The following is a 72,089-nucleotide window of genomic DNA, read 5'->3' on the forward strand; positions in this document are numbered from 1 at the left end:
GAGCAATTATCACTTCTTTGTGGTTCAAAAAGAGAGTCTGTTGTACTAAGAGTCTGGTTTACTTGACTAAACCCAAGTTTAGCCCAGCTACGGATAGCACAATGTGTATATTTCCCATCATATAGTTACTCTTCTTCTGTAAATCTATCAGGAGACAATAGATGGTGTCAGTGTTGTGAATGAAAGTTTCATTGCAAATTTGATTTCAAGTAGAAGTTCACGAGGAGAGAGGGAGACACAGGTCTATTTTGTCGTCTTTGTTGTCTCAGATTCTTTCTGAGGAAAGAGCTGAGATTTGCAGTACGATAGACTCACCTCTTCTTTATTAACTGGGCTTCAAACTTGTCTATTTTAAACAGAGAGACTGAAGAAATGGGATTCCAAACTTGTCTCTGCTTTGGGTCTTGGGTCACCTTTATTATTTCCAAAATGAGCAGGGATGTCTCTTGCAAGGATTCTCTCTGCGTTTGGATTGATTTGTAAGGTGTCTTTGTCTCTTTACTCTGGATAAGCCAGCAGGATAATTTACATAATCTGAAAATAAAATATATTCAAGATCAAAAGCAAAATACTGCATAAACATTGGCAATTTACCAAAAATGTGTATGAAACATGGCGGAGAAAAATTGAAATGGAGAAAGACATTAAGAAGTATTTCTGAATAAACCCAACCATTGACTTTTCTTAGAATTGTATCTTACATTTCATATTATCTCCCACTGCAAAGGATTTGTATAAAATGAATGTTGGTGTAATTTAAATATTTACAGAATTTAAAAAATATATTTGCACTCTTAGTGAAATAGTAACACTGTTCTTCTCTTTGGCTCATCTTTGTGACCGCAGAGCTTGAAAGTTAAAGGGTTTACCTACAGCACCCAGGCAGATCAAAACCAACATCCTTGTTTCCATCATTTCTTTAACTCTGAAGTAGAGGTATGGGGAAGAAGGCTGGCAAAGGGCACACATCTATCTTCTTTGTCTGCCCATAGGAATCATAACTAGTAAACTCAGATAACTTCTATTGCAACTTATTGCCTGGCAAGTTACGTCAAACCTGAACCTTAACTAATGATTGTTGCAAAATATAATATTGTGTGTAAAAGGTGTAAAATAGGTCTGTTTGTTTAAAAAAAAGCAAACCACTCCCTCCCCGCCCCTCTCAGTACAGTGTCCTTATGTAACACACATTTCATAGATATTAAAAGGTAAAAAGTTTTGATCTGAGGGAAGGGGAGGAGAACAGTCTCTTAGGACAGAATAACTTTTTGAGAGAGAGATCATAGGAAGAATAATAATATTTTTATCTTCTTATGTATAGGCTTTGTGCTGAACTGAGAAATGAAACTCACTTTATCAATATACATTTGGATAAGCAGAGCTGTATTCACCAGATGATCTGACAAATACAAACACAGTGAATAGTTGTACTTTTCTAACTTAACAGAAAAAAAGACAGTCATACAAGGATTAATTATTTAATGTTTATATGCAGCTTGAAAACCTAAAGTGTTGCTCCTTTATCATTGTTAGATACTCCAGATACTTGGAAGATTTCCTTTAGAAAAGGTGTCTGTGGGGAGGAAAGCAACAAAATGAAATAAATAATTCAGCAAATATGATTGTGACATAATTATTTTTCTTTTTGTGGTACTTCTGTATGCTTTTTAATGCATTTTTTTAAAATTAAAAAATAAGTATGGTCCCAATATTAAGAAGTATGGAACTGTTTCCCCATTTAGTTAAAAGTGTAGCACAAATGACTCTTCATGCACAGATTCGATCCCAGCACCTACATCCATCCCCTCCTCCACACCCCCCCCAACAAGACAGAAGGAATATGGGGAAAGAGAGGAAGAGAACTACACATAGTCTGTATGTGGAAAACTTAACAAAGAATCATATTTTTAAATATTTAAGTCCCTTCAGAAAAGATAGTTTCTCATTTGTTTCCTCAAAGTGAACATAGGTTTCTTTGTATATTATTCAACTGTCTTGAAAATACAAGGTCTCTTTGTTCATGGGAGCAATGGAAATTTGCTTTAGGGTCAATTTATATATTTGTCCATCTTTTCACTAATGTGCACTCATATATGTCTTGGCTATATGCTGTCTAGTCCTAAAAATAGTACACATTTCTAAATTGTATCAGCATGAAAAGTTGAATGTAAATATGTTATCACAATATGGACTATTTAACTGGGGTATGCTATGTCACTATAGCTGCTTTATTGAGATGTCTCTTGGGAAACTGATTTAGCCTACTGATAGTGAATGGTAATATGGTAATAACCACTGCTTAATCAGGACAGTAATTAGCATCAATTCTGTTTAATTGAACTAAATTTAACTGGAGTCAAGAAGTAAAGAACTGATTAACCTCCAAACTATTGATCAGTGCTCACTAATTCTCCAAAGACACAGAATAATTACATCAATAAATGACAAAAATGTTTAACTTTACAAATCAAACAGTATCTGGAAATACAGTACAGCATAAATAGTATTCCTACATGAGCAAAATCAGCCTGAATACATTATCTCTGTAGTCATGATTCCTTTTGAAATTTAAATTGTTTAACTAAAATCTACATAGTTGATGGTGTTTAGCTGATTCTGACTATCTGCAGTGGGTTTTTTTAGTACCTGTATATCAGGCATCACTCAATTCCACAACAACTTTGGGTGACTGCTGAAATGTAGAAGTATGGCATAGATTTTACAATGTCCGAGAGTAATGATACACATACCCAGACAGAAAACTGCTTCACACTTGGTCTCTTACTGTTCACATCCCTATACCTGTAGAAATATGCCAGAGACAAAGGGTTTCATTTCTTCTTCACAAGATGTTATGGTAGTATATTCTTGTCTCCAAATGTTGCAGAGCTTCCCAAGAGCAGCACTTGAGAGTTACAACTCTTATAATGATTAGCATCCCTGGTGATTGTGTCATTCAGTATTGGATTCAAAGAGCTCAGCATACTTCATTGCATTTTTGCACTGAGTTGCAATCTTTTTGTTTTGGTTTGTTTTTTTCCTACTTTCACGTACCTTTAGAGTTGATTATTACATTTCTGCTGTTCTTTTCCTGAAATTCCTGTGCAAAGCCCACTCAGGGCAATATCACCTATCAAGAAAGAATGGCTATTCTTTCCATCTAATAATGATAAAATTCTTTTTTTGACTTTCTGTCTGTGCTTTTCTTAAGATTCCTTCTTCATAACAGTTAAAGAGGGTCAGTGGAATTGACAACCTTGTCGTATACCTACCCTGGAGTTAAACCAATTACTTTACTCATGGTTTTTTTCCATGAGAATTTCCACAGAGATTTTGTATCTGTTTTAGGATATTTTCAGCAACTCCATTAAGCTTCAATTTTCCAAAAAAGCAATACGTTATCAAATGTGTAAGTACAATCCATGACAAAATAACTTTCCTTCCTTTTGTACTTCAGTGGTTTCATACACAGGCTATAGGTCTGACAATATTATTCCTTTTCTGCCTACACTGAAATTCTGCAGCAATTTTCAGAAATGATTATTTCTTCAATAATTTCAAAAAGTTACAAGGTCCCTTTGTTACAAATAAGGACGAAAAGGAACAACATCCAACTTTTCAGCCCTTTTCTACATAGCTAGGATGCATGCATATAGTATGCATGGAAACCACTGTTGTCACATTTTTTCATTAATTCTGCTTATGTGAAATATTAGACATGTCAGGAACTTATTTGTTCTCCACTGTATAGCCTATGGTCTGTTGGTTCAGCTACTGGAAGAAGTTCCTTTTAACAAATATATCTTCTCATATATAGCATGTATGTATGAAGCTTCTCCTTCATTTCCAGCAAAGAATTAATTTAATTGGTGCTTTGCAGCTCCCAGAAATACTCTCTGCAAAGAGCTGATGATCCCTTTTTGTTCTCCTATTAGAACAACCTTCCATAAATTCTGACAAAACTTTAAGAAACAGTTGGTTAACTGGTAGATCTTTCTAAGAATATTTACTATCTAAAAACCCCAAAGCAACTGTATATTAATGTTCTGCTGCCTACAATTTATTTCACTATTACTGCTGTATCTTTTGTCACATTGTATATAGATACCTCCTTCTTATAAGTTCCTCCGTGTTCCTTTGACCTCTTACTTCTCTCTGTCAGTCACAAAATTTGATCAAGTTCTCTGGACCACCCTTTCTTGTTTGGAATCTGCTGCCCAGGAGATTATCTGTCATCTTTGTAAAGCAGAGAGAAATGTTTCCAGTCTAATCTATGCTGCAAGGATGAAAGACAAAAGTCCACTGAGTTCTCCTGTTCTCTTCCTAAATGCATGCTACTTGTTGCTTTCTTTGCATATTAATCTTTATTTTTGTTATTACTGACATCGGATGCTACAAAAGTCGAATGGATCATCTTTCCATCACACTAGTAGAGGGGTTTTTTTGGTTGGGTTTTTTTGGACTTGCTTTTTTCCGTTTTGTCTTGTTTTGTTTTGGTTTTTTTTTGTCCAAAATCCTGGTTTAGTTGATTAGGCTGTAAATCTCTCCAAATGTTTCACTTTGATGGCTGCAAAATTAGAGACTTCCAGCAGAAAATTGTATTTTTGCTGTTTGTTTTGCCATACCTAAGCTTCCCCAAGCAACCTAGTTAGTGTGTGTAATCTCAGGACTTGTTCAAGTCATCTTGTACAAGATATTCTTTGTACACTTCTGAATTACATGGCTTTTGTGTAATAGCCTAATTTTGCAAGGGTTTAGACTAGATGATCAGAATACTTATAACCACAGGACAATCAAACTGCATCTAGCACGGATAACTAGCTGTCTTGACAGGTAGTGATTTCCAATCTTTTTTTTAAGAAAACCTTCCTTGAGGAAAAACTGGTCATGTTCTCACTCATTCAGTGTCACTTAACTCATCAACACTGCCTATTTCTGTGACAACCACCGCTGGATTACCAACACTGAGCCAAAGCTAGTTAAGTTTGTCAGGTGTGACTATAAACATTCACATGCCTCTCTTCATCATCCTCCTGTTTCTAGGATGAAGGCATAAATAGATAAAACAGTTGCCAAACTGTTCTGGCAACAGCTTTCTTTTGGGCTCCAATCTTTGTTTGACTTCCAGGGAATGAATAAAAGAAGCAGTCTGTCTCCTTGAATACAGTGCTGAGTTACCTTTAAATCAGAAAGCGTAACAAAATTTTTAATGTTGTTACCTTAACTCTAGCTTATTGTGTTCCCTTTTTGGATTATCATCATTCTACTCTCACACAAACATGGGCAGAGCAATTGTGCTTTCCCATACTTCCCGTCAGGAGACCTTGCTGTCCTTTAGTTGGAGTTAACCACTTCCATTGTATGAACATCCTCTATGTCAATGGAGGATACTGCAGGTCTGGTACAACAGACCTGCAATCCCGTAAATCATGCCAAAACTAATGGTTCAAACTACCTCTTACAAAATAACCTTCCCTGAAATAATACTTTGTTAAACTGACTATGTGTTGAAAAATCACAGTTTCACTGTGAATGAAGATAGCCAAAACACGTGTAAAAGCATTTTCAATGTTTTAATTTTTTATTCTGTTTATCTGTGTTAGTTATAACTTTCATCAATTTTCCAGCTGGAAAATTTTGAATCGATTGTTATTGCTAATATACACTATACAACGATACAGAATCTTGCAAAGTAAAAAGTACAGAGAAAACTAGTTTTAGACTCTGCTTTTAACAGCCCCGGACTGTGACCACATGTGTAGACAAAAGGGTGGATGACATGAGAAAATCTGCAAAAAAGATTTCAGTTCAGATGAATACATGCAAAGGCAGCAAATACATGGCTTTTGGCCCATTAAAAAAATTATTAGAATTCTAAGTGCACTTTGTCTGCTATATTTTGATCTTTTACCTGTCAGTTTCTTTCCTTAAATTTGTTCCCTACACATTTTTCTTTCCCTTATCCTTCTGTCCATTCTTATTTTCTTTCCTTTTTCTTTCCATTTTATTTATGGTTTACTCCACCAAGTAAACATGTACTATTCATCCAGTAAACATGCACTATTCATCCAAGATGGTATTTGCTGTTCATTCTTTGTACGTCCAACCCTTCTTCTGCTCATTATGTATCTCATTTGTTTATATTTCTCATTCCTATAAGCTCTTGGAGTCAGGAATCTTTCATGCTGAATCTCAGACACTTCCTCAATAAGCATGAACAACAAACCTATCATAGCAAAGGTGAAAAATATGTTTAAATGGATTTCTTCCTAAACCTTATTCTGGTGTTAACTGAAACATTTAGCTTGAAATTAACTTCTTAAATTTTACTAAAGTGTGGAATTTTTGTATAAAATGTGCGTTCTGCAGAATATGACATTTGTGTTTAAAAAAATCACTGTTACTTATTTTCACCCATACTTCTTAACATATTTCACTATATATGAGCCTTTCAGATATGGATATTGGCTGGATAGAAGTCTTAAATTTAGAATTACTTGTACACAGACAAAATAAGGGTGTTTTTTTTTTCTTCTTCTCAGTTTTCAGAGTGCCAGCCAATACATCTTTGAAGCATTCAGTTTACAAATTGTAAATGTCTGTATTTACCCAGTTTTTTAATAAACTTTTTTCTCGATATTTGAAATTTATCTAAGGATGGAATACTCACATTACGTCAAAGATGAAAGTATTTATCTTCATGAATGTCTGAAGGTGGATAAATAAGTAAGCTCGACAAGAAAAAAAAAAGAAAATAATTTCACATGCAACCCCCTTTGGTTTTGGTAAACTGGGCATAAAACCCCCTAGAAACACTACAAAAAGTTGTCACTAGATTTGTTTGAGTGCTTACCCAATGCAAACTATATACCAAATATATAGTCCCAAGTGGCAATATTTAAGCATCTATTCTACTTTAGCAATATAGTATAACACTCTATTGATACCAGTAGAGATTGCTGTAAAAGGAAAATTACCTTTCTAACAAAAAGAAATTAATACCTTTTACCTGATTTTTATTTTTCAGATAAGAAGTAAAAAATGAAATGTGCTTGCATACAGATAAATTTGAAGAACCCCTGTTTCAAGGGAATGGAAATAGTTTCTAGTTTGTTCCTGGCTACACTATTATTCAGGCTCGCTCTCTGGAGAGCTATGTAGTCTGTAGAGACAGCAGTCTTTGGGGAGTCAGGGGTTAATTGATAGGAATCACAGTGTTTCCTCAGAATTATTAAATTATTTCAAATCAGAAATTTATGACAGAACATTGCTCCTTGGAAAAATTTTCATCCACTGCCAGAAAGCAACTATATAGGGTATGTATCATCAGATATTTGAATTAAATATTTATAATTAAAAAGTAATTGTCCATATTAAAGAAAAGAAGGTGTTAATAATTTCAGGATAAAATAGTACTGTCCCATCAGAATGTTTAAAGATATCTTCAAGAGCTACAACGCAGTGTTTCTTAATAGATTGTTGAATAGATGTTACATTTTTCTCCCAGTTAAATTCAGAATTGCCTTTCATGTGTAACTAATATTTGAATAAACATCCAGGTTTATTCTACTCTTTCTGTCTTTGAGTAAACACTTTAGAGAGTGACCTTTGCAAACAGTGGCTCAGAATATAAATGGATACTGACTTTCAAAGCTTTTGACAAAGTTAGCACACAGAGAATATGCTGCTATGAAATTAACAGTTCTGCCAGATGGTTTGTACCTGCAAGCTCTGCAATAATTACAATAACCTCATCATATTCCTGGTCTTTCATCACCTTGAATATTTTTATTGCAGTTGTGCAGACATCTTTAAACATTTCACCTCAAAGAGTGAAACTTTCATTTGGGTGAGAAATTCCATCATAAAACTGCAAATTAAGGAGATGAATAATCTCATATTAATTCTAAGTTTTTAAAGTTCCTCACTACCAGTTGTTCCTTGCTAGGGAGATTGGTAATGTGCTTAATGGCTCAAGAGAAATTTTGAGGTGCCCTGAACATGGAACTTTCACCGAGCATGCTGTATGTTAGGACTTTTGGAAGTTATTCGTTCTCTCATCACAGTTGGCACCAAAAATATCCCACTGCTCTAATGGAAGCATGATTGTTTTTTTTTTCTCTTTCTAACATATTTCATTGTCCTATAGCAATGGGAAGGCAGAGGAGATCATTCACTGTCATTCTCTATCAATACTGCTTAGATTAGAAGAACCATTATAATTCTCATAGTTCTGTCCCAAATGCATTTATAATTGAGTTTGTTTAAAAAAGTTCTCACTAGGGATCCCTTTTAATTCAGACTGTGTAGTGAATACCTGCATAAGAGTGACATTAACAAGACAGCCACCCTACGCACAAATAAGCCTTCCTTCAATTTGTGAATGTTAGAAAACAACTTACATGCCTGCAAGAGGGCTCTACCTAATCAAGTGGTGCAGTGTCATAGAGGTTAATTTGCAGTCAGAAACATTGGGTGTTTATGACCAGTGTCCATCCAAGGTACAGTTCAGGGGGTCGTGCTTTGAACTAGCTCTGTAATAGTCCTGTGAGGTGCTGCAGAGTGTTGAAGAAGACTCCTTGAGCACGCTGTTCCTAAGGGAATTCAGTTCAGTTCAGTTCAGACGTCTCCATAACGTGAATTGAAGCACAGTAGGGTAGGGTAGGATAAGTCTCTTCCAAGGCATGCTCCTGATTTGAACACAAATGGTGTTAGGGAGACGCTCAGAGATGATGGATCTACACACCCACAGAACTACACAACAGAAGTAGACACATGAGTGACAACTGACATTACACACCAACTCATTGCAACTCTAGGTTCCTCTGAAAGAGGTGATCCTATTCCTGATACTGCCACTGGACACAGGTCAGCATCTCTGATTGCATCTAGCAATTGTCCATGTACAGTGTGAACTTGTCACTTACATTAAAAAAGTCATCTGCTGAGAAGAGTTCATTTGGCATCAATGAATTGATCTGCTCTGGACCACGTGACTGATCTGAAACAAAAGAAGAGTGAAACTGTGAACGCTACAGCCCTCTACAATGCCAGTGACACCACACACTCCAGGTTTGCATTCATCTTTGGACCAAAGGAGGTTTGATTCAAGTTTCTCTGTTCTGCAACACGTCCTAACACTGAGGAAGTCACTTATTTTCTTTGTGCCACATTTCATTACTTATAAAATGAGTAAAATACTCTTCTGTACACAGTAGTTGTAAGGATAAAAAAATTAAAGACTGTGAAGTACTTATATACTAATGCAGTGGGCTTGTGCAAGAGTTATAGATAGACATGGAGCAGTGAAGGAAAAGACAATAGAGGACTTGAACTGCAGTAAATACAATATGAAGAGAAAAACAGAACAAACCCCAGAATGATTCCTACTCCTAGATCTGCCTGACAGTTTTTAAGTTTTCTGACAAGCACTTTCTTATTTCTACCCCATTGTTGTGTGGAAGAACCAGTAAAGCAACTGGTGACACTGGAAAACAGTATTTCCATCTCTTTCCTAGGTCAACAAGGCTTAGTCCTTCAACTAGAGCTTTAGAGGGTAAATGGTGACATTCATTGTTTTCAGAATGATGTCAGGCTAAATAAACAGAAAGACTGCAGAAAATATTTTCTTTTTAATCTCTTCCATTGCCACTACTCCTAGATTTTGGTTGTCACAAGAATAGGTAGAAAAATTGTCAGGAAGAAGTATGACTATATGGATTTTAAGTGGATTATATCCTTTTAAATATCAATACATCATATGCGCTCACCCACTGAATAAGGCTTGCCAGCCAGCTGCCAAGTTGTTTAAAGTCATGCTAACAACGCATCAATTAACAAGTAGAATTGTTGCCTTCTGTTATAGAATATTTTGTCTCACTCCCACCTGAATTCACTCCACATCAGATCATTTCAGCCTAGCTGTAATTTGCTAAATGGCAAAGTAATATCCATTGTATTGATTTGATTTAATACATCAGTTTCAATAAGTCATATGGGGAAAGTTCAAGTCAACCCATACTAACTGTCAAATTTGAGGATCCAGAGCTCTCTGTTTCTTACATAAACCTATAGAAGTTCTTTTCATTGAATAATCTTGGAAAAGGGGTTCTCGCCTCTGTCTAAGCAGCTTGCAGGGGTGGCCAGAGGAGACACGCATGATAATACAAAGCGACAACGTTAGAGATAGTGAGTTATAAGAGAGACAGGAACTTCTCAGAGGTTTTTGGTTACATTTACAGTACCTGTGGCACTTATGCTCCAGGATGCAGCTGAATCCTTCATTGTCAGTAAAGGTGAACCAGAAAGGCTTAGCATTTGCCATGGCTGTGGATAAAAATCACTTGAGAGGAATCATGTGACTGGCTAAATCTCTGCAGTCTATTAATGCTGGGAATACCACTGTGAATGGACCTGATGCTCTGCGGGTGCAGGGCTCATGAAAGCTAGTTATGACCTTCCTCCATATTAACATTATAGGACTCTGTGCATATGGCAGGTATAATCTCTCATCACATAGTTCAAAGAAAGCAAGTGTGAGCATATGCTCGACTTTCTTTTTGAAGAAGTGAATAGAACAGAGTCTGCCTCTTTTTCTCCCCATTTTCTAAAGGCCTTTATGCAAACTGTGATAAAATGTTTTACAGGAAGAGAGGCAGAATAAAGAGCAAACGTTCTATAGAACCAGTGATAGTTACTCTCATACAGATAGCTAGGGGAAAATTACATACTGTATGGTGATACAGAAAAGAAAAAGAACAAACACACTGAAACTCTAAAGCACTGAGATGTAAGTGTTCTTCAGTCCGAAGTGAGGACAGAATGGAGGTGTGCTGTGCTGAGCAGAGTGAGGATTCGGCTGCAGAATACAGTGAAAAAGGAGGGTTATGGGGTGAAATACGAAGAGAGGAAGTAACTCAGTAGGAGAAAGATTTCTGGAGCATGGGGCAATGTAAGTAAAAGATGTCCTCCATCTGCACAGATTTCCAGAGAAAAGGCAAGACTGGAAGTGCATGCTGAGAATCCGTTCTGTGCAAGGGCTAAATTCTGATTTCATTTTTTTCTAAATGTAAATCCACTGAGTCTCATTCTTATCTTTCACGTTTATTATACAGATACAATTTCTTGGATTTCTTCTGGTGTAAGTGAACATCCAGGTGCTTCTGGATGTAATTTAGGATATTTACTGGATGTGCCTAACTTGAAAATTAAAATGTTTTGACTCAACATGGGTGTCACTGCACATTTTTACTCTGTGAGTGGATGGATACCAAGCTGATTCAGGTTTCCAGTGCCAGTACTTGGAAGTATTATTTAGAAACTCACATTCCGAAAGTGAACTCTCTTTGTAAATACTATAAGCAGCAATGCCATGCCAAAATACTCACGGGGAAAAAAAAAACCACAAAACCTAAGGAAGTATTTCCATTTTACAGAAAATACATCCTAAGCAAATTTAATAACTTGAATACAAGAATTTTTTGAGGTTACTAAATATATATTGCCTTTCCATGTTTATTTACAAGAGAAATCTAACACCAGAAAATTGATGTCCCTACTAGTGATTAGGCTTAGTCATTTCACCTTTCTGTTTGTAAAGGCAAGTTAGAAAGCACACTATTAATTATCAGTTTGTCGGACTAGTTGAGTGGCTTTTTCTACAAAAGCTACTTCCAGGGGCTCCTAACTCAAAACTAATGAGTTATTCCTGTGAGATTTTTGCCCAGAATAGCTAACACTTCTAGGGGTGATGTATAAGATTACTGCCATCTTTAAGATATGTCAGCATCTTCAAAAGCAGGCATGAGTACAGATTTTGTGGTTATATCCAAACATTCTTTCAGCTGGCTAGCTTTGCAGGTAAGAGTAGACTGCACTGGTCTCAGATCAATTTATCTGCCTGATTACTATCCCAGGATGCTAGTGAATTCAGGTGCTTGGATTGACCTTTATGCTATAGCAGCAACAACATTTGAGCTCACTGCGTTAAACCTGGATGGTGTTTGTCTCCGTAAGCTTCTTATTCCATTGAAGCGTAACCTTAGGATCAAAGTGCAGATATGCCAAAAGCAACAAAGAGGTGACTGTATGCAGTGCAAGAAACAAGAGCAGATCTTGATCTAGAGAGTCTTCAGAAGATTCTTTCAAATTTCAGAAGAGTTTAGATTCAAGATTCTTCCTTCTAAAGTATACAATAATGAAGATGTTTATATAACCAAAAATAGTTCAGTTCTCAAAATGCTTTATTTGCAATACAGTTATGTACTTATACTGATTTTAGTAAACATCTGGACAAGAGTTTAATGGCTTTTCAGGAATAGAATGGTAGTTTCTTGAAAGTTAATAATATCTACTCCTACATTGCTTAGCAGCTGTGGAAAAACTTGATCTCTGTTCCTCCCCCCCCCCCCCCTCCCCCATTATTATTGTGCAATGATTGCTATTTCAAAAGATTATTTAATAGCTAAAATAATCTTATAATTTGCATTGGATATAATCATGTTCCTTCTAGTTGTGCAAGATAACTGTTGATGTCTATCCACCTAGATTCTTATATGGTTCCACTGGGTAATATAATTTATTTCTGTGTAAAAATAGAAACCATTAACGACTTTCACTTTCTTTCTGCTTTCTCACCCTGCAGCCATAATTAGTTATGTTCTTTCGGGGTGGGTGAGAGACAGAGAGGTGAAGGAAATAAAGTAGAATATTTTGTATCATTAAGAGCTTCAATATTTTTTTAAACTTGGCTTCACTGTAATTCAAAATGAAGAATAGACATGTTTACAGTCTCCATGAAAAGGCCTGAGACCTCAGTTCTCATGGTTTCTATATAGAGACTGGTGAATTCCCTGGCCATTTGCTGTTCTCCTGGGGAACCACTCTGTAACTGAAAGTCTAGCAGTCCAGACTAATAAATAACTATGATTATAAGATTTTTTAGCTTTGGAGGAGAAGCTAAACTGAAGATACAAGATCTAAATTTAAATTTAGGACCTGTGGTCATTTTTCTTTCTTATAATATTTTAAGGCAGTTTTTATGAAACTTCTCCTGCCCCATAAGCTTTCCCTACATTTTCAGTAAGCAATATAATAGTTCCAACAGAATAAAATTGTAATAAACCATGACTGCAGAGAGAGGAGCAATCCTGCATTTTAGCAGGAGTCAGTATCATGGAAAGTTCTCAATATCAGTGAAAATGAGTGAATAAAACTTTATATAATGCAAGACGTACTGTGAGTAAAATACGATGACAAGAAGCAACAGTGAGCCATTGATCCAGCAGATCTGCATAACCTGCTCTGAGTCTAAGATAAAGTCAAGTTCTGTCTGAGCATAAACTTCAGATTTGGCCCATCATCATGACTTCAAAATATCTCTCTTATAAAATAAAACTATGATGTGTATATATATATAAAAATAAAGATTTTGTTTGCAATTAAATGAAGTAGAAAAAGTGTGGAAACACCTAGAAAATGGGTTTGAATTATGAACATTTTAAAATATCACATTACTTGTGCTTATATGACCTTCAGAAGTTATATGTTTTTGTAGATTTCCAGAGTTTTTATTGACAGAATGAAGATGTATATATTCACGTTTATTGAGGAAAAAGTTATTTCAATGCAAATGTATAATCTGTACTTTATTTACTGTTCTGGGAAGACAGTGGTGACATTTCCTGACACAAAATACAGGGATAGGGAAAAAAAGAAAAAAGCATTTCAAGGATTTCTCGTGCACTCTGATAGAAGTCTGATTAGGCTATGACAAGAGCATTTTTCCCCCAGTATCATGAACTTGCTTTGATGGATACTATTCTGTGACAGACCACTTGGTTCACTATGATATGTGGATTTATATCCTCCTTCAGATGTGCCCTTTTGTCCTTTGATATTATTTATTTATCACAGCTGTAACCCTGTTTCATTTTTAATAAAATACCACTTCCTCAAAAGTGAGACTGATGAAATTATTTACTGTAAATTGTGTACCTTTGTAATCCTTGTTTTCTCTTTGTCAAATCATTTATAAACTGATTTCTATCAGGTGATTAACCTTTTGCAGATGCTGAGAGCTATCCAGATGAATTATCTCACTGACTGTAATGGGGCTTCCTATGTATGTGAGTGTTCACAAATGTGAACAGGGAATATACAAACTGACATTGTGACTGCATTTATTTGTCAGTTTGCATAAATGCAATTTCTGTATATATTTTTGCGAAACTGTCCCTTTTACTATCTGCCATCTCTGATATGTTGTCATCATAATGACTGCATTTTAAATAGCAAATGCATTATAGGTTTTAAAATGTGCATGAACCTTTGTAACTGTGAGATAGCAAGAGAAAACAAAAGGAAATCTTTGTTGCAACACATAAAATTTGGATGGAAAAGAAATATTAACATTTTTCTACCTTTTTTGACATGAGGTCACTGACAAACATGATAACGTGGGTCACATCTTCACTTTACTTATGCTCTTATAAAACTGAAAAAGCTTGGCTGGCTCTAATGAAAAATTGAAACTGGAAATTTGTAATCAATGTTGGGATATCCGTTCTCCATACTAGAATTTCACAGTTGTTTTTCCTTTTCTCCAGGTTATCTTTAAAACTTGGGAAACTAGATATATAATAAAGTTCAGCTATTGGTTTAAAATATGGAGACTCCCATGACAATACTGGATTTAGTTGAATCTTCCACTTTGATGCACCCTCCAGCTCTTCTCATCTCTTCAGAATAAGTATTAAACTAGAAGAATTGTTGAACAGAATGACTGCAACTGAATATTTAGGAATTTAGGTTAATCTTCAAAAAGCAAATTATTTTTGACCACTGACTGCTATTACAAATTATACCTGTCACTTTAAACTATGCACCACTCTAGCTTCCTTATTTATTCTAGAGTTTTCTATTCTGATACAGCATGAAAGTAGAATAATATCTGAATCTGGTATAATGTAGAAACTGGGTCTCCAGAATTTCCTCTGTCCTACTTCCTCTGATGAAACCTCTGTTTTTTCCCCCAATCTTGCCATGCACTAAAAACTTCTTTTGAAGTTAGACAAGAGGAGCCAAAATCCAAGCTAAGAGGTAAAAAAAAAATCTGTAGGACAAGTTTATACACTTTTTGAAACCCTCCCCCACCCCAGAGACTGAATTCTGTTAAGCAGCTTACCAGGGCACCCTAATTAATGAAACCTTATTGATAATTTTTTGGTCCTAAGGCAAACTATATTAAGTGAATGAATTAGGTAGAATTAGTAGACTGGTCACAGAGGCTGAGCCGGCATAAAGCTCATATATAGTATATGCTACAGTCTCCCAGTAAAACTAGAGTTTGCTTCATGTCCAATATTTCTAAGCATCTGGCCAAACAACAAAAAATAAGTCCTTGAGAAAAGGAGGTTTTTTCTCTGCTGGTGGCATATGTATCATTGAAGCTGCTTAACTAGTTACATTGAAATTTTGTAGTGAAACAGGATTCTTACACTCGTCTTACACCGTCCACCGAAGTGCAAGCACATGCCATGATGGGTATGAAGGAGACATACTGCATGGAGTAAACATCAGCCTTTGTATAAACCTGCCTTCTTGAATGAACTGATTATTTTTTGAAAGGTGTCCGTGGTTTAACCCCAGCCAGCAACTAAGCACCACACAGCCGCTTGCTCACTTCCCCCCCTGACAGTGGAACGGGGGAGAGAATCAGAAGGGTAAAAGTGAGAAAAATCATAGGCTGAGATAAAGACAGTTTAATAGGTAAAGCAAAAGCCATGCACACAAGCAGAGCAAACCAAGGAATTCATTCACCACTTCCCATGGGCAGGCAGGTGTTCAGCCATCTCCAGGAAAGCAGGGCTCCATCACACCTAACGGTGACTTGGGAAGTCAAAATGCCATCACTGTGAACATCCCCCTCTTCCTTCTTCTTCCTCCAGCTTTGTATGCAGAGCATGACGCCATATGGTCTGGAATACCCCTTTGGCCAGTTGGGGTCAGCTGTCCCGGCTGAGTCCCCTCCCAACATCTTGTGCCCCCCCCAGCCTCCTCGCTGGTGGGGCGGGGTGAGAAGCAGAAAAGGCCTTGACCCTGTGTCAGCACTGCTCAGCAGGAACAAAAACATCCCTGAGTGATCAACGCTGTTTTCAGCACAAATCCAAACCATAGCCCCATACTAGCTACTATCTCTATCCCAGCCGAAACCAGCACAAAATGGGTAAAGAAAAATATAATGCACTATATCAGCTATGCAACACAAAATCTATTATCATTTTAATCTATTTATTTTTAATGTTTCATAGGATGAAGGGTTACAGAAAGTTTAAAAGTGCAATTCAGTTCAGAGTTCTGAAGTTCTGAGGCAAAGGAATAGCTAGGATTTGTAAACTGAAACAGCAGCTAAGGACTGGCTTCCATTTACTGTATCATTTAACATATATTTTAATTCCAGACAGGAGTACTGCAGCATACTGTATCTTAGTATTTGGGCATTTTTGTCAAAAGTAAGGAAATGCAAAACTGTACAAATACATTTCTATGTTTTGAGATCTATTATTTAAAATACTAATTTCAAGTGTAGTTACTTTCAGCATAGTCAATTTTTTTAATTCTCCTCATTGTATTAAAAGGAGTTCTTTCATCATTCAAAATATTTTTTTGGTGGGGGAGTAGGAGAGAGGAAGGGAGGAAAGGAATAAAAGAATCAGGGGTAAAGAAAGTTGGAAAGAAACTGTTTTCTTTTTCTATGCACAGAACAGGTAAATGCAGATTGCAAATGTTACCAAGATTGTTCCTCTCAACTAGAGAAAATTATTAGAAAGTTTTCTGCTATTTTTTTTCTTCAGAGGAAAATTTTCTTTGCCATTTCCTGTTATCTTCAGAAACTAGAAAAATGTTTCAAGATTTAAATTTAAAATATTTTTTCTGCAAGCTTTTGTGATATCAGCTTGACCAAGAAACACTATTAAAAGACATGAAAGAAGACCTAAGCTTTACTCCCTGTTTAATCCTTGTTCCTCTGTTGAGCCATCGGTTAGATACCTGACATAACTCCTCAGTATTCAATGGCTTCTCTTCTGAGGTCCATGAGATCTGGCAGGCATCATTTTATTAAAATGTGAACTTCTTACCACAGGTTCAACTTTAAGCATCTTAGTCAACCAAATATTACTTACAAGCTTATGTGATGAGACACTACTGGATTTGAATTTCAGTGCCATTTTCAACTGGTTAAAAGCAGGCTGAGAGCCCCTGCATTACTGCAAGAGCTTGAATGTTGGTAACATATATTGTGCAAAGTAATTCATTTACTATAATGCAATTATAAGAAATCTGCATTTTTATTTTTCAATATTATGTTTATGAAGTAGCCAAAACAGCAATTTATTTCCCTTAAAATCAAAACATTTCAGCCTGCCAATATGACAAGCAATTAGCAGTTGGAGAGGATATACATATATGTATATAAAGGCCCAGTCAAGGCAGATTTCCTTTTAGAATAACAGTTTTTCCACTGAAATAGTATAAAAGACACATTGGAAAGCTGGTTGCTACTTAAAAACTTTCAGATACAAAGATACACTGTTCAATGAAAAGCTAGGACTAACCTTGCCTGACTGCATAATACTTTCTTATTATATTGATTTATTCTTTCACTATTAAAATAAGCCATTTACCAGTTATGAAAAGTACCAGTCCTCAGCTGGGTGAATGGTAGAATCACAGAATATACAATCACGTAGACTATTTCAGAAGTCAGCAGTACTACTTGTATCTAATACTAATCATTACTTCTCCTCAGCCTCTTCAAATCTAACAGTTAAGCACAGTGGAAAATGTATTTAAGATCTCACTCAGAACCTTCCTTTTTCTTTGGATAAAGTATCAAGATGAGTAGCAGATAGCACCATTACTGCAAATGATGGACATTTTTAAATGCTTGGTTATTTCCTAACATCAAAATACTTATGCAGAATGGATGCTACTTTAGCTGTTATTCTTTCTTTCCTGAAACCAGAAAAAAAGAAAAGAAAGCTTAACATCACCTTTTAAAAATTAATGTCTTTGCTTAAGGAAAAGAGTGGTTTCTGGAAGCTTTTCATTAAAGCATTATGTGGTACTGCATCAGTCAATCACGTCCAAACATGAGACGTGACAGTCTCTGTGCTCCAGCAGGTCCTTCAGCCGTATCCCCTCAGGTACAGGCAGTGAAGCCAAGTGCTCATTGTGCAAGGTCTTGAGAGTCTGCATGACTATAATTAAAACATGATCTAAATTGATGAGGATGTTTTCTAATGGTAGGAAGAAAAGATATAGACGCCATGGAACTGTATAACACATCTGCTCCAAAAAGCCCAAGATTAGAAAAAACCCAGTTCCTCCAAATTAGCATTTTGCTGTGATCAATTAATAAGAATTACAACATATATAACAACGATGATTCACTTGGATGGGTGACTGCTGCATGGCCATGTTCTCTATAGCTTAATGAAGTGAGAGAGCAACTGGGCTGTGACCACTGGATTCATTTGCCACTTATTGTAGGTCAGGACAGTATGAATAAAAGACACAAAATGGATGGATTTGACACAAAAGAAAGTACAGTGAAATTAGAAGTTCTGTTTTTTTAAGACTTCTACATGAGAGGAAAGATGTTAAGCAATTTACATAGATAAGCACAGTAACATATTCTTAGATCTTCATATAATGTTTCATTTTTTTATGTAAAACACTTTTGAATTAATTCAAAGCACTCATAGTGTGTGCTTTATCTGTTAGGAAAAGTTGGAAGTATTTATCCATTTTGTTTAACTAGTTTTCTATCTTTAAAAAGTTCTGTTAGATAACTATTTGTAGCTTTATTTTTAACATATCTTTGATGGAGCCTGAAGCTGGAAGAAATTTAATTATCCCTCTTTCTTTCCTTCCTAATTTCTAATAATAAAATAAACTTACTGATTAAGGCCACAGAAGAGTTGCTGAAATTCATAGCCAACTCCATTCTATCTAAATCGGAAGAAACATGCTTTGTACAATCCTCATCAATGCAATGCCTGAACAGTCCTACATTTCTGGCTTTCCTGAATATCTAGTGTAATTAGGAAACAACAGAGAAAGGTAACAGAGTGCACAGAATCTGTAACACACGTCACACATAGCAATTGGGCATGCTGGTGCTAGTTCTGAAGAGCCTATTGTCAGAGCAGTAGTGACACCCTAGGAGGGCTGGATGCCTGAGCTCCTCACATAACACTGGCAGAGGGTTAAGCACACCAGCTTGGACTTTAACACAGTGAGCAGGGTATTTATTGCCTTAGGTAGACATGCAAAGACTTTCCCTGGTATGTCAACTTCTCCACAGCTTTGAATCTTAACTTTGGATTTCAAAGAGACTCTTTTCCACAGCTCCATAACCCTCCAGAGAATGGCTGCTTGCCACTTCCTTTACATGAGAATAGAAGTAATTTATTTATATTAATATATGGCTGGCAAAATATCTCAGGAGGATGGCTTTGTTGCTCTTCCTGTTGATACTTCGCCACTTGGTGGACGGGTGTTTACAGATTTTTGGGCCAAGGAGAGGATATGGAAAAAGAAACATGAATTTGTAAATAGTAATGCAGTCATTCAGTTAGAACAAGTCCAAATTCTGATTTCTGTTCTAAAATATGCAGAGGAGTAAACTCTATGTAGCAGCACGTACTTTTATTTGCAGAGAATGAGAAGGTGAACGCGTTTGTGAGTTTGCTGCTGTTTTCCATCACATCCCAAGCATGTCAGTGACATAAATTCCCTGTTTGATAGATGTATATGAGCCACTACAGAAATGAAATATATACAGAAAGAGCATAATAGTGTCATTAGGAAAGAGTTTCTTATACCATAATACAAAAGCACACTACCTTAGCAGAATCACTAACCTTTGAAGAGAAACAGGAATGTACTGTTTCTCTCCACCTTGCCTGAAGAGAATACCATAATTCACACCATCAATTTTCAGTCTATAATTGGTCTTTGTGTTTCTGAACAGTGTATCAGGGATTGCTACAGCTATCACATGCAGTCTCAGGAGGATAAGACAAAAACATTCTCAGTTTCCTAAACATCCTATATTTTCTTCCTACAAAGTCTCAGAAAAAAGGAGTCACAGAGAAATGAAATTAAAACTGTCAAAGAAAATCAACCTCTACATTTACTTTACATTTGCTACTGCTATTGTTTCTTAAGTTCTCCCTAGTGACTGCTACATTAACATGGATTTACTATTAATATGAAATATATCATATAAAACTGGATACAAAGTTTGTAACAAAACCTTTTTGTTTGTGGTATACTTATTCTCAGATGTCCTTGCCTCTGGTAATATATTTAGAAGGCTTTGTTAACCTAGTCCAAGGGGTACCTTTAAAAATTGAACCAACAGAATTCAGGAAAAGATTGTATCTCAAAACATTAAATGCATTCTTCCTATACAAAACTGAACAGGTTAAAAAAATAATAACAAAAGGTAGTTATTTCCTGTTAGAAACTCAATTTTCATTTGATAAAGACAAAAGTGCAAATTACAGCACCTATTGAGTAGCTTTAAGTTCCATATCAAGTAATTATCTAGTAAAGGTATACCCCATAACCCAAGACTTTGGCAAGACTTTTGCAGTTATTACCTCAGAATCAGATTTATCAGGCAGTTTCTTTGATGTATCACCATAAAAGATCTTCAGCTTGAAGTATACGTCCTTGCTATATCCTAATGATAGCTTTGCTTTACAAACAACAGATTTGAATGATTTGGCATGTTATAATGCAGTTTTTATTACTGTCATATTTACTCTGGTTTTTACATAAAGAAACACCTTTTCAACAAGAAAGTTAATGTTAACTGGTAATGTCAGTACTAAGTAGGCAGATTTTTAATAAACACAAGTTCATATACACTGACATGTTAACAAAAGGTGTTTCAACCTCTCAAACCTACAGTGCAAACTAGAGTCAAAAAAGGTTGCATATAAAATCTGTAGTGAAGCCCTGAAGCTCTGTATTTTTGGCTTTTTGGTTTTGGTTTTCTGGATTTTTATCTGGCAAAATTGAGACTATGTATTAAACCGTGATATCAAAGAGCAACTATTTTACATGGAAGTGATTGAAAACAACTCGTCAGGTGTCAAGAAGTCTTTCTCTTATCAAACTTATTTCAGACAGACAGGAGCCAAAAAAAGGCTATATTTTAATCAGTAAGTGCTACAAATCAGCTAATTAAAAAGTGCACCAAGAATGCTTGTAGTGATTTATAACCCATTCATGTCTCCAAAAGCCTTTGACTGGGACAGATAATTACTGCAAGAGTTGGTGAAGGCCAAAGACTCAGTAGAGTTCATGGCATAATTTTAAATTTTCTTAAAAGTAATTATGTCACATCATATACAAGAGAATTTGATTGTCCTGATGAATTACATGGGCTTCAAGGAGTCTCTGAGCCTGGGAAAATAAAACTTTAGTATTTTAAATTAAACTCTAAGCCTTCAAGGCTTGGTGGGAACAAAGAGAGAAATTCTGAATGTCTTTTAAGAAGTTTGGAAAGAAGCTTCTAGCTATTGAAACAAAGTTTTTAATAGCTCTAAAAGATGCTTTTAATTTTTTGCCACATAAGCTTCTAGATGCATTTTTAAGACCTCTGCTCTAAATCTTCTACTCTAATGCTTTTGCTCTTTTCAGAAAGATAAATGGGACAATTGTCAGAAAAGTTTTTGTGCTGCAAATCACAAAGTTTGCACCTTGCAATAACTATACAAATAATGATAGATTAGCTACTTTTTTTAATTGAGTATTTCAAGATGCCTTTAATCAGTAGCTAGGGAACTTGGTATCAATAACATTTTTAGCAATATCAGCATGAAGTTATCCTCACTGCTCTATAAGGTACAGTATGTGTGTTCTGATCTTTTATCTTTTGGGTGTGATTGGCAGTAATTTCTGTTTGGTTTTTTTTTTGGTTTTTTTGGTGGGTTTTTTTACCACAAAGCAATCAAAACCATATTTAATTGAAACATAAAAAAATCTATGAAAGGCTGTCTGCCACCCCCCCATAAAAGCTTTTAAATAAGACTAGTTCTTCCAAAGGTTCTCTTATTTTTCTGCTTCAATGAAAAATTTGTTTAGATGGCCCTTGTGTTTACGTAAAAGTGCAATTGTTGTACTTTTGTGTTAGAGTTATTAACCTTTTCTTTCCCATAATTCTGAACACCCATGTAAACTGAATTGTTACACACAGCAGTCAAGGGCATCATAAGCTGATGTTGTACATAGGAGCACATACCACAATATGAATCTCAGTCCCTGGGATTTAGACTCTGGCTTTGTGGGAATGCGTACGTATTCTCCAAGGTTCAGTATCTTCTGTCATGAGAATTGTAAATGCATCATGGCATTTGTCCTCTGATCATATATCATATCACGTCACAATGATCTAATTCATTGTTATCACACACCTGATTAATGCAGCTATAACAGAGAGGCTAGTGAAAGCCAGTTTGTAAAGAGCAGTCATTTGACCTTGTAACACCTCAGGACAGTACCATAGAAGCTGATGTTTAGACAATATTGCAAAGCCCCGTTTAAGTCTTTACTATTGGGATATACACTCTCTAGCATTTCCAGTACCCCATAGCAGTGATTCATACCCAATTCAGGGACTCATCATTTGGTTTCTCCTTTGACAACTGCAGCTGACAGCTTCAACAGCTCTTTAAAAGTAGCAACCAAGTCAGTGAATTGCGACCCCTGGAACAAACGGCTGTTCCACTTTATAACTCTGGAGTGGTGGCATACAAATTAGAACAGGAAACAAAAGTCAATCTATCTTCAGTAATCAAATGAATCACACTTTTATCAAAATTTTAAGGCACAGGTCCCTAAGTCCTCATCCTGTGTTTGTGCTGAGCCACAATTTCATTGGCAGCCCTCACAGCGCTGTAGAAGGAAATAGCATCCTTTTTCACTGTCTCTTTCCTGTGCAGAGTACTCAATTCTCAGACTTTCAAAAAATATCTAGAAATACAGAATCCGGAGTTTTGCAATGGATTTGTGCACTGTGTCTGTCCCAGAAAGCTCTCCAAATTACAGCACAAATTTTTACAGGAACTTAACTATTTACATGAAATTTAATAATTAAAAGCTTTTAGGTCTTATGCTTCCCTTGAACTCTTTTTTTCTTTTGTTGTCAAAAGTGAACATTCTTCATGGTAAGCTCCTAATAAATCACATTTTTATTTAATCTTGGTAATGTGTAGATATTTTGTAGCATTATGGATTTTAGAAAGCTATGGAATCAAAAGAATTATAACTTTGCTTATGACCCTATGCTGTTTATATTTTCCAGACCTTCTTAAAGAAAAACCTGTCAAAAATTACCTTTTCTGCTACAATGTGCAGACTCAGCCAAATTTTACTAGAAGCTGAGTATGCTCAACAAAAGAAGAAAACACTCAATATATTTCAAAATCAGGCTCTGGGTATGTATGCTTAAGTTCTTAATGCACTTCTGTGCAAATCAGTGTTTTTCTCTTTCTCTTTCATTTTCAAAAGATTGTCTCTTCACCATTCAGCAGAACTAAATTATGCACTAGCAATTTCAGCATAATCAAAAGGATTCTGAAGAAAGAAAAGAGCACCCTTCTAAACTCTCATTGTTACCAACAATGGGGTATTCAGACTGCAAAAGTTAGATTGCAGCACTTTAAAATGATCACCTGTTCTTTTCCAAAAGTACACTACAGAAGAAACGATGGGACAAGCAAATCTGAATGAAGATTTTGAATAACCTGAAGTGGGATAGAGTTCATATGTAAAGTTAAGTCTCAAACTTACAGAAAATGGAGTTGGTTGAAAAATTCACAACTGACTTTAGGTGGCACTTTTCAGGGACATTTAGATACATCTAAAGTTTAATCTTGGCACCAGGCCGACAGTATCACAAGAATTATCTGCTGATTATCTAATGTTGTATGGACACTACTTACTTCCTAGCAGAAACAGAAACTTGTTTAAAGGATAAATCAAAAATCAGTCTACAGCCCCTTCCCCAACTAATATAAATCAAATACCTGTTTAAAAAATTTTTAAAGAAAAACTGAAGTATAATAGGAAACACTCAAAATACTCTAAAAATATTGCTAGTCTCTGCCTATATTCACACAATTTTGTAAACATGTTATTGCAGTTCAAAGATTTGTTTGATGCTAAACATTTTCATGTCCCACACAATTCCATTTAATGGAGCAGATGATGTAAGAGATCTGATGCCCGTGTACATACAACAATAGTTAGGGAGTAATGACATCCTTTGCCTCTGTTTATCCTGGTGGCATTCAGGCAGTCATACTTTTATTAGCTCTATCTGCATTCCCTGGTGGGCACTTTCAGTTAGGGAATACTGTACTCAAAAACAGAGAAGAGGAAATAGAGAGAGATCTGCACAATTTTTTTTCAAAGAATATGATTTTTCAAAAATGTTTAAATTTTCATTGTCTGAAATTAATATATAGTATTTTTACATAGAGAAGCAAGCAATTTAAGCATTGTGTGACCCTACCATGCTTTGAGTATAGAAGTGAATTATGTAAGTTAATTAACATTTCCTCTAATTTCCAGATTTCATTTTCCCTTTTTTAACCCCAAGTTCCAGATACCAGCATAAATAAGAAACTTTCTTTGAGTTATCACACATGCTTTCCTAAAGTGTTAATTTCAATAGGCAGAAAATGTTAAGACACTTCAGAAAAGAAAAAAAAAAAATCAAAAAAATCCTGTGTTCTGATAAAAGACTAATTTAGGAAGGGCTAGGTTTTGGGCTACAGCTTCATTATATGACTTCAAACTCATTGCGTCAGTGTCGCTGATGTTTCTTGTTTTGAGCTAAAGTAAATTTTCTTTTTTTTCTTTTTTAAGCATTCCAGTGACCACAGGATCTCTGAGCAGCTTTAGAGTGTCCTTTTCCTATCTGTACATCTGTTAAAATTGAAAGCCGTCATAGATTTTCAATGTATTTTTATTTAGGGAGAAATTCAGAACAAATAGTAGTTCTAGATTCTTACTTCCTCTCTTTATCTATTTGAAAGTGGCCAATGAAGATACGCAGTGCTATGCAATCAAGATTGTGATAAATGAAAATGCGAATTTCTACATTTGTGATCCTGAGCAGGTCAGTATAATGCACAATAGCATTTTCTTGTTATGAAAACAGCCAACATATAGCAGAATGCAATGATCTTTCCTGTTCAAATAAATTTTGTATTGTTTTTCCTATTTTTAATCTCTAGTCCAGAACCAGCTTTTCACCTTCCCACCATTTAAAATATCTTTATGGAAGAAGCAATAGAATATTTACTAGGTCCATGTCTGAAATACTGCAAATGGTGGATGAACTGTTATACGCATGGAGCTAATGCTTGTATTGCAGTTCCTGTGGACCATGAAATTCATTATGTACTTAACCCAGGAAGTCTACCTGGATTTCAGGTACCTTCTAAAGAACTGAAATAGCATTGCAAGTATTAAAGTCTTTTCCTTAGGTTTTTAGCAACTTCCAAGTGTTTGAAACTCTGAGAGTTAAAAAATGCACAGTATCTATAGCTAATCAAGAAATAAAAAGGACTGGATGTCACAGACTGACACAGGAACAGAAGACTCATTGGGACCATATGGAATACTGAGTCCAGTTCTGTGCAGCAAACATAACAAAGAAAGATATCTGATTTTGAAACGGGATCTCAGAGCATCTATTCCACAAGAGCAGAGAACCTACTTGTGACTCAAATTCAGAGGGAATAAAGTGAGGTTGAGATGAAGATTATTTGAATGAAAAATTCATTTAAATGAAAAGTTGTCAGTGATGTAAGGAGAATTATTCTTTTACTTTCAAAAAAGATCTCTGTGTTAAGGAACACTGGCAAAAAAAGCGAGAAATAAAACAGTATGGGCAAACTAAAACTCTGCGTTATCCTGAAAAAAAAGAATTATAATTTTGACTTCAGTGTTCATTTTTTATCTCTCTTCATGACCACAACTGTTACTATATTTGGTAATGCCTAAGAAGTCCAACTTAGCAGACTGTTTAATAGCTTTATCAATGGTCTGGAGGAGGGGATTGAGTGCATGCTCAGTATGTTTGCTGATGACAACAAGTTGGGCAGGAGGGTTGATCTGCTTGAGGGAAGGGAGGCTCTACAGAGGGATCTGGACAGGCTGGATCGATGGGCTGAAGCCAGTTGTATGAGGTTCAATAAGGCCAAGTGCTGGGTCCTGCACTTGGGTCACAACAACCCCATGCAGTGCTACAGGCTTGGGGAAGAGTGGCTGGAAAGCTGCCCGGTGGAAAAGGACCTGGGGGTGTTGGTTGACAGCCGGCTGAATATGAGCCAGTAGTGTGCCCAGGTGGCCAAGAAGGCCAATGGCATCCTGACTTGTATCAGAAATAGTGTCACCAGCAGGAGCAGAGAAGCTATCATCCCCTGTACTTGGCACTGGTGAGGCTGCTGTTATGGATGCACGCACAACCAAATCCAACAGGTGTTAAAACTCAGATTTATTCTTCAGTAAAAAGCTACTTAGAAGTCCAGTAACATTTTATAAAACCACAGGCTCAATGATGTAAAGAGAATTAATACTACACAGCCGACCCAAGAATCCATAAGATTTTCAAATGATGGCTCCAAAACGTGAGTATCTCTCACCTGAAAGCTGAGGGCTCTCTCCCTCAAGGAGTTACCTTGGGTGGTGCCCCAACCCAAGGGGGAGTCCCCGACTGCAGACCCGCTGCTCCAAGGAGGACTGCCCACATGTCCTCCAGTGGGACCCTGTTTATACCCCTATTGAATCTGACCTGTGGTCATTTAATCCCTATTGGCCAAGAAGGTCACCTCAGTGTACCTGGCACATCTCTATTGGCCAGTTCAAATTTCAACCTTCGGCCTCTAGGGTTTAGGGTTTTTTTTTCCCTTTCTCCCTGCCTGGAGAAGTTTTGTTTCCTGCTGGCTGGGTCAGGGGGTGGGGGGTGGGGGGGCAGAGTGTACTGCCACAGCCGCACATTGAGTACTGTGTTCAGTTTTGGGCCCCTCACTACAAGAAAGACATTGAGGTGCTGGAGAGTGTCCAGAGAAAGACAACAAAGCTGGTGAAGGGTCTAGAGAGCAAGTCTAATAAGGAGCGGCTGAGGGAACTGGGGTTGTTTAGTCAGGAGAAAAGGAGGCTGAGGGGAGACCTTATCACTCTCTACAACTACCCAAAAGGAGGCTGGAGTGAGGTGGGTGTCGGTCTCCTCCCAGGTAACAAGTGACAGGACGACAAGAAACATCCTCAAGTTGCACCGGGGAGGTTTAGGTTAGATATTAGGAAAAATTTCTTCACTGAAAGGGTTGTCAAGCATTGGAACAGGCTGCCCAGGGAAGTGGTTGAGTCACCACCCCTGGAGGTATTTAAAAGATGTGTAGACGTGGTGCTCAGGGACATGGTTTTGTGGTGGACTTGGCAGTGTTAGGTTAATGGTTGGACTAGGTGATCTTGAAGGTCTTTTCCAACCTAAATGATTCTATGACTCTCTTAAGAATTACACAGAAATGTATCATCTGCCTCATTAATGAAAGATAAGAATGGATTGTTAGGTTCTTGAGGATGGTGAATCTGATAAGTAGTTTAAAAGGCTAAACTCTAACTCCAGTGCTAGCAAGTGGGGGTTTTATTTCTTTGGTTGTTTTTTTTATTTTGGTTGTTGTTGGTTGTTTTTTAACAATGGAACGGTAATATCAGCACAGTGCGGTTAATACAGGAGATATAACTGGTTCTGTTTGGAATTTGGTGTTATCTAATATGTTTCCCTGGGACTCAGAAAGGTATTAAAGGAAATAAAAATGACACCAGAAGTCTTTTAAAACCCAACTGCAAATGACTTGTTCATAGAATTATGAAAGATGAATCAACCAGTCTGAAATAAAAACATTTCAGTGCTCATCTGTGGACTGATGTTGCCATTACAAGTAGTTTCTAGAAAATTTTTAACTGCAACATAGCAATTTTATGAAGCCAATTGCAGAACAATTTATACATGATATATAGCTTAATTTTTGCAAAACATTTGTCAGACGACATGTCAATCACAACATGCTAGTCAGTGTTCAGAAGGAGGAACTCAATCTTCATATCTCAAAATACCACAAAGAAAGAACAAAGGAAGATGGATGGGGGAAAATAAAGGGATAGGACTGAAATTATGCAATGAATTATTTTTCTTTGCTTCATTCTCTGTCTTTTTTGTTTCTTCTTTTTTCATGCTCCTTTCTTTGTCCCTTGATTTTTTCCTTCATTTTGTTGTTGTATTTTTTATTAATAGCATACTATTATTCTGCCTGAATCTTTCCAAGTTCTTTCTGGGAGCTGTTTCTCATAACAAATAAAAGATAAAAGCTAGCTGTGTTGCACATTTCTTCTCTGAAATCTTTCATGTTTGGACTTCCTTTAAAAAATATTAATAATAATGTTAGACTAACATATCCATCTTGTCTATTCTTTGTCTAATTGTCATCTTTTTTCTTTGACTTCAGACATCCAGAAGTCTAAATTGATGTCTTGGCTTTTTAAAGACTGCATTTAGTTCTCTGGCCATGAATCAATTTTAAATTAAAACAATGAGTTTTGCAATATTGCTTTCAACAGCAAAATGTTAAAAGACTTTGAAGACTTAGGGTGGCAAAACATGACCCCACAGAGCACCAGTCCTCATCTATTGCATGTTAAACAGAATTCTTGGGAAATGTCACATAGTATCACATCATTATCACAAAAACTGTTGTTAATACTGAAACCAGTTGGGAGAAGACAGTGAGAGTCTGAGATTTCCGACTCAAGGTTTAAAAGAAAAATGAGTAAGTTAGATATAAAATCATAGACATGAAAACAATTTACATTAGAGCAGTAAATTTTAGAAAAGCTCTATACCCAGTAACTGTGATCAAAGCCAGATAAAGTGACTAGTGGAGCTTTACAGGGAAAAAAACCTCAGAGGTAGAGGAGGAGATGCACTTGACATAATAGATTCATGTCTTATTAATATACATCTGCATGGTGCATATGAACTTACAGAATATCTCAAGTGTTAAATTCAGAAGTCTTGGACTCCCAGTTTTATCCTGTGCCCAATTTCTGTTGTGATTCTCAGTATATGTAGGAAAGTTTCAAGGCAGAGTTTTGCTTTAGTATCGCCTCTCAACAGTTAATCACCTTATGTACTGAGAAGGCAGAAATTCTTTTGAATGCATAAAGTATAAAGAATACAGATTATGAGAACACATTCTGACATGGATTTAATATGCACTTGTATCAGTCCATTCTGAAATGAAGGACTCTCAGTTTGCTTGCAGTCTTTTACTTGTATTGGTGCCATAGCAAAATGTTACACACTAGGATGCCCTGTCCATATAAACCAAGGCACCGTGATAGAAAGTTTTGGCATCTGGTATCAATCACAAGTGAATTTTTAATTGGCAAAATATACAGTAGTGCTATGCTCTTTTGATTGCTTAAGCCTAGATTTGCAGATCTGTTTGTGTCAGGAGGCACATTTGTTTTTCTCCTTTGTGCTTTTGCTTCCCAATTTCTATCCTACATCTCTGTCACTCCCATCTCTGTTACCTCTGAAAACCTTTCTGACATTTTTGAAATATGTCATCATAAATATGTCAGACTCAGCACTTCTTTTAACATTCCCGATGTCTCTATTTTTTCAGGTCTGGCCCAGTATTGTCTAAAATATTTTGTCATATGTATTAACTAATTTTTCATGGCTTCCTTTTCTCCCTTCCTATTGTAAATGCTTCAGAGTGAGTAGTAGCTACTTCAGATACTCACAGAACTGTACAAGCTACATAATTATGAGTTTCTAAACTAGAATTATATACCAGAACACAGTCACTCACTCTTACTGTATTACTATGTATTACTACATTGTTCCAGATGAAAACATGATCATTTTGCCATTTCTTTTAAAGCAGAATTTTGTAACTTCGTAACACCCACTACTGTGTAACACCAATTGTTTTAATGACCGCTCGAGGTTGCTTTTCCACAGCTGTGCCATGAATGCTCTCTCCCAGTACTTTTTTTTTGTCTGTTGTATGCCAGCTTATGAGATCCCAAACCCACTCACTGCAACCTATTGCAGCAGCCGCTCCTAGTACTTCTTCTTCACAAACTCTGAAGACTCCATGGCAATAACCAAAACACTTACTCACTTCTATTGCTTTGCTTTCTTTAGCCTAGACTCTGTTGCAGTCCCTCTTGCTGCAGCTGGCTTCCTTCTCCCCACCACAGTGCCATGTTCTCTACTGACAATGCCTCCATGCTATCTACTGTTGTCCTCAGTTAACAGCAATAAAACGCCATTTTGCTAATATCCAAGTCTAGATGATTTTATTGTCCTTTCACCAATGCTACATCATGCATTAAATGAGCTTGTTGGTGTTGGCTGAGGTCTCTGTGTTAATGACAGCTGGAGAGAAATCTGGACCTTTCTTTGCAACAGGTGACAAATAACTAGTTTCCTGGAAACCTGCCTCCTGAAAAACTCATCACTCAAAGTAAGGTTCACAGTCTCTGTGCACGGATAAAGAAAACTGATCCATAAAGCTAAAAGCCTCAGTTCTACGTATAATAAATGGAGGTAGATGCCTCCTAATTGAGGTGCTCTGAGGTGCCCTTTGGAGATGCTTACTTTTATTCTTTGGATATATAATGAGCCTAAGCAATTAACTGAGGCTCCCAAATTAGGTGTCTAATGTAGACACCATGAAAAAAATCCTCTTCCCCTAGTTACAACAGAATATTATACGTTGCAATCTGTAGGTCTAATGAAAGTCTTTGGAAGAGGCCCCAGCTGAAAAGAAAAATAACATCTTTAAACAACTTCAATTTTATATTCATACAACATTTTTTTTCTTTCTTAAAAATACATCAGGTGGTGAATTTCCAGCTAATTTGGAATTCTGCATAGTTGACTACCTATGAATCACTACTATATACATATTCTATAGGATATCATTTATGTCTGTACAGAAATTCATCATTTTGAAGGTCATATTTTCTTCTTCTCTGATATTCTAAATCGTTCCTGTTTCCATGTAAAAGGGTCCATATATTTGTATCTGGGGACTAAATTATGTCTAATATGCTTATTCTATCTTGACCTGGATTTAGACAAAAAAAAAACCAAACAAATCTTTTCCCATTAACAATGCCAATTATGGAACAATCCTATTATAATGCAGCATGATGCACTACAGGTTTTTTTCTGTACTATCACTGTAATTCATGCGTCTTCCAAATTAAATACATGGAAAAGGCACAGACTGCTGCAAGTCACACAGGAGGTTTGCCAGGCTGCTGTGTGGAGGATACTGTAGGTCAATGGTAGATTGGTTCAGAGGGCAGTCATCTACTACACTCATCACTTCTGCCACCATCTAACTACATGTCTTAGATGCATAATAAACACAGCTTCTGGGCTTGATCACCATACTTCAACAGCCGTAAATAATTTTCTTTTAGCTTGTTTTAAATCACAAGCAAGAAGTAACGCCTGGGATTTTAGAGATGGGAAATAAATAGTAAAAACAGGAATTTAGCCTAATAAGACATCTGAATGAAGTTAATTTTCATTCCTTAAGAATATTTAATTTTGATTAGTAGCAAATTCTAATAAACTCCAAGAAATCAAAATTGACCTGTAGATACATTTTATACTTCATATATATATATACACACCTCTAAAAAACCCTGCAATATTATGCCACCATAGTCAGCTTTACCCACTGTCTATATTTAAGCCCAATAAGACACCAGCTTTGATAATGAATCTTACAAATCTGTTTTGGCCTTTTAAGCCACTACTTAAACAGAGAAAAAGAATGTGGGATTCTATTGTTTTGCTTTTACTCAGTGTTTTGCCTGTCATACTAAGTAAATTTAATCTGCATTATTAGTAACTGTCAACAGCATACTCTGAGCAGAAGGCAAGTACAGCAGGTGGTAAAAAAAGAAGACATGGCTGAAAGCAGAAAAGCAAAACAAATGATTGTCAGGAACTGCTAATCTAGTTATGCATAAATTTAAGGCAAATTTAAATGCCTGCAGAGCTTTCACTGAAGGTGAATATTTGACAGAAAGGGAGATAAACTGACCAGTTCTTGTTGTAACACCATTTGTCATAAAGCTCAAGTGCTGAAACCCCTTTATAATCTTCTAATTGCTTTAATGCAACTTCTATAAACTTAACCTGTCAGACATTTTGAACCTCCTAAGTGACGGGTCATCAGACAATGAACTTATGGCAGAGAGGACTGTTGCTTTGTTTACTAACACGTAAAAGAGGTGATCCTTTCAGTTTACTATACTCTTCAGTGGTCAACACTTAAACTTCTAGAATGTTTTTGCAGGTAATTAACATCCACATAACTCTTGTGACAGTTAAAGGTATTAGAGAATAAACTCTCAAAAGACTCTACAAAGAGTGATAAAAATCATGCTGGCTGACTATTTTATATTTCATAATCATCTGTTTTTCAGTAACATATCAAAAAAGGGTATGCAGACAATTAGGACTTTGCCAAAGCAGCAATGTCTGTCAGCTGCCTTGCTTTTTCTTCCATTTCTGATGATGTGTATGGGTTGGGAGAAATGTGCCAAGCCCTTTGACAGTTCCCAAGAGCCTGGAGGGCAGTCTGCCTGGACCCCAGCACAGAATTTCACTTCTCCCAAATCTCACTTATTCCTCATGCTGGATATTCAACTTTTGGCACTCAACAGAAATGCCTTCAAAATAATTTGTTCTACTAGGAGTTGAAGATAACTTGACCTTAAAGCATTAGGTGGCTGCTGCTAAATGGTTCTTAAAATTCCTCTAATCCCAGTGGAACAATTATCTCCATCTCTTGTAGAACTCTGAAATGACTTGGCCCAACTTTGTTAAAAATTCAAACAACAACAAAAAATCTTCGTGGTTTGAAATTCAATATCATGTTAACAGATGCTGAAGAAACAAGAATTTCTTTCTTCCCAAAAGTTCTGTCAGATGTGTATCTTACCTACTTATCAGGCAAATCAGTGTACCTTCAAGGCTCACTGACACCTGGATTGTCTACAGAGTGACTTCTCTGTCCTACCCATGATATGTATCCCCTTTGTTCACTTATTTCTTTACTGAAGTCTTCATAAATGTAACACATGAAAATGACAGAGAAAAAGGGTTTTGGACAAGCAGGAATGCCAGCTCTCCATAACACATCAGGCTCCACACAGATAAAATAGCTCCTGTGAGGAAGTTTCACCTCCACAGAGTTAAGGAACATTACAGACACACCCCCGAATTTATTCTTTGCTTTCACCTGACTGGTGTAACAAGGGTGTCAAGCAGTCCTTGGTAATGCAGGGCAGTAAGGCTCACACCAGAAAGGCTTCAGTTGCAATTGCCAGCTGCATCAGGTCTCTAACACCAGTTACTCAACCTGCCACTGGTGCCGGTGGGAACCAGGGCAGGCATTAGCAGCATTGCGGAGATAATGCCAGGATCCTTTGGAGCTGCTAAACTTATAAGGTAAGAAGTTACAGAACTCCACAGGAGCTCTGCAACACGCAGGGAAGTTAGTATTCAGATACTGCAGTGTAATTAAGGCAACTGATGCACAATGTTTCACAATATTTAGAAAAAAGTCCTAAATAAAGTCAGTCTTTGGTTATGCTTTGCATAGAAGTTTTTCCCTTTTGACAGTTCTACAGGACAGATGGTCTCAGAGCTCTGTCACTACTACACAGAACTCTGCAGAGAACTTTTTTTTTCAGTTGTGATGTCTAAATTACTTACATTTTTGAATCTCCAATGTTACAATTAATAATTATGTTTAAGTAAGCTGAGTAGCTTTACTTGAGGACTGAAAAAGAAAAGCTTTCATCCTGCTAAATGTCTAAAATCAACTTAAAGCTTACCTTCAAGAGTTTTAGTTATGTTGAAGGGACTGTTACCTTCCAACTGTTTTAACATGAATTTTGCTGTATTTCTTATGAGAAGATCCTTTTGACTTTACTGATGTAAACTATTCATGAATGCATAGGTAAGTGTGGGGATAGACAACAGTCACACGAGAGATATGTGTCCATTCTCAGCTGCATCTGAGTCACGAGTAAGAAAATCCTGCTCTTGTTAATATGTTCCTCCACATTTTAAAGTCTAATTATTTTGGAACTGTATAACTGGAAAAAAAATTGAATAATCATTCTATGAGTTTCCGAACACTGTCAGTCCTGCTAGGGCTGTTGTGCCTTGCAGCACAAATTTTATGGCACAGTATCAATCTCTTGTATTAAAGAAAAACAGAGAGGAACACTCCTTTCCTGCAATTTAAAGCTAGAGTACTTGGAAGGAGAATAAAGAGAAAGAAACTACTACATTTACTTTTGTTTTCATTAATAAAAGAGTACTTCTGTTTGCTGACCTAGATATGTATGCATTTCCCTATGCAGTCTACTGTTAAGATTCACAGACATAAGTGGACATTGACAGAAAAAAACCCCCGATTTGATTTTTTTAACAGAATTAACAGTTTTATGACTATTAGCAAAAAATACCCCTGATAAAACAGAATCTAACCTTACAATTTAAAGAGTAAATTCTCCTTGTTGCTACAGAGAATGGCTCCTATGCAAACAGGTCTGCTGATAATTACACATGATAGTGTATAATGGAATAGGAAGGATTCATCTTTCTTTAAAGAAGCAGGTATGTCTCCTTCCTCTCATAGTGTCAAACCTAGATGGAGATAGTGATCAAACATGGTGTGACAATTTCCGCAATGTCTCCCTGTGGGAGCTATTAAAATGCAACTTATGCACAAAAAATGCCTTGAGTGCCTAGCCTGGTAAAAATTGTACATCATCATCTAGGAAATGTGGAATTAAATCTTGCCAAAAAATACAAAACTTATTTCATAGACAGTTTTGCAATTTTTTTCCTCACTGTAATATTTTTTTTTTTAATCAACATTTTTCTATTAGCTAGTTGAAAGTGATGGGTAAATCAGCTCTCCAGGGTCTCTGCCTGGAGCTTCCTCTTTGTTCCACCATCATATAGACATGCTTAGTTCTAACACCATCAAGGCCAATTCATTTCCAGAAACCACAAGACAAAGTTAAATGTTGGGAGAGTGACTAAAAGAAGTGTGACATTGCCCAGGACTCCCAGGACCAACTTGCTGGAACAATAAAAATTATTGCAACTCAGATTCCAGACCTGCTGTAGTCAGCTGGAGTCTTTATTGCAAGGTTGTATCAACCTGCTTTGAATTTGTGTAATAATAAGAAAATGTTTTTTATGAAAGGTTTTTAATAAACAGCAGTTATCGAGAGTTTACTTACAAAAAGTCTTTTCTTAATGCTTATTAATAAGGAAGGAACTATGTCATACTCTACAAAAAACATTTCAATTAAATACAATGAATACATTTAAGCCATCAAGGGTTACCTGCATTAAACAACAAGAGGAGCTCAACAGGAAGAGCAATATCCGGGAACTTGAGCAGGAGATCGATGTATGATATTGTGCACTGTCCCAGGCTGAGTGACAGCCCTGCCTTAAGGCTCTGAAGGGGAAGGTAAACCTGAATTGAAACTTAAGCTGACTGACACAAGTAACTCATGAGATGAAGGAGACTCGACCCTTGTCTCTGCTGGGGGTAGAAGGAAGAAGCTTCCCCCATCATCTGAACTGCCCCTACATAACGCTCTGGTGTTGGAGAATGACAAGCATGTGAGTAACAGACAGGATCCAGGAGAAGCCAACCATGCAAAGTTAATCCAACCACCTACCCATCTTAAAGCCAGTGCCACCAGAAAAGCACATAAAGTATTAGTAATTAGAGATTCCTTGCTGAAAGACACCAAAGAATCCATTTGCCATCCAGACAATTTCTCTAAAGAAGTTTGTTGCCTACCAGGAGCTCATATTCATGATGTTACTGAAAGGCTGCCAAGCTTGGTGGGCCCTACAGATTATCATCCACTCTTACTAATGATACTGTGATAAGGGGGCTTATAAGAAAGATGGAGAGAGGCTTTTTACCAGGGCCTGTAGTGACAGGACAAGGGGCAGTGGTCTGAAGCTGAAGGAGATTAAGTTTTAGATGGGACATAAGAAAGAAGTTCTTCACTATGAGGGTGGTGAGGCACTGGAACAGGTTGCCCAGAGAGGTTGTGGATGCCCCATCCCTGGAAGTGTTCCAGGCCAGGTTGGATGGGGCTTTGAGCAACCTGGTCTAGTGGAAGGTGTCCCTGCCCATGGCTGGGGGGTTGGAACAAGATGATCTTTGAAGGTCCCTTCCAATCCAAACCATTTTATGATTCTATGATTCTGTGATCCATTGTAAAACTCATGATGATGATGATGATACTGATGGTGTTACATATTTTATCATCGTATTGATACGTGAAGTATTTTCAAAGCTGCAGCATTTAACTTTATGAATTTTATTTTTGCATTTAACATGGTTTAGAAAAATAAATAGTAAGTTTCATGGCATCAGCATGGTTTACTGAAATCACAGCTGCCTGTGAACAGCATGGCACTATTTAGCAAGAATTGATTCCAAGACCACCATATATTTGTTAGATCATAAATAAAGCAATTTATTTTGAATGTTTACTTGTTAGCTTAGTGGAATATATACATAAACATTAAAATGCAAAACTGTACTTGACACTTTGATCCTGAACATGGCACTCTACTGTAGTGAAACAAGTCTTTCTCAACATTACATGGAACAGCAAATAATTTTTTTTCCAGATTATTCCTTATAGGAGGCTTTTCTGTGTGAAGAATACTAGTGGTACTCACTGTCATTGCAAAAGTATTGGAAACACTGTTATACTTCTGACAAGTCTGTAAGAAGTGAAGGCTTCTGATATTTTGCTGGTGCTCTCAAAACCAACTACAAAATAGATTTATATGTATAAAATATATTGACCACTATAAAAAAGTGATTTCTCATAGGCATCTTCTAATCACTGTGGCTAGTTTAGAAATACTATTTAAAGTCTCTCTGTTAAAAATACTATCTGCAGTTATTTACTGTGCTCTTTCCATTTTCTCTAACTCTTTCCAATCCTGGAAGATGCTAACAGTTTTTTAATTTTTAGTACACATTTTTTAAAGTGTTTTTTTCTAATAAGTTCAATTATAAATTTGATATTACAATTATTTTTGTCTTGGAATTTTATAACTTTTAATTAAGTTATATCAGGCAAAAACTTGCAAACCTGTCATTCACACTATTTATTCTTGAAGATGTATTAATAAATTATCTTAGATCCCGCTGCACAGGACATTTTTTTAGTCTCCTATTTGTTAGACCACACATAGCTTTTTCAGCAGCACACCTTTTCTTGTCTTTTTTCCTTTTAGTGAGACCAATCAAGGACCTTAAGAATTCACCCAAATCTCACCTTCAGGACTCATAAGAGCTTTCTGAATTTTAGTAAGAATTCTCAAACCATTCAAGGATTGAGAAGTCTGTTTTGTATAAATCTACATGTAATCAACTTGTCATTAACATATGCTAAGATAACTATGTCTTATAAAAGCAATCTTAATGCTGCAGTGATTCAATGCTTAAAGCATTTAAAAACAGATGAATTTACATATATCACAAGTTCATTTGCCAATGCTACAGATTTCCCCAAATCCTAGGCCAATTAACCTATAAAAAAGCAAAATATCACATGAGACTACTATTAGAGAGAAGATTTTTATTAGACAGAGAAGATTTTATTTTGGTTTAAAAAATGAAAGTAAATTAGGATTTATTAGAGTAAGGCTAATTACATCCATGAGTATAAATGTACTATCTCCAGTCCATAGCGATTGTCACAGAAGCCTAAATGCCATATTATTGGTCAAATAACATTTGTGAAGCTAAGATTTCAAATATCATATTTAGACTTACTTTTATGACTTTTTATCATGCATTCATCATGCTATTTAACTAAAGCTTAGCAATCAAATAATCACGTTGATTTAAAGGAAAAAATTGCTGTAAATATTTATCAACATAAATCAGATTGTTCATCCAGGTATTCTGGAACAAATGTTGCATATTTAAAAAATGTATCATTATCAGGGTTCTCTAAAGTGCTCTAAATATTGCTGTAGCCAGTTCTCCACTAATACCACAACTGAAATCAAAACAAGCATCTAGTTTCATTTCTGTTCATTTGTCTGTAGCTTGAGATGATTCTGGAACATTACTAATTTGCAAAATTTTCATATAGCTTCTGACTAAAATATCACAAGGAATATATATAACTAGGGATTCTGTAATTTTAATTGAAATTGAACTCATTTTGGAGACAATTCATGTAGCTGCTTAATGTCAGTTCTTTATAGCTAGGTAACATTTACATCTATTTGGCGTTTTCTACTTTAAAGTAGCTTTTTATACCTTCTAACTAGCCACAAACATTCAACTCATAAAAATTGCTTCCTCTTTCTCGTTGTTGTAGATCAACTTTAAACATGCATGACTTTTTACTTTTCTATCTCTTGCATCTAAGAACTCTTTAGAAATTTTGAAAGAATTAATGCAGTAAGTTAATGCCACTTAACGTTAAGTCCTTTTAATAGTAGAGAAACTAATGTACACATAGGGTGACTTTCCCAAAATCCCTTCAGGAGATCACTATCAAAATATGGATTAAAGTCAATAGCTTTTTATTTTATATTGTGTAACTTAATCATAGATTATCTTCACAGCTTTTTTTAGCTACCTTTTAATAAAGATAATCACTTTATTCAGAACATTAATAAGCACTTGGCTCTGGAAATTGTTAAGATTTTGAAGCTGTTGGGTCATTTCCTTGGCTCATCATTTGCCTTTACCCACCTTTGCTTTAAATTGTAGGCACCATTAATTTTGATCACATCATTTGATTATTTCCTTCTTGATGATTAAATTAATAACATCTTCCAAAACTGTTAAAAATGAAAACTTTAGTGACAAGTACAATGCATCATTCACTAGGAGTTTTAGCCACCTGAAAGATTATTCTACTGAAAAACTGAATTATTATTCTAAACCAATTTCTGAGAAGCAAGCAACACAAAAAGGCAAGCTATTTCTTGCATTTAAAAAAATGCTAAGAAGCCTCTGCCTGCTGTATACAAGAAGTCAGAAGAAAATCCGATCCTTATAAAAAATTTACTATTTGTATGAGCAGTAAAGCTATGGGAAAAATAAGTTTTATACAGACATCTTTAACCAGGGATATGAATGGCCATTGTAAGTTGTGATCACCAAAATTAAGCAGTGGGTTTTTTTTTATTGGAGACATTGGGTGAAAATGTACCTGATTCAAAGCATACATGATTACATACAAAATATACACAATTACAGCTACAATCAAGCTAGCTTCAAAGGAGCATCTCTGGGTGTGGCTTATCAATCAAGGGAGAAGGAAGACCAAGGAAGGAAACACAGACCTGAAACTTTTCCCCCCTTTTCTCAGGTGAATAATGCAAAGGATTATTAGTCTAGTTCATAATTGGTTTTTCTCATTGTCTGCTACAGCTGGCCACTGAACTGCCTATCTCTTTTGCTAGGTAACATGTAGAGAATCCCCAATGCAACAAAGAAGTTAGGGAAGGAGGTCTACCCATATCCGTTAACAAGTACAGGCTGTTCCTCATCATAATCCTAACTTGAGTGTATATGACTTTTTACATTTGGACAGGTATGAATGAAGAACATATGACAGAATTTCCTCAGTGTTTTGCTTCTATTTGGTGCAGACACAGATTATGAAAATAGTGGAAAGGGTGAGAATATAGATCACCGATCATTTACTACTGCACAGGCTTTCCAACACTGATCACAGCTAGGTCATTAGGAAGACACAAGAAAACAGACTACTAGTGGTATTACTGTAAGAAAAGATTATTCCTAAATTCTAAATGAAAAAAAAAAACCAAAACACAAAAAACCACCCCAAACCAAACAAAACCCCCTCTAAATTTAGGGGTTGGCTGATGACTTGAAAAATGATTATCATTTTCCAATATTTATTTTCTAATGCCAATACTTAAGGCAAATGTTGTCATAACTGAAATCAAAATGAACTTCCCTTTTGCATTTTTCCTGAGATCACTGTGGAGGATAACTAACAGCAATATTTCCTTATAAATTCTGCTTTCATTGCATGAAATACATGAAGTTCCTTGATTCAGATGACATACAGTGTTCACTGCTTCCAAAAGTTCAGTGTATATAAAATGAAAAAGTATTTTATGTCCCTGTTTTAAATTTGTGACAATTCAACGTCAATTTCTATTCCTTCTTTAAACTGAAATATTTAAAATGAGAAAAAGTAAATATATAGATCAGTATTGTGGTTTAACCCCAGCCAGCCACCATGCAGCTGCTCACTCACTTCCCTCCCACCCAGTGGGATGGGGGAGAAAATCAGGAAAAGAAGTAAAAATTGTGGGTTGAGATAAGAATGGTTTAATAGAACAGAAAAGAAGAAACTAATAATGATAACACTAAAAAAATTACAATAGTAATAATAAAAATATTGGAATATACAAATTATGCACAATGCAATTGCTCACCACCTGTCAATAGATGCCCAGTTAGTCCCCAAGCAATGGTCCCTCCCAGCCTCACTCCCCCCAGTTTACATACTGGGCATGATGTCACATGGTATGGAATACCCCATTGGCCACTTTGGGTCAGCTGTCCTGTCTGTGTCCCCTCCCAACTTGTGCCCCTCCAGCCTTCTTGCTGGCTGGGCATCAGAAGCTGAAGAATCCTTGACTTTAGACTAAACATTACCTAGCAACAACTGAAAACATCGGTGTGTTATCAACATTCTCATACCAAACTCAAAACCATAGCACTATACCAGCTATCAGGAAGACAATTAACTCTATCCCAGCTGAAACCAGGACAATCAGCTTTAATATTTTTGTGCTTTTCATTATTTCATATTTCTATATCATGTCATTTTGCACAGTGATATCCTCAGCTCTCAGGTTATCTTTATGAAAGAGTATTTCCAAATTGCTAATATCTGTCATCCATAAGAGATTTGAAAGGTGGGTCTCATCTATCCTTTTCTGTTCTTTCTCCATCTTCTAATGTGTTGAAATTTGTTTTTGTTTTAAGACAAAATGAAGAACTGACCTTTTTCCCCACATAAGGGGAAAATTCCATATTTTCATTATGAGCCAGATATTGTTTTAATAAGACAAACACTTTGTAGTGCAGAAATATTCAATATAATATAGATAACCAAATATATTCATACAACCGGTGCTGATATAATTCAAAAGTTAAGTAAACAAACTCAAACTAATATCCATTTGATGTGAAAATACTCCATTTATTTTTAAAGGAAACTCTCTGAAATAATTTTGTGGTGATTGAAATCTCCTCTTAAGACACAATGATTTCCATAAACCTGGATTTTTTATTATCCGTGAAATATTTTCAACCACCTCTGCAAAGTACCTCCTCTTGTTGTTCTAGTGGGTACGCACTTCCCGTGATAGTTGTTTTCCAGATGCCAAGCAAGCACTGGGGAATGCTCTCCCAGCTCCCTACAAGACCAGTTTCCATGCCTAAAAAATATAGTCTCTATTCCTTTTGAAGAAACATATTTTCCAGTCTAGCAATCTGAGGCTTTTTAAATATTTTTTTCACTGCAGATTGGGAGTCTGTCAGTGGAAGAAAATGGTGATTAAGATATTTTCAACACAGTTACACAATTCAGATATATTCATATTCATATTAAAAAAAGATCATCCACAAAATCTTAAAAAAAATTAGGGATTATTTAAAATAAAGAATATCACTATATGTAAAATCCAGCTGCACAGAGTATGCAATGTACTGGCCTTTAATTGTATTTTTTCAGCATTTGCAATAGCAATCCAATTTGTTTTATACAAGAACAATGATTATTTTTATATCCTAGCCAGTGTAGCTTTTTTAAACTCATCTCTGTCAATATCTGAGACTCAAGAATTCAGGTAAAATTGTCATAGGCAGCCCCACTTTTCCTGCTAACCTGGGGTGAACTTTTTAAAATTTGTTCCCCTCTAGGACAAAACAATTATTTCTTGCTGACATAAATTCCTAACAAGCCCCTTCTGTCCTCAGCTATATGTAACAGGGTTGTGCTTATGCTAATTTGATGCTGTGGGATTATAACCTCCTACTGATGCAACAAATTTTAAAGTGTTAACAAAATTACTGTAAGCATTGCAGAAAATGTAAAATAAAAGGTTGTTGGTTTCCAAATATGCCATTCTTGAAAGTACGCTGTGGAAATCTTGGTGTGTGCATTCATCTAATAGCAACTTATTTTCAAGATAATTATGCAATTTAATAAAAGGAACTCTACAGGAATATGAAAATTACCGTTCTTCCTCTTGTATGGAAACAGTTAGAAGTTGCTTTTTGTTTTCTTAAACAACTGAGGTTTACAGAGATTTGCCTACTTAAACTTTGCAAAGCTTGTGTTCACCCCTAAGGGGACTTATAGCCAGTTTAATGCTCTCATTATTAGAAAATGGAGATACTCCAGGGACCAGACAATAAAATAAAGGCAATATTTCCTCCACTCCAAATAATTTCTTCCCCATAACTCACTGATACACCCCCAAATCATTTTATAATACTTTGGACTTTTTTAAATTACAAACTTCACACTTGTCTTGATTTAAATTGAAATAATGTAGTAAAACAGTGTAATTATTTTTTCCTCCTTTTGCCCTTATAATGAAATATATAGAGTTGTAAAAGAATAAAATACTTCCTGCTATAAACTGAAGGATGGTCAAGTCAAGCTCCATCTGATCCAGAAATAGGTTATCTTTATGTAAAAACGGACAATGAAAAACATATGAATTTTGATGAACATATTTTTTCTTCTTTTCTTAAAAAATGCAGTTTTTAAGAAAGCACAGAGAAGTAGTTTTAAGTGATAAGCATGGTGTTTCATTTTCTCCAGCAAATTGTACATTTGGTTTTTTCCCCCATCTATTCTGGTACTTGCTCTTAGGGAAGAAGTAAACAGATAAATGGAGGTGCAATCCAAAGGGAATTGCAGGAGGAGCAATTTTATTTTGCCTGCACAGTTCTGTTAGCTTCATGTTGTTTATTATTGCCTTGATGCTGTTCATTACTTACATTCTCCTGGCTCTTATCTTCTAATAGTAATCAAGACCCCTTCATGCTGTCTCTAAAAGCTTATTAGAATAATAGATCAACAAAAGGGATTTATATACATGGATTTCACAAAGGTAACCTTTCATCATTCTCTAACAAATATTAAAGTAATTTTGTTATTTAATTATGAAATATGTAACCTCATTTTAGCCTTCTGTAGCGTGAAACTGTTGAAGCTGACACTTCAGTTGCATTTACCCATGGGTTGGTGAGCTCTGAGAGTTAAGCACAGGCAACTATCAAAGTATAGGCATCTTCCCAGGTTCCTCATACCTAATTATTACAAGTAGGAAGTTTCCTCCAGAGAGGGAGCACTTTCATTCTGTATATGACAGGTAGAAATTAGTTGCCTAATGGAATGGAATAGTTCTGCAAATTGAAGGAACTAAGTAAGCTTTTTTTAATTTAAGCTCCTTTTAAATTAGATTTTAATTTGGATTCAGACGTGAGGTTGGTGGCATAAGGCAGTTTATTCTGGATGGTTTCCAATAACTTTTTATGGCCCTTTGCCCATATATCACGTGTCTTGTCTTTTAGCTAATATTGACAAATACTGTGACTGATGATGAAGTACTCAACTAGCTGCATATGACATCATGGAGTAAGTACTACTAAAGTGACAAAGTCATCATAGATGAAAGAGAAAAAATTAATAAGCCCAATTCTTCCTGTTTCCATGAGGTTTTTTTGGAAGGTTATAGTAACATATGACCTGAACATATATAATATGATCATCTAAAAAATAAATTCCTGCACAAATAATGTCATTATTAATTTCCTTTGCTTTGGAGGCAGATCCCTGAGTTATATATGATGCTGGAAAACCTCATGACTCTACTGAGATATCACCTCTTTAAAATGAGACATTGAAGCATAACTGGTATTATTAATTTAATTTTAAATAATTGGAAAGCAAACTGTCAATTGGTTTTCATGTATGGTTTTCTGTCTTATGCACTTTATTTTGCTTTTCTTTCAGATGATATTCCCATTTATCTCTCCTGATAAACAAAGTTTCAGAATTTATTCCAGTGCTTTTGCTTTAATATGTTAGCTTCTGATAACAAACCTTTAAGAAAAGAAGAACTTGCATGTTACCTAAAAAGTTTCTTTACTTCTTTTCTTTTGGACATTTATTCTTATATCTACAGGAAGAACTGACAGGAACACAATTTGTCAGTATTCAGTTCTGTCATGATCCTTTGTTCAGTGCTGACTACAGTAACATGTCGTTTGTGCTTTTCCGTCCTATTATGGCCTCTTCCAGGGAGCTTTCACCCCTCATGTATCTTTTCTGACCTCATCAATATATTTAAAGAAACCCTTCTCACCTGGGAGATATGAAGGTGAAAGGTGGTAGTATTACACCTAGCATGGCCAGAGGAGGAACTTCTCTCAATGACATCTTGTTACACAGACTTTGTGGAGAAACTTAGCAACATTTCTGACCAAATTTAGGGAATTAAAAGGTCTGGATTGTTCCTTAAAACAACTGTTTGACTTGGTTAGGAAATAACACATTGCTTGCTGCATCAGTAAACCAGTGAAGACTATACTATAAAGGTAGCTCCTCATACTGTGAAGCACCTTGACTGTCTGCTAATGTATGTTCTGATGGTCAGAACATAGAGAAAAAGCATCTGAACAATAGCGCCTTTGCTCCAGTCTTCTAAGCTTCTATGCTATGTCATCTAAAGGGCTACTTCATAAAAAAAACAGGCTAAAAAAATATACTTATGCTTGGTTGTTTGTTTAGTTGTTTTGTTTTTATAGACACTATAGACCAAGGAAATGAAATGAACAGGACAATTGCATTTGCACACAAACTCAGAATTGTCATTCAATCACTATAATGATACCAGATATCCCAGGAAACTGTTGGAATATACAGATATCGCTATCTGTGCATTTCTGTTTATAACTATATGTTTTTGGATGCAGAGTTCAGAATGGGAAAAGGCAAATGAAAACTTTGTAAGCTCCCCCAAGACTTTAACCATTAAATGAGGTTCTTCCTGGACAGTACGAATTTCCAGAAATTTCTTTTGTGAAGTAGTCTGACAAAGAAGCACAAAGTATAGGAATATATCTGCCTATGTTACTCTGGGAATGCAGGAGTCTCTTGAGAGCAGAAAGTGAAAAATAAAAAAGGAAAAGAAAACAGAATAAAAAATTAGATCTGGTGGAATATTTTCAGTTACACAATCTAAAATGAATTTGTGCCAAGACTGATAGACTGCACGTCCTTGAGACAGGGAAAAGATAAATAGTTGGTTTTCCAAACATCACAAAGTAAACAGAAAGGTTTCTTCAGAATCCTTAAAGAGAAAAAAATAACCAGCTTAAGCGCTGGAAGAGAATGAACTATGCAACAATTATTTTGCAAAAAGGAAATAAATGTTTAACTGTGGCAGCTCCTGATGGCAGAGAAAGAGGAAGCACATACTTTGTGAAAGAAAAAGTACAGTTTCATGACTTAAACAGGCAGAACTAGAGGAGGAGGGTGTGAAAAGAAAATCTTTGTCTGAAATCATAAGGTTAAAACACTTGGTGGGTAAGCAAAGAAGGGAAATAACATGCCCTAAGGATGTTTATACTTAGTGAAAAAACATGCATGAAACGAGAAAATGAGGACAGGCAATGGGATATAAGATCTTAGGGTTCGTGATTTAAGGTTCACTGACATGAGAGAATAGGCATGAGAGGGACATTGCCATCAGAGGGTGGTTTAATTCCAACTCAACACCAGAGACAGAAAATACCCCAGCTTCTCCAAACAACTCACAAATCTCTTAATAACTTATTAGCAGGTCTGTAATTCACTGTAGAACATCAAATATAATATATAATCTTCCGTGCTAACTGGGGATGGCCTAAAACAGTAAAACAGGTGAATCATCTGTCTCTCAGCCCAGTCATCACCTAGTCCTTCAACTTTCCTCCAAACTCAGAAAAATCTAACAACTCTTAGAAAAGAAAGCTAAGAATAGTGATTTTGCCAGAGGGGAAACAGAAGTGATAATATGTAAAGAGATTTAACCCATTAATCTACTTTTCTTACTTAGTACTTTTTTAAAGTTTCTTTTCAAGGAATTCAATAGATGTAAACCTACATTATAAAAGAGCTGTTAATGTATTTAATGGTAGGCTTCTCTGTACAAAGGTGTCATTTAAAGGATTTGTGAATTTTCCAAAAAGCTGAGCTCAGATGACAGCATTTCAATGTGTATTTTGCATTAAAGTTATTTCAATATAGCACATAGAGTAATCAAAAGGAAAGACAGCCTTGTTGCTCCAGACCTTCTGCTCCTTCTGCTGGGAAAGCACAGCACAGCTTGTCACAGAAATTATGACATCAAAGTATTCCAGAGTAACTGAAATGCTTTTGAAATAATGAAGTGTTTTGGATGTGATAGCTCATATATTTTTTTCTCAGCAAGGACATTGCCAACAAACTGCCATAACAAAACAAAATTGTACAGTCAGAAATACAGAAATCTTCATCTCTTTTCATTTTCTGTATCTATGCTACAGATGTTGAGGTTTGTGTACAGAGGGGAGAAACATGGGAAGTACCTAACTACGTACTATATATGCTGTATATGCATTGCAAAGTCCTTCAGGTATCTTCAAGGTCTGCCAAAAGCAGTGATGTGCTATATGACTTGTGGAACACTGCACTACCCTGCATAAAATTACACCAACTTCTTTTCTGAACTGGTAACATGGGGCTTTAATTTTAACTATTTGGGCCATGCCTAGGAAGGTATGGGCTGCTTTCTTTTAGTACTGTTTCCTCAATTGCTCTTGCACAAATTTCAGCTCAGAAAAGAACACAGAAAACATATCCATCTATCAATGGATACAGTATCTTGGGACCTCAAAGGACTCTGTAGATCCCTGGAAAAGAAGCACAGAAAGCTTCCATTTCCAGTCTTGTTTAGCCCCATGGGTACTGTGGCTGCTGAACCAGGTCAGCATCTGCCCATCTCTGGGTTTCCCCAGGTAAAAGATAAAGATGAACTGGTAAGAAATACTGTTTCTATCTTTTTTCATGTCTTTGTAACTATCAGGTATCTTACAAGATCCAAATCGTACTGTAGTTTTCCCTCCTCAAGTCTCCTCAGTTTCCCTTTAATGTTTTTAAATTTTCCAAAGGGGACTTCCTAAAGCAGAAGGACTACACCACAACTTTTAACTAATAAAATATCAAAATGCAGTGCAAATAACATTATTTGCATAAAAGCATATAAAGTATTTCTGATTTTTTTAAAACTAGTAAAACAGGAAACTAGAGATGATCTAATGATAATAGCACATAATCTAAATACTGAAATTTTCTGTAGCCATCAAAATATGTAATTTCTGCTTCTACAGCTTTTCTTTTAAGAAATTTCTTTCTTCAAAAGCCTACTGAGTTTAGAACAAAAGTACAGTTACAAATATTTTATATTTCTATGTATACAAACATATATACCATATATACACACACACAAAATTGCAATATTGTGTTGATCATGCTATTTTCCTTTGGTATATTTTAATATATTTATTTATTTATTTATATCCTTTTATTTTGTAAAGGGAAATTTGGCTCCTCTAGGCATTCTTGGTTGGGAACAATGTTTCAACTGTAATGGAAATGGAAATGAAAATGGTAAGAATAATTTGCTTAGGATATAGAAGACAACATTTTGGGGAGGTTGTTTTTTTTCTTTGTTCTTTTTACTAAGGGACTTTTTCATTTTCTTAATTCAGATTGGGCAATGAGAGCTTTTTCATATTAGCTGATGGGTCATTTACAACATTGGAATACTTTAACACCAAAGATTTTGATACAGTATTTGTGAAGTTATTGTGATGTTGCAATATTTTGATAAAACATAACAAGGTCACTGGACACCTAAGGAAAATAAATTGATATTTATCTGATAAATTGAGCTCTTACAAATGATGTGACTCACAGACATAAGTAGCTTCATATGAAAATGAGAAGTACTAAAAGGTATGGTGAAGACAAGGTTCTCTGGAAACTCCCCAGATGCTATCTGCTGCTCATTATTTTGTGTCTAGCAAGAAGGTTGTAAGCTGTACTGGTAACCAGCTACTAGGAATAATTGAATTTTATGACTTTTTTTTTTTTTTTTTTTTTGAATGACATAAGAACATTGACTTTGCCCTCAAAGTTTTGCCGAAACAAACTGAGCTTTCTAATAAATATTTTAGCATGACTGATCAGTTCTGGGGTCTCTGGTACAAGAAAGACATGGGCCTGTTAGAGCAGGTCCAGAGTAGGGCCACAAAAATGATCAGAGGGATGGAACATGTCTCCTATGAAGATAGGCTGAGAGAGTTGGTTTTGGTCAGTCTGGAGAAGAGAAGGCTCTGGGGAGACCAATATATAATGGGGGCTTGTAAGAAAGACGGAGGGAAGCTTTTTACCAGGGGCTGTAATGACAGGGCAAGGGGCAATGGTTTTAAACTGAAAGAAGGTAAATTTAGATTAGATATAAGGAGGAATTTTTTTGTGGTGAGGGTGGTGAGACGCTGGAACAGGTTGCCCAGAGAAGCTGTGGATGCCCCATCCCTGGAAGTGTTCCAGGTCAGGCTAGACAGGGCTTTGAGTGACCTGGTCTAGTGAAAGATGCTCTTGTCCATGGCAGGGGGGTTGGACTAGGTGATCTTTAAGGACCCTTCCAATCCAAACTATTCTGTGATTCTATGTTCAGTTGTACCCCGCTAAGAAAAACATGTTGAATGAGACCTGCTCAATACCCATCTGATCCAACAGCCAGCTGCACTATAGTTTAAATGCACAAAACACAATACAGAAAAGCTGTGCCTGAAGTCATGCATTTTAATTGTTCTCGGATAATCCATGACTAGATTTAAATGTTATCTTTGCACCATCTATAGAATATCACTACTGTGCATGTTATTACTATCTTGTACTAATAACATTTTCCTCAAAACCCAAAGCATTCAGATCAATTGTATCTATCTCAATGATTACTTTTTGTCACGTCATACAATATCCTTTTTTTCCAGAGGAATTCCAAAACTTGATTTTATGCTGTTTCCTCCCTCTCTCTCTCTAGTTATATTTAGGAATAGTTACTTCCCCTTATCTCCTTTTCATCTACTCATTAATGAATGATATACTACTCTTCCCTTGGAGCCCTGCAAGATACAAAACAATGTTGAGTTCTGATCCATTTTGAACACAGACTTCAGCTTCTTTACCATATGAAATCACTGAATTACTCATACCATTGAATGGAGACCTATATGTTGTGAACTGTAAGTGGTAGTCACTGGAGATGTACTCCACTGCTAGAACTTGCATTATGAATTGCCCTCAAGAAAAAAATGCATCTTATTTCCAGGCTATACCAGGGGACTATAAAGTATATATACATATATAAAGTAATGAGGTAAAACTTCTTAAAAATGAGATTCAAAAGGGAAAAAATGCAAAATCTCTCACTGGAAGGGAAAAATGCTTTTAAGTTCTTCTGAGGCAGACAAGTTTCTTGTCTGTGCTGCTGCTGGTGTGAAGAATGCAAAACTGTATAATGTGAGAAAAGCAAGGGACAGAGCAGGTTGGATCTAAAATCCAAACTTTTAGACAGCTTTTCTTACACATTTATTCAAAGCATTTTGGTTCTTTTGAACATCTCTATTACACCTGGATGAATAGCTTTAGACATATGGCTTGAAATAACTGTGCCTTTTATTTTATTTAGTCTGCTGTACACTCTTCATCCTATGGAGTCAGAAACCCTGAATGTCCTCCTGGTAACACTTGTGCATACATGACAAGCTAAGGAGTACAAATGAAGCTGCAGAAATCTTAGCCTTGGCAGAGTACAGCTCATCCCACAATACAAAATAGATTTAAAAAAAAAGAAAAGTAATTATTACTGTATGATGTTCTAATGACAGATTCTTCATCACCAACGGATGTCTATCAATAAGCCTCTTAGGTGCAGGGCTGCCCTGAGCGGGGTGTTTCTGGAGTTTTCAGTAGAAACTAAGAAAAAAGAATAAATAGAAAAGATTCTCCCTTTGCATTTCTTCATCTTTGCTGATGATATTAAATTTTTCCTCATAATCCAAACAAAGCTTTGTGATTAATTTCGCCTTATAAAAGAATTATCCACATATTTTTCGGTCTAGTAATTATAATTTCAGTAAGATGTAAAAAATCATATTATATGCTCTTAAAATAATTATCTTTAGAAGTATATATCTACTTCCAGGTATATATTCTAAATTTCTGAGATGGTGTTTTAGAGTACTTTTCTTGTAATCACTGTCTCTTCTGCAACTTGCTTAAGAAGTGAGCACCTGCTTTTCTTATGAAAATACATATTATATCCTTATAGAGCATAGAAAACAGATTTTTCAATGACTGAGCTTCATTTGACTTTATCTTTCAACTTTTGAATAATAGAAATGAATAGTACATTTTTATTAAAAATGTACTCTGGAATCTTATTATTTAAATTAAAATTCAAATTTACAATTTAAAATTAAAGTAATTATTTTTGCTAAAAATCCTACATTCTTGGGTAAGATCTCTAACTTACAAGAGTAAAATGGAATCTTAATATTAGAATTTTGATTTATTATTTTAACTTAAAATCTACCAATTTAATTAATAAGCTTCTGTATTATCAAAGACAGATGTAAGTTTAGATTTTCGTCTAAACTTCAGGATTAAATATAGCAAGAAACCTTGATCAAGCCTGGGTATTTCACAATATATCATCTGAATCCATCCTTACTCTAAATGAAAAGTAATTTCATTCCAAGGGAAAAAGTTCATGAACTTTCAAAACATTTGGAATCAAAATGAAAATATAATAGAATATTCACATGGAAAAATTAACTGAACTATTTTAGCACCTACCATGGGCTTAAATAATAAGCTTAAATACAAAGAAACAGGGCAAATGCCATGTTCTGAATCAACTCATCTTTCTGCACAGTATGTCTAAACTTTTTAAACAGGTAGAGTATTTACAAATACTTACAAAAATGAATTCCACTATTTTATTTTGTGGTACTCAAATTATTGCTCTTAATTCTTGTTTGCTTGAGAACGTTTGAATCAAAGCATGATAATGATACATAAAAGGGCTAGTGAACTGTGTAAGTTTTCAAGACTATCTTGAAAATCTAATTTTTTAATGCCTCTAATAGATTGCATTTTTTAATTTAAATCACTTTAAAGCACCTAGCCAATGCATGCATTCAATGCTGAAACTAAGGGATCTGCACCAAGAGGTGCAAAAATAAACAGTTTTAACAGATAATAATAATAAGAAAAGTATGAAAGAAAACAATAGCCTTGAAATTGTAGTACAGGCTGAGAATCAAAATACTCAGCAAATTATTATAGGCCATGACCTTCATACGATTTCTGAAATGAAAACCAAGATTTGTTGGAAAGTATTTTTAAAAAATAATTTTATCAAGTGTATTTTTGACATTGCTAGTGAAGTTTCTGCCCAAAGAAGAATTTCATGGCTATGTTAAACACCTGAAAATAGAGGGTTTACAAAAGATAGTATTATCTGAGCTTCCACTCCAGTACTGCAAGGAGCCTTGCTATGGTACATTTAATGGATTTTAAGTGAAACCTGTACTGTACCACAAGACAATATGTTACCAGACTCCTATTCATATAACTAGATCATGAAAAATCAGAATTCTATGTCCTGCAATAAAGCGTGCTTACCCAGTCCCTTCCCACACCAAGAAAAATGTGAGTGCGTTTTTCTTCTCACATAATGTACACGATTCATATCAAAATTCAATCATGCTCAATTAACACTCAAAATTTTCCAATAATTATGCTGAAGGCAGCACCAGCACACACAAAGTGATAAGGGAGTCAGGGACTAAGCTGTGCATAAATTCACTAATAAGAGAAAAGGTCACGGGCTGATATTACTGAAATTTGATTAGATTTTAGATCCATGTGTTAGAAATCAATGTTTTTTTGGCTTCGGCATTTCGGCTCTGGAGTCAGCCACTCTCTGGGGCCCTGCGCCTAATCAGAGGCTGTACCAGTGTTACATCCTCTCCTGGGCACAAAGACAGCAAGAAATGAGAGAGGTTTTACAGGTGAGAACAGACAGGCTTTGCCATTCCTGCTGCCGAGTCGTTTGGGGATCTGAAAAGGAAAAGCTGCAGCTGCAGCTGTGAAGTGAAGTATCTGTCATGTTGGTCAATGCCCACAGGAAAGGTAAAGCCAGTGTTCGGGATTTTATGGCTCTTTGATAGCTTCCAGCAGCAATCTAGTCAATCCGGGACGAGTCCACAAAGGGCTCTTCACATAAACACTGCTGCAGAGTGCTTACAAATATGGGAGCTACAACCTGAATTTAATCCCACAACTAAAAAATACAAAAGGCCCCCGAAACAGGCTTTAGATATATGATGTTCCTATAATGTGAAAAGTGACAGATAACAGGAAATAATGAAAGCTTCCTAACTGATCTCTGCTGATCCATATGTTGTTCTGGGCATGAGTGGAAGTCAACTCCCACTGCCCCACTTTTATTTGCCTCTGCATGTTCAACCAAACAATTAAACAGATTGTCAGATGTGTGGCACTGAAGTAACAGCTTTTCATGGAAGTAGAAAGCAAATGATCTGATGAAAAATTCTGAATATGAAAAAAAATCAGTTTCCAACTGGAATTATTTCTGACTTGCACCATTAAAAGAATGTGTTGTATCAATACAAAATTGATGAGGCAGAAGAGAGGATTAGGCTTATAAAACTCAGAAAAATTCATCAATTAGAGAAAAAAATGAAGGAGAAAATTTTTCCTCACAGTCAAAGCATCACCTGCTTCACCAAGACTGCCTTACACTGTTGAGTGATCATTAACTGACTAATCCAAGTGTAAGCCCCAAAGCAGAGAGGCTTGGAGGTAAGAGATGAACTGCAGTTCTCATTCTGGGAGATGGAAAGAGCAGCTATCTCAGACAAGATACAGTACATAAAGTATATATTTATTATTGCATTCATAAAAGAAATAAAGAAAACTGCAAAAGGCAGTATAGGACAGTGGGGGTGGAGGGTTTGTGGTTAGAATTTAAAGGTGAAGCAGCCTTTGGTCAGATAGTTCCTTCTCCCTGGGGTTGACTTTCTTACAGGGAGAACTGGTTTCTGTTCAGGCTTTGCAGAAGTGGACTAAACTCTTGAATTAATTGATACAACCTTTGGAACCTAGTGTGCAACTAAACCTAGAGGCTGCATTGTAGAAATAAGTAGCTGTGGGTTTTGTCCAACTAGAACAAGCATGAAAAAGAAAAGTCTTTTTTGAGAGACACTACCTTTGTTTTTATTGGGTTTATGAAGGAGATGATAGGAGAAAGCATATTTTTGTAGAAATTTTCTGGGACTCACTACTGAACCACTAGCAGCTTGGACTCCAGGTTTGACTATATGAAGGCAATAAAGAAAATGAATCAAGTACACAGTAAAGTTGCAACATTTGACAACAGTAATGGATTAAGGACAGTCCTCACTTTTTTTCAAAAGGCATTGCTTTTGCTCCCTGCATCATCTACTGAATTACATCAGACACAATTTTCTCACTTCTTCTTAAGTGACAATGCATCAGCAGCCTCAGAATGTCTCTAGAATAAATGCATAAGAAGGAGTCAAGCTACTTAGAGACAGGCTTCAGATAAAGATATGTATGCATAGTATAATGGCTGAATCATAAAAGGAATGCTCTTATTTTAGTTATTCTATGGAATTTTGCAGACTGAAGTTCTACTTTAGTTGTCTAATCCTAACATTAAGCTACTGGTGCCATTTGGGCCTCATGACTTTACAAAACACTTTTAAAATTTTACACACCTTAGCTTGATAACATGATTAAAAAAAGAAAAAAAAAGAAAAGAAAAAAGAGAAATAGAGGGAAAAATAATGTTTATATTTACAGTAAAGAACAACAGATTAACATTGTATGGAAAACAAAATCATTTAAAATCTCAAAAGGAATAACATTAAAAACTTCAATGTATTCTTTCATCTCCTTCTGTAAAAGCTTTAAAGGCTCATTGCAGCTCTTTAATCCTCCATGCTGTACAGAATAAACTGCTGGAACCCAAACATCTACTAAATGATTTCTGACTTGGCTAATCTTTTCTGACTACAGTCAACTGCTTTCAGAGCAAGCTTTACAGTTCCTCAGTCAATACCAAGCCAGAACTTATCAATATTCTTCAACTGATGCATAAATGATTATTAATATAAACAACTATTTTAATGCTTTCAAAGCCAGCCTTCGTAGTTTTACCTTTTTTTGTGTTTGGACATCACATTATTTCTAGTAAGGATTTTTTTTTATCATACACTTGCCTGGGGAAAGACTAACTGGTACAGATATAGAGCTGGTATGATTTTAGAAGAGTGACAGATTTTTGCTTTGGTTTTTTGGTGACAGACAGGAAGGCAAAAACCATCATTTGTCTTGCTGGGTCATTGCCTGCTATTTGCTTATATATCTGACAATACATTTATTGTACAGACATGTATTATGTTCAGTGGGAGAACCTCATCAAACCATGCCTTCTGTTTTGTTTTTACAACTCTGATGTCAAAGAACAGAGAGAATAAATGATCCATCAGTGAAATTGTGATATTTGTTTGCTGTGTCTACCTGATATGTTGGCCAAAAAAGTACATATTTACTAATGCCTTTTTTATGCATCCACAATATGTATTAGCCCAAAAGAGTTATGAAGTATTTGCAGTGACTTTCAGTTTTTGGAAAGCTTTTCTTGATCTTCAGAATCAGGACTTGAAGCACCACCTCCACTCTTGTATTCAAATGCACCTGGAGCACAATAGACAAATCTTTAGATTCTTTGATGGTGATTTGGCATGTATTTGGTTGGCAAAAATAAGTCTAAAAATTTTAGTGCAGGGACAGCTCATAGGAATTCAAGCAGCAGGCTGCTGGATTTCCCGGCAGGCTGGAAAAGCTATGGAAAAGTTCATTTCCTGCAAAATAGTTCACTGCAACCTATGTAATCATCCTAGAAAAGAATAAGATATTTTCATTTAAAACACAGACATTTCCCCATATCTATTTTAAGCAAAGTAGTCAAAGGTAGAAGAGCAACCACATTTCTTTCTCACAATTTACATATTATTTTGACTGTTATTTTAAGGTTGCTATCAAACCCTAAGCTGCTGGTGTGGACTTTTAAAAACAATCTTTAAACAGGAAAGATACATTGTTAAATCTATTTCTCCCTTGACATATACAAAAAAATCCAGTGTTGTTCCTCCAGTTGGAGACTCTGATTAGTAGGAGAGTTCAACGATGGCTATAGATATTCATCAAAAATCCAGAAGTTAGAATATGTGGTCAAAGTAGATGTAAAACTCCCTGGCTGAGCCTTGCCTCAGGGCAGCCTGCACTGAGCCTTCTGAAGCTTTAAGTATCAGCTGAACCCACCATAGTAAATGTCCAAAGCAAAATGCTCTTCACTCTTTCAGGATGACTCTTGCTTGTGATGGAAAGTCCTGCTAGTTCAGACATCCAACCTGCTTGCATCCACCTAAAATGAGCAGAACAATATCCATTATGAAGCATGGAGTCACCACCTTTTCTATTTTGTTTTAATATCTGAGTACAGGGAGTCCATGCCAGGTCCTCACCTTTAAGCAAAGTGTGATCTGTGCAAACGGCTTTGCTTGTCAGGCAATGCAGTTCCAAGTCATGTTTGTGTTTTCTCCTCTGGTGTCTGCCTGCCCGGGTACCCACAAGAGACTCCTAAAGCTATAAGGATTCCTTGAAAATGCTTCCAGGTTTATTCTCCAAATTGCTGCAGAAGACAGGGTATTTCTACTCCAGGTTCCTAAGCTGATGGCAATTTAGATGTACTTTATTTCAAGGTAAACTTCACAGAGCTGATTAAAGCTTGTTATGTATCTCCTTTCGGCCGCTTGAAAGGTATAATCAGGGTGAACATGAGAATCTGAACACTGGTAGCTTTCTTCTTTTCAAATACTCTTAACATCAAAGCTATTAGCAAACACTTGCTGTAATCATTCCCTTCTTGTTTGCTTCCTGATAGCTTTCATGTGTTTCTAACTTTCACCAATGTTTCCTTTATCAATCACTGGATGTTTTTTAAAAGTTCACTTACTGCTTAAAGCACAGAGGTGAAAAAATAGCAAAACCATGTATCAATACTGTTTTAAGCACTAATTAACTTTAAGATATTTTTTTCCAAACTCAGATTGACTTTTCTCACTCGTGTCCTCCTGTGATATATGTCATTCCCTTCCTCATGTTATACTGTCCTTGGGTAGATTGCACAAGAGGTTGTCATAGGGAACTTTATAAATCAGGATTAACTGTAACCATTTCCAGCAGTGAACATGCCTTCTGCTGTTTATGGACCAGATGGGGATTCTACCCAGAGAATACTACCTGAAATCAGGTAGCATTCAAATATGGTCTTAAGTACTATCCTAAGGATTGCTGGAAACCTTATACCCCCATCTGTGAAAATGGAAAGAGATGTAATGTATGTACATAAAATTAATCTTTAAGCAAAATTAAACTCTATTCTAGAGTAAAAGAAAAAAAGTGTTATGTTATTCATCCCTTATGTTCCCAGTAAACATAACGGTATTAAGCCAAGGGTAAATTCAGTCCATTATTTTTTATCCACACCATCTATTTAGTATTAGACTTTGAGGACATTTGCATATTTCCTTTCTAAGTATGCAATCTAATGCAAAATCATAGAATATCATGAAGTATTCTACATAATTCGACATCATTCTAAAGTAACATGTTGTCATGGTTTAACCCCAGACAGTTACTAAGCACCACGCAGCTGCTTACTCACTCCTGCCCCCTCCACTGGGATGGGAAGGAGAATTGAAAGAAAAAAACCCCAAAACTCATGGGTTGAGATAAGAATGATTTAATAACTTAAGTAATATAAAATATAATACTAAAATTAATAATAATAAGATATAATAATAATAGTAATAGTAATAAAAGGGGATATAATAAAAACAAAAAAAAACCACAACAAAAAAAAACAAAAGAAAAGGCAAGTGATGCACAATGCAATTGCTCACCACCCGCTGACCGATGCCTCAATAGTGATCCACCCCTCCCAGCCAACTCCCTTGCCCCAGTTTATATACTGAGCATGATGTTCTATGGTATGGAATATGCTTTTGGCTAGTTCGGGTCAGCTGTCCTGGCTGTGCTCCCTCCCAGCTTCTTGTGCACCTGCTTGCTGGCAGAGCATGAGAAACTGAAAAATCTTTAATTTAGGATAAGCACTACTTAGCAACAATTAAACATCAGTGTGTTATCAACATTATTCTAGACTAAATCTGAAACACACTGTACCAGCTACTAAGAAGAAAATTAACGCTATCCCTGCCAAAACCAGGACACATGTATTGCAGTTTTAGGTGTGGCAACTACAATAAATAAAATGAAAGTTTTACAGGCATGGCTTTGTAAGACAGCTGTCATGTACTTGGCCATACAGAAATCAGTTATAATGAACAATGAATAAGGCAGAGCCATGTTTATGTTAATGCAGACCAGCAGCTATTGGAAAGGTTGGGAGTAAAGGTTGAGAGTACAGTAAGCATAACCCCCTAAATTCAGTTATAAAGACTGTCTTTAAAGTACATTTATGCTTTGGGTTTATTGAGTTTGTACTTTGGCTATATTGGCTCTGCATCTGTCCTCTTTCTCCTTTTTTCCCCTCTGACACTCCCTAGGACTCTGTGTGGGTGCTGCGGAATCACAACATGGCACAGTGACAGATGGTGATGCTACTTTAGTTTAATCTCAACATATAAATATGGAGCTCTTAAGGAAGAATACCTTGTTATTTACAATCCAGCACTTTTCATATCCTAAGGGTAACACCAGTTAACTCTGGTCTTCTGACCAAACTATTTGCTTGAGGACAGAGATGGTCTCTGCAGAAAGCAGATGGCTATACAAATAAAACATTTGATACTGCTAAATAAGTCTGGGGCGGGGGGGTGGGGGGGTGGGGGGTGGGTGTTGTTGTTTTTTGTTGTTGGCTTTATTTTGTTTGGTTGGGGTTTTTTTTTAGAGGTTGTTTTTTTTTTTAAGCTTCAGTGGCCTCTCTCCTTCCTATTCAGAAAGTTTGTCCTGTTCTTCACAGGCAGCAGATACTTCCATGACTCCCAAACACAACCTGGAATTACAGCATCCAGTGGCTGTACAAGCCCCCCTAACATAGTTTAGCCTAGGTCTAGGAGGTGGTGCTGGTTTCCATGAACTCAGACAGACATATTGTTGTTCACCACAACTAAACATTGCTTCTCACAGGACAAACCATTTCTCGCAAACCTGTCATCAGTCAGTTACAGCAATTACAATTACAACAGCTGGAATTGGAACAAACTGCCTGCATTGTATCCCTAAATAAGGATCTAAATATCAGCTGTTACTTCAATAATTTCTATCCACCTGGTTTGAGAGCATTGGTATGATATTGCATTTAAACTGTAACTTCAGCCATTCTGCAAAAGATCCTTGCTTGAAGTAATTCAGCTCACCTCAGTCGAAGATAATATTTCTCTGATGATTTACTGTAGGTTCTGTTCCAAAGTCACATTAATTTAAACTGTGGAGAAAATTACTATATTATCCCAGAGGAAACCAGGGGACAGGCCTCAGCTCTGGAATTTATTTCAAAATAAAATGTAAAGCAGTTTAACAGCAGCATAAACTCTTTATCATTTCCTTCCAGCAATATTAAAAAAAAAAAATATCCTTTTGTTAGTTGTTTTCCACACAGAGGCTTCCAATGTGCAGATATAGGATGCTAAAGGCTGAGGTGTTGTTGAGTAATGGTGTATGCACTTAATTCCACCTTGCCTAGGTGTGGCAAATCTTAGCTTGAATCAGACACAGCACTACAGACAAGGCATTCTGCTCTTGAGACTTGTTTAGATCACATAATTCATACCTGTTTAACTTCATATTTATTTTATATGAACTTTAATCACACACCACAGCTATAATATATATTGAAAATATTGTTAGAAACTTTCAATATAATACTACACTCCTATTGTTACACACATTGTTTTACTTCCCCATACAACAACACTATTTCAGTCCTATTCAGTCCCTCAGTATTTCTACTTTTGTGTAGTCTTCATATAAGAAAAAACACATACAATTGCATATGTAATAAACTATATATTCTTATACACTCAGGTGTGTTTTACTTTTTTTTAATAGTCATTACATAGAAGAATAGTATGTTTCTATAACTTGTATCTTTTAAATAGCTTCAGCTATGACCCCAAAAAATACTATTAATTTGCTGAAAAAGAAGCAAATGAGAGTATTTTTACAGGCACCTTAAGCAAATAGCAGTCTGCAAATACTGATTTAGAAGGGACCGTAGCACTACAAATAATTCAAAACCTAAAACTATTGCTATTCACCTTTGTCTCCTGTCCTTAAACTTTATTTCCCAATAGCAATACATTCTCATGACATATATGTAGTCTGAACCATTAATTCCTTATGTTATTTTCATCAGCTGTATATGTATTGATGAATGACCAAGTGGCTTGGCTTTTTTTATTTTGATTCTCCCTAAGAATGAAATTCCAATGACAACTTTCAAGAACTTCAAATGCACTTGATAGATTGTTTGACATTGCAGACAATGACTGGATGTTAAAGGCCCACAATAAATATCCTGTGGTAGAAGAAAATAATACCAATAGATATGACAGAAAGCAAACAGATCACAGACTACAACAGTTTTTCAGTTTCCATGAGAACTAAAGTCTTGGAAACTTGGCGGAGAGAGGTTCATTCCTTAATAGCCAATACCCAGTGGCTTGAGAAGTGAAAAATGCAGATTCAATCCACTGTTCTAAGGCAAAGCTAGAGCTTGAACCTAGACACATACTCTGGTATCCACTTGCGGTAAGAGAACAGGTCTAGCTCTCCTTCCTTTTTCCCCCTTACTATTATTTATTCATAAATAAATATTGATTCATTCAAGAACAGACTTGGGCAAGGGACTGAACAAGAAACCTGAACTCAAAGTTGTTTCATTCTGCACCAATGTCTTTACCATCTGCTCTTTCTGTTCTCCCTTTCCCATTCCCTGTTCCCCCAAAAAGGTCTACCCTAGATCTGACAGCTTCTGCCTGAAATCAGTCTGTTTCTAAAGAAATTGATCATTAGAGCAAAGTAGTCAACTGGGAGAAGGAAGGCATCATCTGTAGTGTTAACTGAACTGTAATGAATTATTGCAGAGTGACTCACTAAATGAAAAATGATGTATTTTGCTGAAAAACTGTTTGACCAGCTTTGTTCACAAATCTAATAATTAAGGTAGGATTTTTTTTTTAATTACCTGTACATCTATCATGCTAAATACACACACTGTATTAAACATCTGGATCCAAAAATGTATCTGTTTGTGACTTCAAAGGCTAGTCAACTTGTTCTGAAATATCTTTTCTGAGCAGAACTTGAATCTATTATTAAAACAATCTTTTACACTCAAAGAGAACAGTTCCTCTGAGGGTATCATTCCTATATAAGCAAACATCCCTTCACAGTTCAAAGTCAGTTTCTAGCCACTTACGAGCTAAGACAGAGAATAGCTTCCGTTACAAAACTCTGTAAGGGCACTTCTCACCCTGGGTCATTAGAATTCACAAACCACTTGCTTGCACAAACTCGGTGTAATGCACACTATGGGCTTGAAGCAACTGTCTGCATTTGAGAAGGAATGCGTGAAAGGGCAAAGCACTGAGCGTTGGCACCTGCTCCACGAATGCTGTATCAGCTGCCTCCTCCAACACCACTCAGTGTGCACTCCTTCACATAGGGAGCTATTCCATCACTTTGGTAAAAGGGCAGGATAGCCCATAACTTTCCATAACTGGATTTCTCTTTTTTTTTCCTTTTTTTTTACATAAAGAACACCTTCCATGGGAAATGAGTGCCATTGCCAAAGTCAGTTTTCTTCAGGGAAAGTGATTTCAACATTTTTCAATTTTCTGATAGGGGCATCCCATTATATTGATTTGTTTCAATATTTTCTATAGTAAAACCTATTAATTTATTTATTTTTTAGACAGCTGTCTGGCTCTTTTTCTTGTCAAAGCTGATCATCAAATTCTTACACCCTCTGAAATACCCAACAGCACAACTGTGTGCTAAGCCCTTCCTTCTTTGTAACATAATAAGTTCTTAAAGCACATCTTATCTCTGTTAAGTTTTATTGTACCTCAGTCCCTTCTTTCTAGTTCATAATTGCACCATGCCATAGTCCTCTGTGTGAAGAGATAAGGAGCATGAATAAACATCAAACACTAGGAAAGCTCATGAACACTCTCAAATCTCTTAAAAAAACCCAACAAAACACAAGAAAACAACTCCCCAAACCTGCCAGTTTTTATATATTTTCAGCTGTTTCCTGATAGATTTTCACAGAGATTATTTTCCCGTGGCAGAAGAGGAATCATGTATTTTCTGAATCATAAGATGATTTAGTTCTGAAAGCTTTAAAGAGAAACACAGTCTTTCAGTTTGAATCTTATCTTTTTTCCTCTTTAGTAGCCAGTGACGAGAGTGCCTAAAACATTTTGACAGACACCCTTATTTATTATTGTTGAACTTCAAAGAAATCAATACATATTTTTGCAACATCAACTAGCAAATTTCATCAGAAGGATCAAGAATGTCCAAAAGTGACTTACCTTGATGCCTATCCAGAAAGCAGGAACCTAAAAGCTTTCAACCCAGTGCTTTTCCCTACTGCTAACATTTTACAAGGCAATAAGCAGTGAAAAGGAAAATAATAAATCTTTTGGCTCTTTTGCATGCCTGTTTTGTAAGCTCTAATTATTCTAGTACTAGAGTCAAATCTCTAATAATGAATCAGCTAACCTCTTAGGAACTGGCTTTTAGGGAAGCAGAATGCTGTAAATCTCTGACATGTACCATATGTATAATAAAAATAAACCAGAAAAAGCTTCTATTCAGTGCTACTAGTAGTAGCAACCCTAAAAGGGGTGCAGATGAAATGGGGTCATGGTCTCCACTCAATAATCATCAGAAACAGCTAGCTGTGGAAGGGAGCTCATGAGCAGCAATTAGGGAAGGTAGCAGAAGGCAGCGCTCCCACCACGCATGAGTAGCTGTGCAGAGTACTGTGCTCACCTGAGGCATAATGCCTCCCAGGGCACCTGCTGGAGTACTTCAAGTCCACACCACCCCCAGCATGGACCAGCACCTTAAAGGCTCTGTTGAGCCCTTACTGATTTCTAGAGGTACAAAATTGAAAAAGGAGTTAAAAAAAAAGTTCAAAACTTTTCTTTTGGTGTTGACTTGCTTAAAAATGAATATTTTTAACAAACCCCTAGGGAGAGGCAGGCTTCAAAGTCAGACAAGATACTTCCCAAAAAAGTGTGATGAACAAAAACACAGCTTCTTTGGCTAGATCTCTCTCTGTGCGCTAGAAAAGCTGCAGATGTGTTAAATGACAAAGTCTGGTCACCTTGAGTCTTACATGATAAGAAATAAAATATTGGAGTGACAATCTCCAGGGGAAAGAGAGAAAAAAGAAAAAAAAAAATGAGAAGAAAAAAGACTTTTTTTTGAACCAAAGACTACACAAAGATTTTTCACAAGTGAAGATTTAAAGGGACTTGAAGAAAACAGGTGGACCTTTTTCTTCATGGAAGAAGAGTTGGCAGAAGTTGATATGCAAAATATGAGCTTATAGTGATGATAGAATGCATCCCCTAAAAACAGAGTTCTGGTTTAAAATAAATCACTGGTAGTTAATCCTTGGGTTTTGGTCCAGTTGGGCATACAAAGACTGTGTCTTCGTTTCATGTTATGAATAATTTAACATAATCAGTTGCTACCTATTAAAATATAAAAGATCACTGGTCCTATAATTTTTTTTTTTCTAATGTGTAACACACATGAGCTATTTAACAGATACTGAAGTTACCCTTTCCTAACTCTTATGAATAATTTTACTATATTTAGAAGTTCAGGTTGGGTTCCTTGTAAGATGAAACCAAACCGTCAATGAATTCCATTAAAATCTTTGCAAAAAAACCAAAAAAAGTCCCATTTGAAACTGTTCCTTATCATTTAAAAGTTCTGAACACACGTTGAAAAAAGATTATTGTTTTCACAGTAGGAAATATGGTTTACAAAAATGGCAAAAGACGATGTACTGAATACCACAGGTACCACTACTGAACAAAACAGTTATAGCATAGATATTTCTACAGGTTAGTAAACTACTCCATGAACTGCAGTCTTCTATTAAGCAAAACAGTTTTTCAACGTGTACCATTCACAGCAAGAAACTCTTGCCTACTACTACCTTACAGTACAAAAATTACTGCACAAGACTGGCCACATTACTCACACAGTATAAATCCATATAATTATGGTTCTTTTTTCTGGGTTTGTATGTACACAGGTAGCTAAAAAGTAAAATCAAAAAAATCTAAGTGAAGCTATGTAGCTATGTACATACAATAAGGGCCAACAAAATGATTTGGAAGTAAATATTGCTGATATAGTTTGCATATGACACAAATAGTGCTGGTATGATAAAGGAGTGCAAAATGATGCAGCATACTTTGTAAACAAAGCCTTTCCAAAGAAAAATGTTTTCATTTAACAAAATACAAATTGATATAGATAGGAAAGACAAGTGCCAGCCCTGAATTCAGAATGATGTTTAAGCGAGGCGCCTCCCAAGAGCAAAGCAAAACTTCTAGAGATCAGTGGGGATCTGAGAAGAAATTAATGTGCCAACCTAATGACAATTAGTGGTGGGGAAGTCTAACATAATCCTTGGTAGGATAAATGGAAATCCCAAATAACAGTGTGAGAGCGACCATGAGGATGATTTAACTGACACTCAAAGTACTTTTCAATGTCAATATGCTGAAAAAATTGCAAGAATAGAAATTCTCTAGCCATGGCCACAAAAGCAGGGCAGAGCTCTTGCATTATTGTGAATATGTTTTTTGTGGGGGGGACTTTTATGTACTGTGCAACATCCTTACCTACCAAGTTAGGTTTGCTTTAATCAGGAAACAGCCAAATAAGAATAAGTGTTACTTATTCTTTGTGTGCCTGGGCACTAACCAACTAAATTTCCATGATGTCAGCTACGGCTTTCTGCTAATGAGCATTCTGCTGTAGCATGAGCTCCAGTATCCTCCTCCAAAACCATCTTAGATTTATGATTAAACTGCACGTCTAATCATAGAACAGGGGTGTCTTAATTATCTCAGTCTCTCAGGACCAGAGTGAGAATGATGAAATAAGTGGAGTTTCTCCAAAACTACAGTGCTGTAGCATTCTGCCCCCGGATGCTGATTCAAGCAATGTAGTCACAAATTTTCTTATACAGTCTGTCATGGAAAAAAAAGAAAAACTTTGCTGCCCATTCTTTGTAGAGGCCAGCCTGATAGGTGATAACCTCAGACTTAAGGTGACCTACCAGCTTTGGCTAACTTTTGCCTTGAGTATCTTGTTTCCTGTGCAGAGGGAATGCGTAAGCCAGCCTGCCCAGTTCTCTGCTTAAACCTGCTTTTGCTCCTACCTCACCTTGGGGCCCATGCAAGCCCCAGGGCCACCTCTGTACACTCTAAGTGGAGAACGGGTAGCTGAGCTGAGACTGAAACTTGATCCTTTTACATTGAAAAAAATTGATCTTTCACGGGGGGGCCAAAAGGTGTGAAGGTATTATTCTCAAACGTGTGCGTAATATATTTGCATACATGTTTGGCAGTCAAAGCTTTTTTTGGTAAGCATTGGGAGAAGACATTATTTAATCTCAATAAAAGATTGGCACAGACTTTTGTTTTGTTTTGTTTTAGGGTTTCTCTTAAGGGGCACCAGTTTTTGGCAACTCATTATCGCTTGGCTCTGAAAGCCTGGAGACTTTGAAGAAAGGGGATATCTGTACAGAATTGCTGCAGCTTCTGATCATTTTAATTCTCCATTTTTCACAGATCAAAAACCCAGGACCCAGCAAGAGAGCACCTTTTCAGAACTATTTCTCCATTATGAATTCAGATGACAAAACTCTCTAAACTGAAGTGTGTTTATCTCAATTTAAAAATAAATTTTCAGAAGCACTACATTTCATGGAGGCAAGAGAATGTTTACCTCTCAGTAGCATTTCATAGAAGTAAACAACCAGAGACTGCTTCCATTTTCCTCACCCTCCCAGATTTAGATGCACTTGATTTTTATTATTCACGCTATGCTATTTACAAACCTGAGGACTAAGTAGAATTCTCTGTGTACTGCATCTAGACAATTTTAAATGTATTTTACCAGCCATTCAGTACTTTTCCTGCACTTTATAATTACTTCTGTTGCCTCCAGATCTCTCTACACAAAGCAAATAATACTGATTTTTGAAATCTATCTTCATAAACAGAGTATCTTGTGTTCATTTAATATTAAAAATACCGATAAGATTTGGCATATGCAGCAGAAGACAGAAGGACAAACACTAATAAAGGAGCGAAAAATGTGATAAACTGTTACTTAAGGGGAAAAATGTTCTTCATGGTTATTTAAGTGGTGACATGATCTAGTGGCCATCTCTATTTGATTGGAATGAACTTTCACTGAAGAGCACTATTCTGGAAGATAAAAGCATCTCCAGGTGTCAGTGACAGAAAAAATTTAAGATCATTCAGCCATCTCAAAATGAAAATGTGTATTTTACGCTATTTCTGAATAGTGCCAAATCAGCTGTGCATTTATCACTACTTCCATCAGTACAGTATTTTTAGAAAGATGCTTAAATATATTTCAGAAGCTAATCACAATCTATTTTTATTACTTAGCCCACAAATATTAAATTGCCAAGTATATGTCTCCAGCTTAGCCTTTATTTAGAAGATGCATTCATACAATTTATTACTTTTAAATAATTTTTATCAGTGGAAGAGCTAAATGGCAACAGCTTTTGCTGGAACAACATTGAAAAAAAAATTTTCTTTGGGTTTCAACTACCGTCACTGGCTCCCACTATATGCATCTCTTTCAAATAATGAAGTTAGATTAACCACTTTATTTTAGCAGTTCATATCACCATGCTTCAGTATCCAACTCTACTTTAATTTAAATATATGGATACTCTTTGTAATCTCAGTCGGGAGTCTGTGAAAAGTTTACAATGTATTGCTCCAAAATGGTTAAGGTGAGTCTGGGGGAATCTATAACAAATGTGGTCATCATAACTCAGTTTTTCTAGTTAAAATAGTGTTCTTGCATCTGTTTCACATCTTTTCTTTTATTTCCTTCAGTAAATTTGATTTAACTGAACTAAAGGTAACAGGTCAACCGAAATAAATAAAATGCTTCCTAGTTGTACTTGCGTGGAAGTCTGGTGATAGCATATTAATAATATTTCATTTTTTCACTCAGAGAAGGATTAGCAACAGGTGTATATATATGATCAAAATGCCTAAGATGTGTGTTGTTACACTTAAGACAATGTTGAGCACCAAGTCACAGCAGCCAAAACTTCTGATTTCAGCCTTTTTCAAACACTTCAAAATTGTTCAAAAGACTAATTTCGCTATTTTTTTCCCAATTTGAAATGTCTCTGTTAAAAACTGTATTAAAAGTAAAAATCTTAGATGTACATTTCAAGGAGGTGTACACACCTTTTTTTAGGTTTCATTTCAGCCTGCATTAAAAAGTGAAACACCACAATTATAATGACTGCTGGCTATGTACTATTATAGTCCCTCATGAGAAAGAGGTCAGTCAGCTTTTTAGTTATCTTTCCTCAGAACTAGCACACATGCTAAGATTACCAGAAAACAGTCATTTTATTTAAGAAGTTTAGCCAATATATTTTTTCAATTTGCGGGAAGAGTCTTATCTCTCTTTTGAGAGGCAGAACCTAGAAAAGCCATTAGTTCATTTATTCTGGATGGCTTTTAAACTAGACAGTAGTGCCTAGCTTTATCTCTAGCTGTATCTGTATCTGCATTTCCCACATTCAGGCCTTGTGGAAGGGATAAGTACATTAAGCCACAGGTTCACTGGATACTCTTTGGCAAGTGAAAATCTCTTACTATTTCTTTCTTTCAACAATAAGTCCAACCTGAAGGTAAAAAATTTCTGCAGGATGATTATTTGAAGCAAATACTTCCACAAAACAAGTGCTCCCCAGTGAAAATGAGAGGTTTTGAGCAAAACAAAGAATCTAGTCTAACATGAGCTTCTTCACTGTACTGCAACATAATATGACAATAAGGAAGCAACACAATATTTCGTGGAATTTCCCTGTGGATTAATAGTTTAATCTCAGGAAAGGATTTTGAAACATTGATGGGGACCCCTCCTTTGCAGACCTGTCAGCAGCAGTGCCTACAGAATACAGAAACAGCAGGCTTCACACTGAAATGGGAATAATCCAGATCAGCTCAAAACAGGAGACAGCTCTCTTCCAGCAGTTCCTACATGGCAGTTTGTAGGAAGTTTGCTGCTAGAAGAGTAAAACTGTACACTTAAAAAATGATGGCATATCTGACATAGATTGGATAGAAATTTAAATTTATGTTTAATAGTTTTTATATGGTGTCATTTCATATTTGTTTAAAGCAGTGATTCTAAATCTGTAAGATGCAGTAGCCAAGAAATTCAGGCCTTTATCTGTGGCTTACAGAATTGACTGTTTTATCTATGTCAAGTTGGTAGTGGAAGAAGATTTTTTTGGTGCTGATAACCAGGTAGCTTCTGAGGCCAGAAGCAAGTGATGAGCAAGAACAACTCCTGAATTACCGTTATGGAAACAAATGTGTAGACATGGTATAAAAATATAGCCCTGTGATTTAAGGATTCAATTTATTTTTAATTAGTATCAATATATAAGTACAGCTATTCTATTGGGTTATAAAGCTGCATACTGTCCTCTCTGTAGATGAAAACAGAGTGAGGTTACTGAAAGAGAAAAAAATCTTGTTTCTCTAGGTTTCATACAACAAATCATTGTCCAATCAAGTACTCCACTTTATTTTCTCCTTACTTTTTCTTTACTTCCTGCTCCTCCATTGAGGTACAAGCAATTCTCAGGGGTTAAGCTGGAGCAGATGAACATGGTTTTCCCATGCAGCTTGCAGAGATCAGCCTTAGGCATGTTGTAAATAATTAGTGAATAGATGATCTGACACTATAACAAACATTTTGATTAATGTGTCTTGTTTCCAGAGTGTCATTCATAAAGTTTAATGAGAATAAGAATTTCAATCCATGGCAAAATGACAGAAATGCTTCTGTAAAAAATGTTTACAGTGGAGGCTGTGGAATTTCACAGACTGAACTTCTAAAAATATCAATCATATCTTTATAATACCATCCCTACAATACACAACAAAATGATTCAGAGTCAGCAAACACTATGTTTGCTCCTCTTGAACCAACTATAATAACCCAATCTGGTGGTATTGTAACGATCTCAAAAGCTGTACCCCTCCCAATCCCCATTAAAAAAAAATAAAGTGCTGAGTACTATACAGCAAAACACTTCTTAATTCATTGTTCAGGGCTTCTCAGTACTTCGTGAAATGGAAGGATGAGTTCAGAAGATTTCTTGGGGAAGGAGAGAGGGGCTAAATCAGACAGGCCAGGGATCACCACCTGCAATCTTGAGTGATGAGCAAAGGACATACCAAGAGTAAGCAGTATCAATCCCACAAAACTTCTGTAAAGGCTGTTCTCAACATTATTGTTGTTTTCAAAATAATACTAGTCTTTTAAGTAAAAAACAAACCAAACAGAAAACCACCCCATGACTCCTGCATCTGTGCCAGAGACAGCCACATCAGGACAGACGAAAAGCCTCACTCTTCCCTTACTGTGTGTCTGCAAGCAACCCAGAACAGACCTCCAGGGGTGTATGATCTGAGCAAGCCTCTAGTGCTACTTTCCCAAAATGTCCTTTGGACCTCCAGCCACTTGTGTCTTAGAGACTGTGGAGGCGAAGGTGGCAGAATACACTGCGTGAATTTATCAGCTGGCTGAAGGCAGCAGGGGAGTTGGCCGGGGCAGGGAGGTGGCCAGGCAGGGGAACAGTGCTGGTAAGACCATGGCATCCCAGGAGTTGTTTGAACAAAAACTGCTGCAATGCATTGAAGGCTGAAAGGTACATGTCAGATTTGTTGCTCATTCTTGGAATGTTTAACCTGTTTTGGCAAAGGATGTGGATGGATAAACTTAAAGAGGCAGGATTTTAATCCAGTTGTAGTCACGTGTCCTGCATAATCCTAAATAGCCATTCACCTTGTGCTCTGTTGCCTGCAGGACGAAAGGTATTTTATACCCTGGTGCAACGTGCAGCCTCATGTCTCTATTGTATTATGGCTGAGCAGCCCTCAGTCCAAACAGCCACAGAAATTGCCTTTAATACACCTTTCAGATATAAAGGAGCATTCAGGGGATGATGTTCTTATCCATACCACAATTTATATGCATTCACTGAATGGCATGCAACTGCATAGTGCTCTTCTCTTCCTCCAAATGTAATACTCTGAACTGAATTGTAACAGTTTGCATCTGACATCAGTTTTTTATGCACGCTGATCTTTTGACCAGCATAACTCTGAAAAATATTAAATGTCTTAAGAAGGATACTGCAGTTACCTCCAGTGGATGCTCATGGCAGAAGAGGCACAGAATATAAAAATATTCAGAGACTGGTAGTTTAAATGACAAGTTATGACCATACTTTGTTGAGTAATGTAAAAAAAAAATTCCCATTTTGTGTTCCTATTAACTAGCAACCTGTACCTTGATAATTAGAAGTATATCTTTCCTCTTACTCAATACAGATAAAAAAGAGCTTAATCTCTGTGTTTGTTGTAAATCAAGGCATAAACATTTTTTTATCAGTATTTGTTTTAGTGGGACACATTTTTTTGTAAGCCCTCTCCTCGGGAGTGGATAAATTCTGAGATTATATTTATTTTTTAGTGAATGTTTATAAAAGCTTTAAAAAACCTGTCTTGAAAATAAATACCCCACAACAACCACATATATTAAATACTTTTCACTTTTAACAATACATTAATTATTAAAGAACTCTGGAATTTCTATGGCAACAGCATACTTAATAAGACCACATTATTCCCAGCTGCATGTATTAAGATGAGCTGCTGTTGCTGTCTCACACAATAACCAGTAAGAACTGGTCACCTAAATCAGCATTTTCATTTTAATTGTTAAGATAGACAGTTCCTGGAAGAAAGTGGAATACAACTTATATCTTCTTAACCTTCACTTCACTGGCTTCTACCCTCTGAAGACTGAGCACCCTTAGCAAGCACATATTCAGATTTTATCCCTTTTATTGGATACTCTGTTCCAACTGCTATTAGCACAGAGGTCTCCAGGGAGTAACAACTTGGAAGAAAGACACCAGTCTTTTGAAACCACTCCCTCTCTGTTGCAAAGGAAGTTTTTCTTCTATAATGAACAGTTTAAAACACAGTAATACAAGTATCATTATGTAACTTGAGAGAGGAAGGATGGTCATACTTTTCACAACAGCTGCTACAAAAAAAATTTAGAAAGTAATCGAAAATCAGGGATCAGGAAGTAAGGTATCAGGAATTAAAATTAACTGTGCCATTAATGTTCATTCGTTGATGAAACTGGCTTCTAAAATAGGTTTAGCAAGAAAGATTAAAATATAGATCTTTGGATTTCCATGAAACTACTTCTTTGAGTTATATTTCTTTGATACTCTATCACCTTTAAGTGAGGCAATATTCTTAACTAGACCCACAAAATGCTGTATTGTTCTCCATTTCCTGGGCTTTGGAACACTTCAAACTTGTTTATTAGAATAACCTCAGTAGAAGATTAGACTTGTTTGACATGGTGTGATTGTCTCTTAGTGGCACTTCATGCATCCCCGTGCTGTCCCCTATAACTACTGTTGAGCTTAAAGTAACATTTATCTTGTTTGTTCTGTGTTAGCTAATGAAAAATAAGGAAAGAAAGAAAAAAAAAAAACCCTCAGCACAAAAATCTGTTACTCTGTCTCTGAATACATCGGAACAAGCTCAAATCACAAAACCTCTAACATCAAAATCTTAAAAATGTTTAAGAATTGGTGAAGACATAAGGAAGGCACATATTCACATTGAATCTTTTTCCTTGCAAGAAAAAGAAGAAAAGGATTTACTCCATCTACACTGAGGAATCACAGAAACACTTCGGAAATCTTTAAATAATAAAGGGGAGAGTCAAAATTATTACTTTAAAGCCAGTTCTAAGAGTTTATCCAAAGGGTATTGAAGCCAATAAAAGGACCCACCTTTTCATTTGCTGCACTTAATCTGGAGGATATAAATAAGCACAGGAAGTTAAGCATGGTCTTGCAGACAACCCACCCAAATTTCTGATTTCATCTAGATAGTCTGAGTGGCAATATCATCCAGGCACCACTTTAAATGAGACTGCTGAGATTACAGTTTAAACTGCAGTGACTGTTCAAAGAAAGGAGATACTACTCGTTTAAGAGGCAGTAAAAACTCCCTTATGTCCTAGGAAGGAATGAGTTCACTGCTATGATAAGAAAACCCCACCAAACAAAACCATTTCTTCTGTAAAAATTGCATGGCATTCCCAATAAGAAACAGAGATATCAGTTCAAAGTC

Source organism: Aquila chrysaetos, chromosome 4 (assembly GCF_900496995.4).
Source record: "Aquila chrysaetos chrysaetos chromosome 4, bAquChr1.4, whole genome shotgun sequence".
NCBI classification, from domain to species: Eukaryota; Metazoa; Chordata; class Aves; order Accipitriformes; family Accipitridae; genus Aquila; species Aquila chrysaetos.